At 38.2% G+C, this 72,089-nt stretch overlaps 1 protein-coding gene and 1 long non-coding RNA gene across 3 annotated transcripts; both read left to right on the top strand.

Annotated features, from left to right (window-relative positions):
- The first annotated feature begins 14,468 nt into the window (after positions 1-14,468).
- On the top strand, positions 14,469-71,065 carry Map3k7 (mitogen-activated protein kinase kinase kinase 7). Of its 2 annotated transcripts, XM_027403433.2 has the most exons (17): positions 14,469-14,873; positions 25,851-25,961; positions 28,265-28,330; positions 29,221-29,266; positions 30,937-31,075; positions 32,636-32,760; positions 35,474-35,602; positions 37,497-37,627; positions 38,858-38,939; positions 41,867-41,997; positions 42,542-42,671; positions 45,050-45,130; positions 54,523-54,587; positions 59,533-59,638; positions 64,618-64,679; positions 66,063-66,178; positions 68,256-71,065. In XM_027403433.2, the coding sequence occupies exons 1-17, from the start codon at positions 14,754-14,756 to the stop codon at positions 68,434-68,436; spliced, it is 1,821 nt and encodes a 606-aa protein (XP_027259234.1). In that variant the 5' UTR covers positions 14,469-14,753; the 3' UTR covers positions 68,437-71,065. The 2 variants fall into 2 exon arrangements, with proteins under 2 accessions (XP_027259234.1, XP_027259235.1); XM_027403434.2 differs by lacking the exon at positions 45,050-45,130 and having other exon boundaries at positions 14,470-14,873; positions 68,256-68,436.
- On the top strand, positions 14,880-20,177 carry LOC113834407. Its single transcript, XR_003482919.2, has 2 exons — positions 14,880-16,410; positions 17,445-20,177. It is a non-coding gene; the product is annotated as an uncharacterized LOC113834407 (long non-coding RNA).
- Positions 71,066-72,089: the final 1,024 nt, after the last annotated feature.

The raw sequence follows: 72,089 nt of genomic DNA, 5'->3' as shown, positions 1-72,089 counted from the left end.
CCATAAGGAAATTTATTTTAAAACAATTCTTTAGTATACACAAAATTTTGCCACTTACTAAAAATGAAAGCAGCCATTTACTTTTACACAAAGAATTAAATCTTTTCTGAATATTTGATATCACTGAGCTATCTCTCCAACTCCTACCAAAGGTTTTTTCAAAGGATACATTTTATGAACCCAACATTTCAATATTTATCAAAATTGCTTGGTCAATGTAGAGAGCACTGCTTTTCATAAACATGTTACAAATAGCAGAAGCATCTTAGGGCCATTTCTACAATTGTTGGAAATTTTGTTCTAATCTCAAGTGAAAATTCATTTAGCGATTGTTTATGAAAACCAAGCCAACAACAGATACACCAATATTTGGGGGGAGGCGGGGGTTTAGATAGTGTTTCTCTGTGTAACAGTCCTACTGTCATGGAACTCACTCTGTAGACCAGGCTAGCCTTGAAATCCAAGAGATTCGCCTGCCTCTTCCTCCCTAGTGCTGGGATTAAAGGTGTCTGCCACCACAGCCTGGAAAAATATAACGAGTCTTAAAATTAAACATCCTAACCCAATACAACCCAAAGATACTCTGATCTGGTACTTATACAAAGAGGTTCAGTGGTAATTCTATGTTTCCTAGAATTATGTAATTGTATTTCTACTAAAACACAAAACGTACAGTAAAAACACTGCTACCCCTTCAGGTAGTATTCACTGATGTTCTAGGACATGATGGTATGTTCAGTGCAATGTGTTCATGTTGTATGTTGAGAACCAAGGTAAAGTGGAACCACACATGCAGCAAGGGGCAGTGCTGCCACTATTATCTTGGATTCATTTATGCTTCTTAGTTTGAACTAAATTGTGGTTAATGTGCATTGAGAAATCTTTCACTTTCTAAACTTTTTGCTACCCCCACATCCAACTATGAAACACTGGGGTCATGACTCAGTTTAAAAAACAAGTTTAGATGTGTACTGTTGTAGAATATTATTTTAAGATGTGTTTTGTTTGTTTATGCTGTGGAACATTTGTTTAATGATGCAAAGATGTAGTGTATTCTTTTATGTTGCATTTGCTTAACTCTATGAAGCTGCATTCAGTCTAAAACACCTGATTAGTCAAATAAAGAGCTAAAAAGCCAACAGTAAGACAGGAGAAAAGATAGGCAGTACTGTTGGGCAGAAAGAATAAAAAGGAGGAGAAACTTGGGAAGAAAAGGAGATCAAGGAGCAATAGAAGGAGGACGACTCAAGGGGCCAGCCACCCAGCTACACAGCAAGAAGAAAGGTATACAGAAATACAGAATATAAAAACCCAGAGGCAAGAGGTAGACAGGATAATTTAAGCTAAGCAAAACTGGCTAGAAAGAAGCCAAGCTAAGGCCGAGCATTCATAAGTAAAAATAAGATTACATGTTAATTATTTGGGAGCTGGTTGGCAGGCTCCCCAAAAGAACAAAGAGCCAAAGAGCAAAAAAGTAAAAGCAAACAACTACATCAAAGGGACAATGGAAGACACTACTTTCTGCCTTGGTCACTCTCAGAAGATGACTACCAAAGAAGGGAAAGGCAGCAAGCCTCTCCTGAGCATGAAATTGCTCACCATCCAAAGGGAAACCAAAGTATCCTCTCAAAAGAAAAGTCAGCTACAGACACATCGACTGCAAACAACACTTAAGGCAGAGAACTTTTAGAATTTTTATTTTACTATTTTATGTGTCTGTGTTTTGCCTGCATTTATGTCTGTGCACCACATGTGATTGGTGCCCACAAAGGTTAAAAAGGACATTGCATCCCCTGGAACTGGAGTTACAGATGGTTATGAGCCACCATGTGGATGCTGGGATCCTCTGGAAGAGCAGTCAATGCTCTTAACTGTTGAGCAATCTCCCCAACCCCCGAAGAAATATGTTGTTTAAAGAATACACTATGTGAGTTCAAACTTTTCAAATTGTGGAACATCATATACACATAATATACATATAATATACAAGTTTTTTTCTGTTTTTTTAAGGTTTGGCTGGGTGAGAACCCTAGGAAACAAGTGCACAGGAATCTACTATGAGAAAACAGCTTTTTTTCTTTTCCTTTTTTTTGTTTTTTGTTTTTGTTTTGTTTTTGTTTTTGTTTTTGAGACTGGGTTTCTCTGTGTAGTCTTGGCTGTCATGGAACTTGCCTTTCCCTCCCGAGTGCTGGGATTAAAAGTGTGCACCACAATCTCTCAGCTGAGAAAACTACAGCTTTTCAAGGAAGTATTAACTTGACAATAAAATTAAGCTGGAAATACTGTTACAAAATATAAATAGCACTTACTTCAAACCTATATTCAATACTTGCAAAGTAGTAAGAATACTGGCACATGGGGGCTGGAGATGCAGCTCATCAGTTAAGAGCACCGGTTGCTCTTCCAGAGGACCAAGGTTCTATTTCCAGCACTACGTGGTAGCTTACAAACATCTGTAACTACAGTTCTAGGGTATCTAACACCGTCTCTGGCCTTCTTGTGCACCAGGCACACAGTGATATACAGGCATGCATGCAGGCAACACACTCATACAAATAAAATTTTAATTAAAAAAATTCAAGAATTATTGGGGTTGGAGATGCTCAGAGGTTAAGTGTGAATACTGTTCTTCCAGGGAATCTAAGTTCAGTTCCCAGCAACTCACAACTGCAAGTAAGTCCAGCTCCAGGAGATCTAATGAACTCTTCTGGCCTCCGTGGCCTTCTGTACTCACATGCAGAAACCCACACATAGACACAAGTATATACAAATAATTTAAAAATTAAAATAAATCTTTTAAAAGAATTATTAATCACTGGGGCCAGTAAGATGGCTCAAGTAAAAGCACTTTCCCCCGAGCCTAATGAACTGAGTCCCATTTCCAGAACCCCCACATGGCATGGAACCAGTTCTTACAGATTGTCCCTGACCTCTAAATAAATGCACACCATGGCACACAAAATAGATGAATAAATAAATGCAAAAGGTTTTTTTAAAAAATTATTAATCCTGGAAGGCTGAGGCAGAAGGATCTGATGAGTCTAAGGCCAGCCTGGACTACACACTGAGTTCAAGACCAGCTTAAACAAAATAGTGAGACCTTGTCTTTAAAAAAAAAGTGGTTGTGTTTTAGACTAGTTATTTTATTTTTACTTTAAAAAATTACATTGTTACTTTGTGTGGTGCGTGCGTGCGTGCGTGCGTGCGTGCGTGCGTGCGTGCGTGCGTGCGTGCGTGCGTGTGTGTGTGTGTGTGTGTGTGTCCACATATGTGTATGTCCTGGTGCAAAGGTGGAGGTCAGAGCACAACTTATAAAAGTCAGTCTTTCCAGCATTTGGGTTCCAGAAATCAAACTCAAGTGATGCTACAAGTGTTTTTACCCACTAGGCCATCTCACCTGCTCCCATTCATTTTCTTAATAAAAAAAAATTCAATTTTGAACACATTTTGTACTAAATCAAAAGTTAAGAAACTCCTCTGAGTAAATACAGCTGGCTCAAATAGGAAACATTAAGAAATGCTATTCTTGGTGAGATGTTAGTAAGATAGTAAGATAGAACTTAAAATAAATTCTACAATGAAAACTTCTTGAACAAAGAAGAGAGGGAAAAAGGTCATATGCATGGGCATAGGAGACATGCAGTCAAGCTGCAACCATTACAGAAAAAACGTAACAGCAAGTGTACTACTACCCTGAGCTTGCAAAGAAAATCCTAGGGAAATGAACACAGTGAGCCTCTTTTGTTGTTTTTGAGACAGGGTTTCTCTGTGTAACAGCCCTCGCTGTCCTAGAATTTGCTCTGTAGACCTGGCTGACCTCAAACTCAAAGAGAAACAGAGCCTCTGTCTCCCCAGTCCTGAGATTAAAGGCATGTGCCACCACCGCCCAGCCCAGAGCCTCTTGTTAACAACTGTGCCACTTAGTGTTTTGTAGCTTGACTCAAGCTAGGGTCATCTGGGAAGAGGGCACTTCAACTGAGAAAATGCTTCCTCAGATTGGTCCGTGGATCCATCTGCTGTGCATGTTACTGAATAACAGTTAACAAAAAGGGTTGACACAGTGGGTGGTGCCATCCTGGTTAAAAGACAGCAGGCTATGCAAGTCACGAGGAGAAAGCCAGTGAACAGAACTCCTCCAGGGCTCTGCTTCAATCCCTGCCTTTAGTTCCTGCCTTGACTTGCCAGCATGACAGACTCATAAGGCTGTAAATAGAAATAAATCTTCTCCTCTTCAAGTTGCTTTCTGGTTATGATGTTTTATCACAGCAATAGAAACCTAATCAAGACAGCTAGTAAGATTTGCAAAATTTGTGGCAAGAACAACATAACTTTGCAAGAATATCATGTAAATATATCTGGGTACAGCAAAAATCAGCTCAAATTTAAACTTCCACAAAGACAGAGAGTTTAAGACTAAAAAACAAGTATTCTTTGTCATTGTTGTGTGTCTAAAGGCTTCCATAGTGATACATTACAGTCATTTGGTAAGTTTTGTTTAAATAAGAATGGCACACATGAATAAATTCACCCAGTTATCACTAAGTCAGTTTTGCTGTGTATCCCACACTGGGCTGCAGGTAGTTCTGCAGCTATGGTTGGCCTCCAAATCTCCATCTTGCTTCAGCTCCCTGATTGCATGTATACCACCACACCCAATATTTCAACTGTCTACAACTTATGGTTTAGGTAGTGTTTGGTGATTTCAAAGTAAAATCAACCAAATACAAAATTCACATGAATGAGAACTGTGTGCACATGACTTTTATATTAATTACCAATGATCTGAAATGTAATATATTCACTCATGCAGTAAAGCATGTAAGTTTCCAGGCCTGAAAGAGAAACAACATTCCTATCCACCATCCATATTTGGCATAACTGTGCTGATACAATCAAATCTGAACCTAGATTATGTGTATAAAATTCCTAGGTGTTTTTTTTTCCTAGAAACAATTCCTAAGACAAAGACTGCAGAAAAATAAAGACAGCCAGTATAGGGAAAATTGGTAAGACAACTATCCAAGAGATATGAAGCTACAAAATTATTCTTGCAAAGGGAGTGAAGATCTTAGAAATTCTTTAAACTTCTATTGCACAGGTCACAGGGTTAAGGCCCATCACCTGAGGAACATGAATTTCCATGGCATGCCCATGTTATGTGGAGAAAGTGGATTTTGGTCACATAAAGGCAGCATCCCAACAAATAAGCAGTTGCTGGCTGTCTCAGTTTGGGTTTCTACTGCAGTAATGAAACACCATGACCAAGACAAGTTGGGGAGGAGATGGTTTACTTCAGCTTACACTTCTAGGTGACTGAGGGAGGTCAAGACAGAAACTCAAAACAGAGCAGGATCCTGGAGGCAGGAGCTGATGCAAAGGTCTAGGAGCAGTGGTGGTGTTTGCTGGCTTGTTCCTCATGGTTTGCTCAGCCTGCTTTCTTATAGAACCCTGGACCACCAACCCAGGGGTGGTACCACCACAAAGGGCTGGGCATTCCCCCATCAATCATTAAGAAAATGTTCAACAAACTGACCCACAACCCAATATTATGAAGGCATTTTTTTCAATTGAGGTTTCCTCCTCTCAGATGACTATAGTTTGTGTCGTGTTGACATAAATCTAGCCAACACACTGGTCTACAATGTCAAACCAATATGTATAAATAATAAGGGAATCTTTGAAGATAATGGTTACACTCATGGTGGTCTCCTAGAGCAGACAAGTAATGACAATTATTGTGTCATTATGTCAGGGAAACATGCCTTAAAGCAAAATGGGAACAAAATAACAACTGATAACTTAGTTTTTTGCCCCAGAAAAAAACAGCTTGTACTTAAGGAAACTATTGTATGGTCACTACTATTGTGTTCACACTACTATTGCTGAAAAAATGAATACAAGACTTAGGACTTAACTGTCCAAAAACAAACACCAGAACAGCCACAGCCACCACCCCACCCCCAGCTCTGCATAAGAATTTTATTTCTTAAAGTTCATTGTGGTGAGCTAGCCTTGAATTGAGACTTTTCTCTGGAAGAGACAGTTAACCACAAAGAACCAAGAATAAAAATAATAGCTTAACCTCTACAGTTTTTTTTTAATACGAAGCTAGATAGCCAATTAAAATGCAAAGTAGAAAAGCATCTTAAAGTTACAGAGCAGAGGCATAGTTCTCTTGTTGTCTGCTGAATCCTTCACATTCTTAGAATGAATGGCATCTCAAGGCTAAGGTGTGCATGCTGATTCCACATCCTATTACGGTCCTGCAGTTAAATTGTGCTGCTTTCGGGAATCTTTCTTAGGCCAGTTCAATATGTTTCAGTGGAGGAGAATTCTCAATTCTGATAGTATCTATTTCTCTACAAATTAAGTTGGAGACATAGGATATAATATATTCTTTGTTTTCCAAAAAGGATCAATCCCTGGCTTATTAAAGTTGATAATGAGTCCTTTAGAAAAAGGCAGAAATCAATTCCATGCAGCAGATTTAGTTAAGCAACTTCATTAAGACTACAGACAACTCTATTTTTGTTAGTTTAATAAAGATCATATGTCAATTAAAATATGCTATTGTTTTTCTTTTAATGAAGATGGTTTACATTGATGGATAAACTTTTGGATTCTGAATGTACTAGATGTAGAACTTATTGAGATTGATCAGGAATTGCTTGATTTTATCTCAAAATTAAATTTGCCTTTAGGCTGTGAACAACACCCAATTTTGATTAAGATAATAGCATACTAATCTTAAGCACCTATCATTTATCAAGAAGGCAGAACGTTGTATTTATATATTCAAGAAATGGAAAGATTCAAAATTCTAACATAAAATGAGTGATCGCATTTGTAAGTTCCATCCTCCCCAAGCTACCTATGCCTACAGTTAACATTACATTTGATCTACTCATTATAGTAAGCATCACTTTTCTAAACATTCCTGACTCATCATTAGAGATTGATGAGATTGCACTCTTTAACATATTTCATTATGCTTCAATTTCAGCTTTGATTCCTTCTCCCCCAAACCAAAGCTTTCTCCCACTTGATTCCACACATTTTAAGTACACTTGGTTGAAAAAATAGTAAATAATCAGATAAGAAGAAATGCTATAAGTAACTCAAAGTATAGTTATCCCCTAGAACAAGTCAATGTTAAAGTCTGTTTTTTCCTAGGGAAGAATCATTCTCAAAATAACATTCTCCAAACTAAAAAGTTACAATCAATAAATTATTTGTCTTAAGGGGACCCAATACAGCCCAAAGAAATACTGATAGCTTAGTTGAAGACTAAGAACTGTAAATCGAACTCTCCCACTTTTTACAAAAGTTTGGAGACAGGAAAACCATCTAGAGATTAAAATAAAAGATATTCTATGCATATCATGGTAGTTGATGTCTTTCAATGATCATATCAACTTGATTCAGCACTTCTCTAGGACAGTGAGTTCACCTATGCTGCACCAGCATCTGGGTATGTACGTATGGACAGCTTACTTCAAGCCTTCTTTGGTTCATCAGACCAATTATTTACAACTCTCCCCAGATTACTGGGAATTGCTTCCTCCTGTAGGGAGAGATGCTAGGTACCTGTAGTGCTGACCACAGCTGTTTGGGCATGGTCACAGGTTCGTAGAAGGCTTGTGGGATAAAGGGCTGAGACAGGAGAGACAAGCTCTCTTTCCCGGGTTCTGGACTTCTCAGATGAGCTTAGGGTTTAGATGGGATAGATATAGTTGGAATGAGACATAGGTAGATTATTGTATCTTCTTGTGATTTGCCTCAGTGATTAGCTATAGACAACTTACATTGTTATGGATTCTTGTATGGTTTAACTTCTGTATAATTTGTATATCACAATTCGTCACACCGTGTAAAGTCTTCTTTCCACTTATGATGTTTGGTGCATACATATCCTTATCATCTTCTATGTATATATGCTTTTAGATATTGACACAACTTAGTTTTGTTTCAAGACTAAATCTTTTCTTTAGACTAAAAAGGAAATTGTAAGGAAGAGATCCTAGGTACCTGTAGCACTGACCACGCCCACATGGGCGTGGCCACAGGTATGTAAAAGGCTTATAGGATAAAGGGCTGAGAGAAGAGAGACAGGCTTTCTTTTCAGGGTTTCGGAGTGAGGCTAAGACTGGACTTCTCTGAGTGCCAATCTGGTTAACGGCTTCTCATGTGAGTGGTTCTCCTTAATAAATATACCATCAATAACCATACCCCATGTACGGTTGCATTCCTTTACATCCTCCAGCTTCTCTCTCAAGACTAGCAAATGACAGGGGCTAGAAAGATAGCTCAGTGGGTAAAGGAGCTTGCCACCAGGCCTAATGACCTGAGTTTGATGCTCAGCCCCACATGGTGAATGGAAAGAAACAACTTGCAAGTTATCCTTTGGCCACTATTCCTGAACTATGTGCATGCATGCATACACACACACACACACACACACACACACACACACACACACACACACAGATGTATGTAATCTAAATATTTCAAGAAAAAGACAAGTAAATGGTATTGACTCTTTCCTTCACATGGTCAGTAGTGGTCTGGGCAAAAAGGAATTAAAAGCAATTATTCTTTGAACAAATCAATAAAACTAAATTACTAAAAAATTACAAAACAAAAGACTTCAGTCAAGACAAAGTGTCCATATCAAAGTCCTATAGTACCTATTGAAATAAGTCTTAAACTTAATAAAAAGAAACATATTACAAATTAAAACAAAGTTGCTAATGCCAGCTTTCTTCTTTCGGAGAAAGGGAAACTGGGTCCAAGATTAAAATGTAATCAGCAAAGTTTTGTTCTTCAAAATGACAGTCAAATCACTTAATAAAAAAATGTTATGGCTATAGCTACTGTTAAGTGACCTCGAGGGTTAGCTCTGACTGGACTGTAACATCTAAACAAAAGCTGTCTGAGGCCTTAATGGACGAGAATCTGTAATACTAACTCATTAGTAGGGTGTGACCAGCTTTTCTGTTGAATCGTGTCCATTTCTCTTTCTCTATACAGAAAAGCATGTTAAGATTTTGAATGCCACATAAATTTTTGAAGCAATGTACTAATTTCGCATACCACCTCTTATACATTAAAGCGTTTAGTGACAAACATTGTAGTTTTTATAGCTCCCACTAATTCCTGTAATTACTAAGAAAACATTTTAATAGTGATGAGAATAAGCATAGCATATGTAGTGTGATAGTTACCATAGTTACTCTGACTTCATATATTAAAAGTCTTTTTTGATTTTCATTTATAGGTTCAAGCTAAAACTGCATGTCTTTAATAATCCAAATTGAGATTGTCTTCTGCACTTTAAGCTAGCAATCACATTAAGGGGTACATGCCATAATTCCATTTCCTGGATTTTTTTTCTTCCACTTCTATTTCTTCCTTAAGCATCTGGATACTAGTATTTATTTCCCAAACTCATCAAGTGTGGGAGAAGTAAATATTGAAGATCAAAATAAGACACTAGTTAGTGCTGGTTCTCCCATTAGATATTTCATTTAACTACTTGAATGCCTCTGGGCATAATTAGAAAACTCTGTTACTTTCCCTATATTGTATGTGAAGTGTGTTGCATAATTGAGTTGATTAACAGTCGATAGTTCCCATTTAGAGCACTTGGAGCTCCCAGAGATAACTTTCAAATGGGAATCTCTTACTCAAAGGAGCCTCTCAGCACTGAGAGCAGCTCTGAGGAGTGCTGGGGAAGCAGAGGAAGGTGGGAAATGGGCTGCTTATGAACATGAATGCAAAGTGGGTCTTTCTACCTTACAGGTCTCAAGCACTTCATGACTATACCCTGACTGTGACTTTGACAGGAGTGTGATGTTGTTTGTTGAAATAATGAATAGTAGATGACATCATTCAAGTGGAAAGTTTTAATTTGTGATTCCCTGGGGCTGTGTGAGATGAAACACACTTATCCCTGAAAATGAAACCAAATTGCTCAGAATTTCCTCCAAAAAAAAAAAAAAAAAAAGAATCCTCAAAAGCATCTATTTGACATATTAGCCAGTGAAATAAGACATTTAATGGATGTGTTTTAACGAACTATAACCATTAGGACTGTTTTCCTTTCTAAAGTGTGTTCTTAACTGTGGAGACTTCTAACTTTACAAAAGATGGCATTGAGCTTCAGGATGATGCTTCAACATGCCTAGGAAGCTCAGAAATCAAACTGTTACAAAAGCCAGTTATTTCTGGAAACAACCATTAATATCACAACAGTGACATTAAGTATTAATCTAATTTAATATTAATTAAACATGGTAAAATTAAACTTTAGCAAGCAATCTATTAGAACAAGCTAAATAGTACTAGTGTTTGGTAAGAAGATCTAGTTTAACTTTGGAAACTCTAGGAAGAGAGAGTCCCCTAAATTGACTATAACATAGCAGAGCTACCTGCTAGGAAAGAAAACATTTTTTAAAACTCTCAAACATTTTTTAAGCAAAATTTCATTACAAAGAGATATGCTAACTACATACCAATGATGTTATGAAAAATAATTGGCTAATTCAGCTTTTATATGTAAAATAAATGAACACAGTATTTATTAGAACTATACTCATTCACTTTCTACAAAGTGTCAACTGAGGTACTGCTCTAAATCCCGATCAGCAGGTGTTCTAGTCTTCCTTTTGTTGTTAATGATAAAAATATTTTGATTAAAAGCAATTTAGGGGAGGAAAGAGTTTAAATGGCTTATAATTCCAGGTCACAATGCATCATTGAGGCAAGTCAAGGAGGGAATCCAGATATTAAGAACAAAGGAGACATATTACTTGTGGTTAGCTCCTCTTTCTGACTCATACTTCGATAGCTCTCAATGCCTGCTCAGCAGGTGGCACTACCCACAGTGAGCTGGGCTCCCCTACATCAATCAAGACAATCCCCCACAGACCAACTTGACAAAGGTAATTACTTGATGGACAAGTTTTTCAGGTGGTTATAGGCTGTGTCAAGTTGACAGTTAATGTTAACTGGGACAGTGAAGTTTGAGAAGACTGGGGCAGAAAATAAACCAGCAACAAAATAATTAAGATGTCAGATAACTATGTAGAAATATAACAGATAGAAAGTGAGAGGGTAGGGAAAGGAAATACAACATCATTCATTATCTCTGAAGTAGTAATTGGGCTGAGACCCAAGTGATATGACAGACATTCCTGGGTAACTTAGGAAATAGAAAACCCAAGTTATGAATACCTGACCTATAACCAGCCAGCACACAGGAACAGAAAACACACACACACACACACACACACACACACACACACACACACACACACACACACAAACAACCTAACATTTGAGGGGTCCCCGAGTAAGAGTACAAGCAGAGGCCCACATACTAAATGTCTAAACAACATTCCAAATAAAGATAACAAACTAGTTAAATATGTTCCATCCTCCTACCTTAATAACATTCTTTTCACCAGAATACAGTAGTCTGAGCAAAGCTATCCTCTAAACCCTGACCTTTCCTCTGGGTTCAAACTACACAAGGGACTTTACAGATGCCCAGATGTGGTTACCCCTACCTGTTCATCCGAGCTCATTCACATAGTCTTCTTCAGCCACTTATCAACCTAAACCAGACTCCACTTTCAAGTGTAAGCCAGTAAGCAGTTAAGCTATCCCATGATAACAGATTCTCCTAGTTAGCAGGACCTAATGTCTGAGATGAATAACTGTTTCCACCATGATCACACCACAAGGAAGGAAAATATGAAGCTAATAATTATTTCAGGATTAATTAATTTATGTATCAGTCACTCTTCTAATTTTCATAATCCATTGAGGTTAATATTAGACATATTAAAATTGAGAGTTTAATTTATTCAGGATACATGACAGATCTGGAATAAGAGATATTAAAATTCTAAAACCTGTGATCTTAAGATAAAAGACATACATTCTAACAGCAATTAGTTAACACTTTTCTTCAAAACATAAACCAAAAATGTTCCAGAGAAAACAAAATTACTAGAAAACTAAAATAGCTTTTACCTAACAATAACTTAATATCAGATTTAAGTACATGATGCTCATCTCAGTAATATTCATAACTAGAAAAAACAGCAGATAATTGAATAACAATCCACCAATATCCTGCCTTATTAATTCCCACACTTTTCAGTTCCAAAGGCCTACTGTTGTGGAATATTAGTTTAAAATGTGTTACATTCTTTTATGGTGTGGAATGTTTAATGACGCAAACACATGTTGTTTTCTTTTATGTTGATTTTGATTAACTCTGTAAAGCTGTGTTACTTTGCCTGACTAAAGCACCTTACTGGTCTAATAAAGAGCTGAGCAGCCAATAGCTATGCAGGAGAGGGATAGGCAGGGCTGCCAGGCAGAAAGAATAAATAGGAGAGAAAAGGGAGGAGAAAGAGAGGACACCAGCCACCAGCCAACTAGCCACCCAGCCAGCCACAGAGTAAGAAGGAAAGAAAGATATATAGAATAAAGAAAGGTAAAAGGTCCAGAGGCAAAATATAGTTAAAGAGAAACAGGATGATTTAAGTTAGAAGAGCTGGCTAGGCATTCCTAAGTAAGAAGTCTCATTGTAGTTATTTGGGAGCTCAATGGCAGGCCCCCAAAGAGAAAAACAAAAGCCTACTTTCCTTTTCTTAAGCATGAATCAGATCAGATTCTCACTAGAAACTTCATTACCTATGAAACAACAGATTCAAATATCTCACTCTCAAATCCCAAACCATATCCACCCAGTTTAGCCCAGAAAAGTTTCATCACAGTCATTCATCAGCTACACGGTGAACCACTATGATATTCAAGCTTAGGCATATATAGTACATCTACATGTAGACACAGATGCCCAACAGGTCCAAAATTCAGTAAAATTTAGTATTCAGAAGACCTCAGAAGACATTGTCATAGCATGATACTGAAGGCCAAGACCCTGGGTAAAATACCTAGAAAATGTGTACAGCAGGGAGAAACTATTCTTTGTCATCCATTTAGCAAATTATCAAGTTACCAGACTTATGAAAATAACTCACAGTAGCTTCTAGCTTGTCAAATACAATGATCTACTTGCAACCCCAAGCATTCTAACTTACTTATACTTGGATTAACTCAGACAGCTACTCTTTCATTGGAAAGGTCTCTTGGAGTAAAACTGGGATCTCCACCAGTACTAGTAAACTCAGGACTTGGCATTCTCAGAGTTAGTACTTGGGCACTAAATCTTCTCATGTTCTTGCTAGTTTTTTGAGTCAAATCAACTAAACCTAGCTTAAACTAAAACTTGTGTTGGTCATACAAGGATAATTAGGGTGCTGTGATCTAACTTGAATCGCAAAATTATTGCAGAGTACTGTATGAAGGCAGGGAAGGAAAAATTATGGGACCTAAGGGAAAGGAGCCCCTCACCCAGAAGTCGGAGCTCGTCACCAAGTTAAAGAATTCCAGTACAAATAACACTTGCTATGAAGATTGCCAACATAAAGGCAACATCCCTTTATATAAAGATATTTCATGTTGAACTAGCAATGGATCTTGCTTAAGGTTCAAGCCTCTGTGTCCTTTAAGTAAGGCCTTAGTCCTTTCCTAGATACTTTCTGGGAACCTCACAAAACCAGAGTATTAATTTCGTTTCCGGTGAAGTTATCCTAACTCCTGGAATCATGCTTGCCAGGTACCCTTCAGGAATCTCCCTTAAAGTCCGTAGTAACCCTTCAAAGACAATGCCTTCAAAGGTCACAAAAATCCTGTACATAAACATTGTAAGGACAGTGAAGAATGACTCTCCAGCTTTGCTTCGCACTGGCTCCTCCTAGAATTCTTCTCCTTGGTGCGTCTAAGGATCCGGCCTCGTGCGAGAGAAATCTCTCAAAACAAACTCTTCGAGCTGCTGCGGGCGACAGCCTCGGGAACCTGACAAGGTTAAACAGTTTGAGTTTATCAGTGTTACAGCACACCGTTAGCGTCTATCGGTGAGCACTCCTATTTCATGGTGTTCCTCAGGCTGTTCGCACTCATTGCTTCTTTTTCCGCCCCGAATCCCTCACAGGCTCGGGGGTCAGCTCAAAGGAACACACACAACGCCGCAAACGCCACACCGCGGAAACAGTTCTACAAAACTTGAAAGCTTCTTCAACAGCTCACGCGTGAAAGTGAAAATCAAGATGCGCCAAAAAGAACAGGACACAAAACACCGCCTGTCTGCCTGTCTGCAGACCGCTAGGAACAGAGGCGGGAAGGCACGACACAACTCAAAATAAAAACCGACAGATTTCATCTTTCCCGCGGGTTCCAGCGCGACCAACCCCAACTGCCTTCTCTCTCGTTCCGCTCGCGCATTTTCTTCACGTCACCGCGTCAGGTATCGCGGTACCGCCCGGCAGCCGAGGGCCTCCAACCAAAGTCTCGCGAGATTTGTCCCACAGGCCCAGAGAGCCACTCGCGCCCTCTTCCACTCCACCCCTAACCCGGCTTTTCTCGCTCTTTCCAAGTCTCAAAATTCCCCCTCCGGTTCCTCAAGCGTTGCCTCCCTCCCCTACTTCCGACTCCAAACCGGAACTGGAAGTGCGGTGGGCGGGGCTCGACGACGGAAAGCGCCGAGGAGCCGAAGCCGGGACTCGGCGGTGGCCCGGGTCGGTCCCGCGCCACGGAGCGCCCGGCTGCGGGGCGGCCCGGCTCGGGGCTGAAGGGCGGCGCGCGGGCGGGTGGGCGAGTGCGGCCCCCCGGGCGCCGTCATGTCGACAGCCTCCGCCGCCTCGTCCTCCTCCTCGTCTTCTGCCAGTGAGATGATCGAAGCGCCAACGCAGGTCCTCAACTTCGAAGAGATCGACTACAAGGAGATCGAGGTGGAAGAGGTGAGCGAGGCCGGCCGGGCCCTGCAGCCCCGCGCCGCCTCGGATCGGGGGCGGGGGCGGCTCCTGGACGGGCTTCATCGTTGATAGGAATCTGTGACTCTGTACCTGATTACATGTGTGACTCTATACCTGATCGCTTGTGTGCTCAACTGTGCGATGATCCGCAATAGAGCGAGCAGAGTTTGGCGGCTGCGGAGTTTCGGTTCCCTAGCCGTGGTGTTTAAGGCCAAGGCTGCGAGTGGCTGACACGAAAGGATGCTCGGGGACAGGCTGGTGAAGAAAGCGTCCCACGGAGTTTTCCCTGGTCCGGAATTCTTCTTTCTGATACCATAGAGTAGTTCTGTCTTCTCTTGGGCTAATGGGGATGACTTCCATTCTTAAGTGACATGAGTCTGTTGTGAAGGGATGTTTGAAATGTGCTATCAAAGTGGCGCATTCTGAAGAGGCAAGTAATGATTATGGTGACAGAATATAACACGGCACCAGACATAGCTGTTAGAAAAGCCGAATAAATTAAATCTCCACCTTGAATTTCAGAACAAACGTTTCAGAGTGTCTTCGATACATCCATCACCTGTTTTCACATCCGCAGTGGGCATCAGTTAGTTCTAAGAGTCTTCGTATTTCCAAAATAAAAGACTATGTGTATTTATATTTAAAATGCAGTTTAGAACTCATTAAAACTTTAGTTAGAAATACTTTCATGCAGTTCCTATGAGTTTGTCCTATTTTTAAACACTTTATGTTTTCTCTGTGGTAGTGTGGGGTTTATTGAAATCTACACTCTAAAGTTGTCTTTAAAACTTTTAATTATTGTAGTAAGGAGTTAAGAGTTGCAAGCTAATTAACACTCAGCAAATATATTTTTCCTTAGATAATTACTAAGTCACATCTTTTCATCGCAGAAAGAAACTTTAGAGATCACTGTGTTCATTGAGAACATGACTGTCTTACAAGAAGAGTGGTGGGAAGAGAAAGGTTTAAGACAAGAGGATTCAGTGTGTGGCATAGACCACTGTGTGACTTGTCTCCCTCTGCTTAGTGTGACAAATCCAGTTTAAGCAGTGTATGCAGAAAATCCAGCCTAGTGTCTGACACATTGTTAGCAAGCAAGTTCCAGAGAGGAAGGGTGACCTGCTTTAAGGTCACATGCTAAAAGAAGGCCTGTTTTTGAAGAGGGAAAACATTTTATGTGTGCCTCCCCACCCCCATTGAAGCTAAGATAAATTCCTTTTTTGAGAATCGGGTAGTTGATGCAGCTTTCATGGATAACATTCTTTTTTAAGACTAAAACTTCAGTGAGTCATTATATAAGAATTGCAGTTTTTAAGTAAGCATTTGCATATACTCTGGTGAATTGCTGTGCTTGGAGACTACAAATTGTTATATAATAATAGCTTGTACTTCATGGTCTACCACTTGTTTCCACAAACTTACTTTGTTTGATTCTTTTTAAAGCTTTCACAATCTTGCTTCATTGAGGCCTGCAAGTTGCAAGGGAAACAGTCATCAATTTGATGCTCTCAGCCCAAAGCTGGTACAGTTTTGAAATTTGTTTCATTTTAGTGCTTAGTTTATTTTCATAGCCTTGATTTAATTCAGGCCTTTCTGACTAAACAGTTTTGCACCATGGGCACTCAGTAGCTATTTTTCAACTTACATTCTACTTCTAGTTTAAATCATAGGAAAATAGAAGGATGACCCAACACAAAAACAATCTTATGTTGCTTTCAGTGTTTTATATGGACAAGTATATCACCTTTTAAATTAAGAAAATAGTGGCTTGGTGTGTAACTCAGTAATAGAATTCTTGCCCACCATGCTTGAGCCTCTGGCTTCAATCCTAACACACAAAAAGTGATTTAAGAGAACCATGTTATTTATTTCTCAATAACAATATAATGGAATCAGCATTATATGAAGATAAGTAGAAACTGTGCTGTAAAAAAAAATTCTAGCTAGAGACCAGATGTGGGATAATTTAGTAGATACACATTTTAAGACAGCAGATGCTTTTCATCGTTGTGCTCTTAGAACTGTGTCTCTTCACTTTCGAAATTTAACTCTGCTGTCAAATTATATCAGTTCTGTGTCTCAGAATTCTACATGGGTACTTAATTTTTTAAAAAGTCATTCAGTTTTTAACCTTCGTGTACCTAAGTGAAAAAAATCTGAACTGTAGACTGCATTGAGGGTGGCATGGTTAAAACAATGTGGTTTGGTGAAAATTGCATTAAACTGAGTATGTAGGAAATTAGGTGCTGTGTTGATTATGTCAGAACCTATTTGGACAGGTCATTCCGTTTGGAGACCTGTGATTTCGCTCTTTAGTTGAGAGATTGGATGAGATCATTATCTGTTCCAGTTGTAAAAATTAAATACATGTATTCTGTTGTTCTCCACAGGAAGTTTAGAAGTTTTGAGACAGTAGTCATAATCTCCCAGGAAATGTAGTTGGGTAGGCAGACCCCAATTTACAGATGCTAACCAGTGGTCATGAAGTTTGGTTTGCCAGTATAGAGCTGGGAATTTGGACTTTCTCACTCATGAGTCCTTTGTTCTTTCCTCTAGATGTACAGTGTCACTGCAGTGCTCCATAATGGAACCTTATTCTAGAAATGAAGATGCAAAAATACCGATTCCCTTCATAGGAGTTGATTCTACGCATCTAACATTTCCTTCTCTATACAGTATGCTGAGGCTCAATGGAAGAATCCTAGGATTAGTTACATTTTCAGACTTGTGATATCAAAGTTGTAGATGTGGTATAACTGTAAGCCATAACTTGACAGTTCAGTGACTCACAGCAGCTCCAGTAAGTGGAGGCAAGGTTGAAGCTAGGTGCCAAATAAATTCACTTTTGTTGGTTTGAAGTATCACTGGTGAATAATTGGTGAATAATTGCACTTGATCCTCTGCCTTATGTGCTCTTCCTCCAAAGCATCATATGACTGGTTATGTCTCACCATTCGAGTCCCACCTCAAATGTTCCTTCCCTAAAGAAGCTTTCCCTTTAGGGAAATAACAACTTAACACTTTGTTATTTCTGCTGTCCTTCTTGGCACTTCCCTGTAATTGTATTGTGTATCCCTCCCAGACAGGTGTAAAGTGTTTTATTTATATTTCTAATCCCAGTGCATAGCACCTAAAGGTTCTCTTTAAGTATTTCTTGAGTCAGCAAATGAAATGATCACAGCAAAAGCTATGAGAATTCAACACGCATCTGATTTTCTTATATGTGGTAGCCAAGGGTTAATTTATATAATTTGCCTAAGCCAGCATTTACACAGGAAATGAGATCTGGCTGTAGCCAGTCTTGATTGCCTCCTAACCCATGTAACTTAGCAAATACTTAGATGTAGCAGGGGTAAAAGACTCTGTAAAAGCCAGGTACTATGAGTGAGTCAGTCGTTGGTGGACCTTCCCATAAGTACATAGACTGTATTTATAGGGTTACTCTGTAAAAGAGCCCCAGAATATTGACCACAACTAAGGATATTGGACATAGTTAATCACTCTTTATGTGTGTGCTTATGTTTTATTGAAGAGGCACAGAAAAGGTTTTGTTTTTAAAGCTAAACTATACTACAGTGAGACTTACATACAAAGAACTTTAGCAGTGACCAATAACTATTAGGCAATAGATTCTAGAGGAGAGCCTAAAATTATAGAGCCTGAATAAACTGAGTCTATGGGTTTGTTAACGGCTGGTTATGGATATTCAAAAATAACCAGGAAGTTCTTCTATATGAAACTGGTGGCCACTGATCTCATAGAAATCCAGAGTGGTTACAATAAAGAAGTGGCTACAGAGATTATTTATGAACAGATAGTCTAAGCATATCATTTAAAGGAAAGGCTCATTAAGTGGGTCAGGTGTAGTGTTAGTTGCTTCCACATTATTGTGATAAATTATGACCAAAACCAACTTAAAGAGGAATTGATTTTGGCTTACAGTTCTAGAGAGAATTAGATGTTGATGGTGAAGACTTGTTATAGCAGGCTTTAAAAGACCAAAGGAAAAAAACCCAAAGCTTCACTTTTATGTTATCAAGTCCGTCTTGTCAGCAGTTCTACTCTGTGACAGTTTATTAATAGATATTGAGGCTCTGAATAGTTGGAGACGCTACGTCCTAACTAATGAATTTAGGATCTATGCTTGTTCTGTCTTGTTCCAGATTTCTTGCCAGAATGATAGCAGCATAGCTAGGGGTCCATTCACACAGTGCATAGAACAGAGCCAGACCAAACTGAGAGCCATAGTCACTGAACTAAATAAATGGAGACAATTAAAATACATCACCAAATATTAAACTAAGAGCACAAGAGTATACAGCCTGTTCCACTAGTTTAGTTTAGGTGTTTAGTTGTTGGTTTTTAGTCTTATTTGTGTGAAGGAAAGGAGTAATGTTTATTACTTAAGGAATTAGGCTGTCTGTGTGTGTGTTCACATCTACGTAGGTAGGTACACCTGTATACATATTTGTGGAATTCAGAAGACAGACAACCTGTGTTCTTCCTCAAGTGCCATCAACCCTCTTTTAAGACAAAATCTCTTCCTGGCCTGAAACTCACCAAGTGACTAGCCTGGCTGGCCAGTGAACCCCAGGGATCTGCCCATCTTTGCCTCCCCAGTGCTGGAGTTATAAATGTGTTCCACTACATCAAATGTTTTAAATTTAGCTTCTAGGTTTGAACTTGGGTTCTCATGCTTGTGGAGCAAACACTACCAACTAAGCTATTACCCCAGCCAAAGAAATTAATATTTTAATTGTTTTTTGTGTCCTTAAGTAGTAATTGCATGATGATATTCTATATACCATCTCTCATTTATTCATTAATTTCTTAATATTAATTAATTGAATTCAATTTGAATCTGTTTTATTAAGCTAAATTCATAGTTTGAAAATAAAAGAGCTAAACCACAGGAAAAAAAAAATGCATGCAGCAAGAGAATCCAAAACATTTAAATTTAGAAAGAAATGCTTTTAAAATCAGTGTCTTTACATTTCTCTATTCTGATTTTACAAAGAAGAGATTATAAAACATATCTGAAATTTATTTGCAGGTCCACCATTTTTAATTATCATTTGTGATGGTATAGATATTTGCAATTTTGACATTTTCTCTACATTAAAAAAATTGCTTGTTGTGGAAAATAGTGTGTTCATGATATTATAGAAATTAAAATTGATATCAAAATTGTGTTATTCAATTATGAATACAGTCAGCAAAGCTTGTTTTATTTTTTTGAACTTGAACCAGAAATGAGGTAGCAAATAAAGTATGACTTTTATTATTTTGTCATTGTCTCCCTCAGTTTATCACTATATTTCAAGGGTTGCCTTTTGTGTCACTCTTTGGGTTACTAACTGCAGTTTGCAACATTGCTTGCCCTTCTAACAGTGGACATAATTTTCTTTTATGATTTTGGTTTGGTTTTTCATGGTCCAGGCAAACTAGTTTCTGTCATGAAGATCTGACATTTTATATTCTCAATTAGTACAGAAAACAAAATTTGCTACCAAGCTATTGACATTAAAAAAAAGAATTTATTTTTTAATTCTTCCAGTTGTGAAAATTTCCTCCATCAGCGAGGTGTTGTTTTATATTAATCAGCCTGATTATTTATTTAATGTGTTACAAGTGTTTTGCCTGCATATATGTCTGTGCCACATAGGTGTCTGGTGTCCACTAAGGTGAGACGGGGCCTCCATTCCCCTGAGACTGGAGTTATGGACCTTTGTGAGCCTCCATGTGGATTCTGGAAATGAAGCTTTTGAAAAAGCAGCCAGTACTGTTAGCCCCTGAGCCATTTCTCCATCCCTGGAAGTACACTATCTTAACTACTTATTAGTCCTATAATGGCAATAGTCTACATGTTGTTTTGATCTTTCCGAGTAGTAAACAATACTCATTCTGTTCCATGTATGTTGTGGGATGTGTGGCCCTTTATAGAACAGATAAAGAGACAGTGTGTTAATACAATGAAAGATGGAGTAACAGCTGACATTAGCTTGTGGTTCTTTCCTTGCATCTGATTAAGGTTCAAGTTGTAATAACTCTTTCCAAATAAAACTTTCCTAGAATGTGAGGCTTGGAATTAACTAGAATAAAGTACATATTTCTGATACTCAGGGCTATCTCTTAACTATAACCCCCTGTTCAAAAAGCAAATTATATACTTCCAACATACAGTGGCACAGAATGGTATAATTTCAAAATGGAGGAAAGGGGGCATAGTGAGGAAATTCTGGAACAAAACAAAACTGAAACCCAGCAAGGAAAACTCCAAAACCTATAGCACCATGTTTGATGTCAAAAAGCTTAGGTGGCTCTTCCAATCTCCCACTCTTTCTTGGGCTGTCTCCACTCCTGTTTACATTTCTCTCCTTGGCAGTCCTCACACAGCTCTTGCATTTCCATCACGATATAGGCTACACTTTCACAGCTTCATGCAGTGGCCCTCCATGCAGGGACTCCCCTGTCACACACCTGATGTTAGTGGCTTTCCAGAGGATGATTTGTGTTGTTCCTGACTTAAATCCAGAACACTGGCTGAAGCTGTCAGGTTGGGCTCCAGGCTTGGGATGGAACCTGGCCCCCTCCAAGAATTAAATTTGTATATGCTTTCATGTTTCTCTTTGCTGAATATTATTTTCTTAGCTTTAGAAGAAAGCTTATTGGTCATTTTCTTTGTCCTAGTTGCAGAATTCGCTGAATGGCGTCTTACCTTGAGGGTACTTTATTGCATTCCTAATCAGGCCTCCCAGTACAAACCAAGCCTCCAGCATTATATTTCCTCACGCTCTTTTTTTCCCTTCCAACTGCATTTTGTATTTCTCTTTGCCCTGCTTGTTCTTTTTCATTGGGGATCTGATTAAGAGTGGTCACTGGTAACTACACAACTGAGTCAATACTAGATAGTCTTGAAATCTCTTCCAGTGACATTAGTCCAAAACTCTTCAGTTTAACCTCAGGCAGTTTCTTAGGATAAAGGCAATCCAGCCATATACTTGGCCAGAATATCACAAGAATGGCAATTTATGAAAGAATGAGTTTATTGGGTGATTTCTTACAGTTTTAGAGGGTGATTCTATCCTGTCAGTGGCGCTAGAGCAGTAGCCGAACAAATTTGAGGCAGAGAGAGAGTGAGAGACTGGGCCTGGCATGGGCTTTTGAACTGGTGGCACACCTCCTCCAACAAGGCCACACCTCCTAATCCTTCCACCTACTAGGGACCAAGCATTCAAATATATGAGCCAATAGGCTAGGCTATTCTCATTCAAACCACCCCAAGTACCTACTGCTTGTAAAGGCAGTTTACAGTATATCCTGAGCTTGGGCAAACACCTGATTGGGAAGATGATTTGGGTGTATAAAGTCATGAGACTAGAGCACAAACTGGGAGCGTGGGGGGAGTTATAGGCAACAAAGACAAAAGCTAAATATAGTAAGATCTAAGAGTTGGACAAAGGAAAAAGAATTGGTGAAGAAGACTGAAATGGAATTGTTCTCAATTAGTCTTTTTAAGATTTTTGGCTTCTAATTTTACTATAGACAAATGAACATCTTTTTATATGTGTCAGATTGTTTGAATTCATTCTGCAAGTCAAATTGCTGTGTCAAAATGATCACACTTGTTTATGTGTACCTTGATACACATTACTGTCACCTGGACCCAATCATCTGCTTCTCCATGCCTGGCAGAATAGTGCCCCTGTCTGCTGGGACCTCAGTTGGACTTTCAGCAAATGCCCAGTCATTCTCCATGTGGCCTTTTTGTATCAAGTGGGCCTTTATCTCATGATGTTGGCTTCTAAGAGGAAGGAAATGGAAGCTGCTAACACTTGTGCTCTGGTTCTGAAGGTTCCAGAGCATCCACTACATACTAATAAAAGCAAAAGCAGTTCTTGACAGACTTGATGTAGGAAGAAGTTGTGAACTCCTCAGACAAGGAGAAAAAAGACTGAGAACAGCCATGTTGGGAGATTCCTTTCCTTTATGAACAAACTTCTGCTAATCCAATCACTCTTGTTATGAAAGGGTGGAGAGCTTGTAAACGTCCCCTCTCCGCAGTTAACCTGGTGAATGTGCTACTTCAAAAAGCAGATGCTTGTTTAGGTATATCGTATTTCTCACTTCTGACAGGATTCTTCAGTGTGATGCTGTCAGTTTAAAGAGCAACATTCAGTTCTCCCATTTATGCTGCGAAAAACAAAAAAACAGCAGCTGGATATACAAGTTACTCAAGAACTGTTTCAGGAATAAAGAAACACAGTTTGTAATTCAATTGTAACACTGAAAAAAGGCCTTTCTTCCTGCTTACTGACTCGGGTCTTCCCCTTGACTGCCATAGATCTCAGAAATTCATCTGTGCTTTGCAGTAAGGTCTGTGGTTGATCAGCTCGCGTTCCATTTCAGGTCTCAACCCTCCCCTCAGTAGCCTCTTCCTGTGGTCAAACTTTGATTTCACTTGTTTTGTTCCTTTTGCAAGACTTTTTGAGTCACTTCCATGTTCAACTGGGGCCAAAGAAGCTGGGGTAGGGCCTCCTCTTTCATCCTTGCCCCTTTTCTTCTGCCGTGCAGCTGCCCATGTTTATAGAGCACATCCTGTGGGGGTGTCTGTCCTGCTGATCTAAGGAAAGAAGAGTGTGGATGGGGAAAGATTTGAACTGCTGTCTACCATTGAATCTCCTAGCCTGTTCTGGAAAGGGAGGCTAGCGAAGTCTGCAGAATCTGTTCTTGTGCTTACCTTTGGCATTCTTAACCAGTTTAAAAGAAAAAGGGGAGGGGAGGTTCTAAGTGCTATTACTGTGTAGCTTTGCATTTCTTTCCCACCTCACTTTCATCTCACAAAAAGTCAGTTCTTACATAGTTTCTTCTTTTTATTCCTGATAACTAATATCTTTACTCCTGATAATGCCATATAAAAACATGAAAAGACTGTATGATATAAAGAAATAAAATTATCTAAGCGCTGGCTGCATGCTTATATCTATCAGATGTTTCAGTAAATGAAACTTTGACATCTTGCCTTTCTCCATTATTGAGGACCCGTTAATTAACTGTGTATGTGAAGTAATTTATGACTCAATGAAAATGGAAATTTCTTGAGACCATGGGTTCTCAGATGTGAATGTAACTGTTTTTATATCAGATTGTTTTTATTTCTCAAAGCAAAAGAGAGTTTATCATGTATCCATTTGCTCATGTTTTGTTCCCATCACTTTAAGTTGAAAGCTCAGTCAGTCATCATTTCATCACTAGGTGGCACTTGTGAATCACAAATAGTCATGCATACTTGACACAGTTATGACAACTGCATAATCCACAAATACAGATAACATTTGGGATCTGACGTTCTTTAGAATGCTAAATACTAGTTACTTTGATTATCTGCGGGTATATGGTTGGAATGTATTAAATTGCTTTATAATCATTCATTCATAATTGGTAATGTCATTGGTAGACTGGCCTGTGTGTGTATCATCATAGTTTCTTATGATCATGAAGTTGAAACCTGTTTGCTGCTAATTTCCTGTGTGAAAAATGATTGCTTCAGTTGCTTACACTGATTCATAGCCACGCCTGAACACTTAATGTTTGTGAGTGCCTGATTCTGTGACCCCTACAGATAAACTTAACTTAGGAACTCTGTAGATACTCTCTAAGGAAAATAGAAGCATCTCTGCTTTACTGCCAAGAAAAAAGGCCAGATGTTAGTTTATATGGCAGTCAGAGTGAGCATAGTACCTAGCATAAAGAGTGAGTACATAGGCAGATGCATTCAAACTCAAGCCGGTTCCCCAGTCTTGTTAAAGTAACTGGGCTGTGAGTATAAATCACCAGTGCTGGTTTCTTGTTCTTGTTGAGACTTGAAGAACAAGACAGTGGGCTCTCAGTGCCCAGTACAAGGAAATGAAGTGTCCAAAAGAGCCTGGATACTTGGGACTTTATCTAGAGACAGCCTGGTTACCTTTAATGTGATAATTACTTAGCAACATACTTAGAAGGTGGAAGATTGGAGATGATGGTATATAACTAAGCCATTCATAGTAACAGTCTGTTTTGATGTGACAGCTATCAAGCTAATTTTTAGTTTTGTTTTCTATTGTGTTTTTTAAAAATATAACAGCTTGACAAAGCATGTAGCCATATGATAGCCATTAGTTTTAGCAATAATATGGCATATGGTTGATCTGTATTTTATAACTTTTTTTAAAAAGTTGCAAGCTTTTTGCCTATCATAAAACTCACCCATGTGAAGTGTGGTTTAATGACTTGAAAATTTACCCAGTCGTCAGCTATCACAGTCAACTTTCAAACATGTCATCACCTTGGCAGGATGCCCAATAACCATTTACATTAATTACAGTTTTCATGCTTATCCCAGGGCAACCACTGATCTGCTCACTGTCTCTAGATTTTCTCATAGGCATTTTATAAATGAACCTTGAAATATGTGGAGGGTCAGGGGGTTTGTTTGTTTGTTTTACATAGTATACTGTTTTTGAGGTTCATCCATGTTGTTGCATGTAGCCAGATTTGTTTATTTTACTTGCTTAACAATATTTCATTGTACAGACAATAACACTTTGTGGGTACTTCGTAGTGAGTCTTTTATCATACATACATATCATTAGTCTTCATCCATCCCCTACCTCTATTTGGTTATTTGAAAGCTGGTTTTAATTTCTAAAAATACGGTTTTTTATCTTTCTTTCCTGAACCACTTCTATACTCGTTCGTCTTGCCTTTAATTTTCTACTATGATTAAGAAATTGCTTTATTTCTTCTTGTAATTCTTGTTTTTGCTTGAGAATTAAGAGGTTTGTTTCAAAGATTAAACCTGCATTTTATCCTCAGTTTCATGAAAAATGCATGCTTAGGAAATTCAGATAATGGTGGTTTACTGCCTGTTCATACTGACATGGCCTGCTTCTAATTTTTGGGTTTTTTTGTTTGTTAACTAAGGTTGTCGGAAGAGGAGCCTTTGGAGTAGTTTGCAAAGCTAAGTGGAGAGCAAAAGATGTTGCAATTAAACAGATAGAGAGTGAATCTGAGAGGAAAGCTTTCATTGTGGAGGTAAGCTGCAATGTCACATCTGTCCGGTACTCCTTCACCAGACACTGATCTTCAGGGGATAAAAGACGGTGTTTCTCAGTTTACATATTCCTGTGTACATGAACCTCAGCAATTTGACTGAGCTGAAGCTTGTGCCATGGGAATATGTTTTTCATCCATGGACTCCAAATCTGTTTCAAGGTATTGTATTTTAATTTTGAAATGCTATTCTTCCCCATTACCTAAAATTAAGAATCTCTTCGAATGTTGTAGAGATAGCATACCTTTCTAGTGAGAAACTACTCAAGCCACTTAGAGATTAATAAAGGCAAAGCTCTTTACTGAAAAAGCAGGGCCAGCTGTGGTAACACCCGAAGAGGAGCCGGCCTCAAATATTTTTACTAACTTATATACACAGTAGGCTTTCTGCATTTCACATATGCTGTCATCCTTAAATCTCTTTTAGGTCCCAGATCCAGGTTACACCTTAAACAACTTAAACAAAGACAGGAGTTTAAATAAAGATAGGAGACTGCAAGTCTGGCCGCTTATACAGATGGGAGCTTTACACAGCACCAGAATTCTTTCAAGTACACCAGTGTTTTTCATTTCAAATAGTTGTTATCCAGGGTCATCTTGCCTGTGTGGCAGAATTTTGTTTTTCTCAAGAAAAGAACTGAGGGCTTTATGGCAGCCGAGGACTTAACATTGGTTGTGAACCTGTGCTGCCCCCTGAGCTGCCAGTTAGAGGTGTGTTCTTTGGGGATGGGCCTATTGGCTGGTGGATCTTGGTGAACACATGTTTACATCCAGCATTGTAAATTGTGTTTATCTCTAACAGCTGGTTAGCATACTATTTCTTTGGGGTATTTTGGAGTCAGCAATCCCTTAGCTAAATTCTACTTTGTGTGATTCCTATCTCCTAAGCAAGTCTAGTGGTAAATCCTTTGTAACATCAATTTTATTATTTGAGTTTCTTCTTCATAATGGGGATTTTGTGAAGTAAATCATGGTGCTTCTCTTGTTTTCATTGCTTGTTTATGATTTGGCTCTGTGTGGTGGGTCAGTTATTACTAGTCTCTAGCTTGTCTACTTCCAGATTGTATACTGTTGTATCATTTTAGATTCTCATCATCCTTCTGAGTTTGTGCCTTGTAAACAACAATAAAAATTTTTTACCTACTGTATAAGACTCAGAGAAAACAGGAATAAACACTTGTAACAATGTGCTATATGAAGTTCAATGTTGACTATACCAAGATGGAATATAACTATATACAATAAATACATAATAGTTTCTATTGGGACAAAAAATTCGTGAATATTGACTCTAAAGAAAACTGTGTAGTGGCATATGATAGAAAGGTTAAGAAACATTAGTGAGCTTGCGTGAGCCAGTAGCATGTGCCTGGAGAAACGAAGGAGAAACAGCAGGGGAAAGGCAGAAAAGAGGACAAGGGAGAAAAAAGCAGGATTCTGTCTTGTGAGAAAGATACAATGTAGAAATTTGAAATGTGGAACAGAGGAAATGACTATAGCCTCAGTGTGATTATTGGCTTAGGGAAGATTAAAACCAGAAGTTGGAGTCTCGGTCTCTCTCCTACCCCTGAAGGGCCCCCCTCACTTCATTTGTTCTAGGAATTGACTGTGGATTGAAACTAGAGCCTAAGGCATGCTAGTCAAGTGTTGTACTACATACAGCTCTCTGTAGTAACTCTAAGAGAGAAAATGGAATTGGAGGCAGCTATTCAGGAAGAATGTGTATTTCATGTCAGATAAACTGAAGTTCAAATCCTGACTGTAGAATCTTTAACAGCTGTTTTATTCTCTCTGGAATTTAACTTCAAGTTGTTGTCATATTTAAAATGGAAGTGATAGTACCCACCTTTCAGAGACAAGAAATCCAGGAGCATGTACCTATTAGGTAAATTGATCACCTGTAGCTCTAGTGAAAGTAACACAGCTTCTGGTATGGATAACTCAGTTAGTACCATGTCTGGGATAATGCCCTGACTTTTAGCAGCTAGTTTCTTCTATGTTTATCCTAACTTGTTCTTAGCTCCCATGATAGCAATTTGTGCATGGTTTAATGATTACTCTATCATAATAATATATTTGATTATGTCTGTGTTTCCACTTGAACTGTTGGACGGGGATTCCAGGCAGGCACTGGGGATTTCCATAGTGCTTGCTACTTGGTAAACAGAAGTTACTGAATGATTTAAACAGATGTTCTATATGACAGTAAGATTTGAACAGCATGGTAAAATAAGTACCTCAAGATCTAGCACTTTTATTTTTTAAGACTCCATAATCTGTTACAGCTCCGGCAGTTATCTCGTGTGAACCATCCTAACATTGTGAAGTTGTATGGAGCCTGCTTAAATCCAGTAAGTATCCCTCCTGTTGTTATCTGTAAGCCTGTAGGAAACAATGTGGCAAATGTATACAGTTTATATACTATACGAAGCTGTTTTAATCTGCTCTATCTTAGCTCTATCACACTTCTTGCATTTCATTTGTTTCTAATCTTAACACAACAGTATGTTGATGGGTTGTCTCAGGTGCCTGTTAGCCTTGGCTGTACCATTTTATACAGCTCCTTCATTTTGAGTAAATAACAACAGTTCTCAAAACTAATTTAATTTCCAGAACTAAAGTAATTTGTTTTTCTAAATTCTTTCCTTCCCCATGGACCTCAGTAATTGCTGGCCAAGAAAGATCACCTGACATTCCTTATGTTACCACTCATCTTATTTCCTTAGCTAACCTGACAATGACCAATAAGGGGCCATAAAAGGAAACTTTTCAATCCTTCCCTTTCCTCTTTTCTGCCCTGAAACTACCTCAGCTTGTAAGCAAGCAGTGAGCTCTTCCTATACTAGACCCCATGTGAATAAAAGCCTGTGCTGTCATGGAGTAGTATATATCTCTGAATGTCTGTCCTCCACACCAACCTACATTGCCAGTAACTCACCGTGTTATAAGACTTGATGTCCTAGAACATGGCTTTATTAGTACTGGAAAAAGTTCTCAAAAGGTCTTGTGATTCTATTTTTGTCACCAAAGTCTTGTGATCTATTTTAAAATATATCTCTACTCTTAGCAGGCACCTAGAAGACAAGTTCTTAGATCATATATATCCATTCCTTCTATAAGTGTCATTCACATAGTAATGGCCAAAGGAATCATTTTCAAGGCATTTAGACAGTTGAACTAAGTTATCTTCAGGGAGGGCCCAACAATGTCACTCCAGTTGATAATGTCATGTTTCCTTTAGGTATGTCTTGTGATGGAATATGCTGAAGGAGGCTCTTTATACAATGGTGAGTATCAGCTAAACCTGCTTTTAGCTAGTAGGTTGAAGCAATTGCAAAGTTTTTAATAAAAACAAAATTGTAGCTGGAGGTTTCTCTCCCGCCCACCAGTTCCTGAATAACCACTCTGAGACTTGATATTAATTATAAATATTTGGCCAATGGCTCAGGTTTATTATTAGCTAGCTCTTACATTTAAATTAACCCATTTCTATTCATCTGTTTATGGCCATGTGGCCCATGGCTTACTGGTAGTGCTCTGGCATGTTGCTCCTTGGGAAGCTGCTGGCATCTCTCTTCCAACTCTGCCTTCTTTTTCCCTGTATTTAGTTTTGCTTTCCCGCTCAGCTATATTCTGCATTGCTATTGGCCAAAGCAGCTTTATTCATCAACCAGTAAAAGCAACACACATTTTCAGCATAAAGAAAGATATCCCATATCACCGAATTACCTATTGTTTTTCACAATTTGCCATCAGAGTTCAGAGTTCATTTTGTTGTTTGGTCTTTTTCAATGTTAAGGACTTAGGGCAAGAAAGATGCTATGACATTTACATAACATTTTTCAAGTTAGCAGTATTTTTATTATATTCAAGGCCTAAAGTAACCATTGCTTTCTAAATTGATTTTAAAATATGTTCAGACATTTTTCTTCCTATCCCTTTAGTTTTGAGTCTTCATTTTAGAACTCTTTCGCTACACTTCATTTCACCATGCTTTGTTGTGCATTCTTTCAAAACATGAAATGGTGAAAACTCACATCACTGAACATTTTAAGTTGTTACTTTCTTAGTCACCTTCCTATTATTGTAACCATGACCAAGGTAAATTATTAAACTGTTTAACTGGGCTCTGCTTTCAAACAGTGTCGCATTGTGGTAGCAAGCACGTTAGCTGGGGCAATTGAGAACTACACCTTCATCTAAAAGCAGGAGACAGAGAACACACTGGGCATGGCTGAATCTTGAAGTCTCAAAGCCTGCCTCCATTGACATGCCTCCTCCTCCTAATCCTTCCCAAACAATTCCATCATATGGAGGCCAAATTTTTACACATCTGAATATGTACTGGCCCTTCTCATTCAAACCACCACAGTTCCCATGAAAGAAAATTTTTGTGCTTGTATTGCCCTTGTGGAACAAAGCTCTCACCCTAAAAATACTAACCTCATATATGTGTGAGTTGTCCCTGTAAGCTTTATAAAATTGAGAGCATTTACTTTTAGGTTACCATGATTTTACACAGACATTTTAGTTAGTCTCACTGATTTGTGTTCTTCATTGTTAATTTGTGTATCGTACTCTAATTTTATTTGAGCTAATTTTTAGCTACAATACACAGTACAGTTGTAAGAATCTGATATGGCCATCTTGTTTCACTACTGTTTCTCTATTCCACCATCATGAATAGGATTGCTTATAATTTATGTGATTGTCTGAAAGATACTCAAATTTTAAATGTATGGTAGTGTTTATTAATTTTATTTGAATTACTATATGGGAAGTATCTACTAAAGTTTCTTAAATATGTTATTGTTTTAATCTAGAAAAGGTTTAAAAGCAGGACTAGTTTATTTGCAAAAGAATACTCACTTGTGTGTCCTAATGGTGCCTGCATTTATATTGTTTCATGTTATATGCAATAAAGTTCTTTTTAGTTTGTTGTGCCTTTCTTTTGCAGTGTTGCATGGTGCTGAACCATTGCCTTACTACACTGCTGCCCATGCCATGAGTTGGTGTTTACAGTGTTCCCAAGGAGTGGCTTATCTGCACAGCATGCAACCCAAAGCTCTAATTCACAGGGACCTCAAGCCTCCAAAGTAAGTTTTAGTGGTGTGACCTGGCTTCTCTCCTCTTGCCATCCCTGTTCATCCCTAGTTCAAGGTAACTGTCACTCTTGACTTTCTCTTTTCTCTTCCATTTTTATTTACTTTTATTGTAAATTGTTTTTTACTTAACGTTTATCATTTAGCTATTTATCTAAACATATTTTAAAAAGTTGTCTATGAGGGATGTTTTTATTAACTCCAACTTTACATTATAATAATTAGAATCTGTTAAGTCCCTATAAGTCCCATTTTGTACTTGTAGTGTATAAAATTGCTCCTGCAATAGTTTTCTGAGAGCAGAGACAAATCTGACTTACTGTTCCTGCTGCATTCGCAACAAGAACAGGGTCTGCACATGGTAGACACTGTAGTACTGTGTCAGTGGTGTTCTTATTCTTAGAGAGAGCAAAGCATTTCTGAATCTGGGTAGAGATGTAAACAGCTCAGATTTCTCCATAGTGAGTGAGAATCCTGGCACTTAAAGAACCTCTAAAAAGTTTAGACAAGAATCTAAAGAACAATGAGACAGAAATTTTGTAATTGAATTACATTCATATGAAAGTTGAAATATGACAAGAATGTTTGGTAGTCTGGCATTGTAAATAGTGGCTTATCTGCTTATTGTTATCACATTGAATTAAAAGAGAATTTCCTAAATCTCTAATTAGAGTTTAAGTGGAACATTATGTACAAGAAGTTAATGAGATATATAGTTACAAGGAGTTTTCATTAATTTTCTATTGAATAGTTACTATGGTACGATTATACACATGTTATGACCTATCTCTATTTCTGTCTGTTATCAAACTAAAGTTTGTAAGTAAAAGGATACTGATTGGTAGTTGTATTTGAGTCATAGCACCTAGACAACTGAAGTTCTGAAACATCCCTAGCATTTATTAGGCTGTCATAACTATATGAGATTTCATATTCCTCTTCCCCCTCTTCCCCTTCTAAATTCATAAGTGGTATTGATATTAAACATTGAATGAACACATAAAGTAAGAACCATTGGTCTACAGGTACAGCTCATCGATAGATCATTCATCTAGCATATACAAAACCCATGGTTCAATTTCCTACACTGCAAAAGCAGAAAAACCAATACTGTGGTTTTCCTTTTGTATTGATCTATTTTACTTTATCTTCAGTTAGATTATTTGCTTTATTGTGTGTTGCTATTCTTTAAGAAATAAGTGTTTGTGATTAAACTCCCACTTCAGGACACCATAGTGTTGCATTGTAGAAAGGTTTTAAATCTGTGTCTAACTCAGCCAAAGGACATTTGGTCAGGAAATGTCATGGACCTAAAAATGGAGACATTAAAATTTGAATATGATGGTCTCCCCAAGTCCTCTGGGTTATGGCCATTTAATTTTTGCTGATATTCTTCCAAATTGTTAGGCCATTACAGTGCAGTGACCAAGTAACATTTTATAGAAGTATAATGATGGCATTCATTTATCTTAGCTTTTTCCAGTCCCACAATTATCTCTTCTTTTATTATAAAATCAAATTCTGACATTGTGACTTTTGAATTTTTTACAATAGCTTGCTGCTGGTTGCAGGAGGGACAGTTCTAAAAATCTGCGATTTTGGTACAGCTTGTGACATCCAGACACACATGACCAATAATAAAGGGAGTGCTGCTTGGATGGCACCTGAAGTTTTTGAAGGTACGGTCACAAAAGCATGATATGATTGGTAATCTGCTTTAATTATGTAAATCCAGGATGCATTTATAACACTATATAGAGTGTACTTCATAATTGTACATGAAAGGTTATTAAGTGAATATAGCCTAAGACCCCAAATTTTGTGGCAGAATTGAAATTGGCATTGTCTGTGGAGATTCACACATACACAGCCAGTCCTCATTGTTCACAGGTTACATAATTGGAAGCTGTCTACTTGCTAAACTTTAGCTGAGATGCTTCCACAACTGTTTCAGAAACCAGGTACTCATGTACAACAGTACACATTTTGAGTCATACCCTACACTCTCCAAGGTTATTTCCCTGATAAGGTAATAAGGGACTCTTTTGCAATTTATTCAGACCCTGCTTTCCATTTTTTGGTTGGTGGTCATGGTGATTATACTGTTAACACTATACCCAGGAGTAGTGCTGCCTAAGTACAAGAAGGCTTTGAATATGTGAGATACATGCAGATATATGTTAGAGGGTGTTCTCTCAGATGTGATCTAGAGTGCCATGAGTTTGACACTAATGAACTACTGAAGAGTTAGGTGGAGAGTCTTTTAAGACAAGGTCATATATTGATTAATTGACAAAATTGTCGTGAACAAAGACACATAAAACCTAGTCCTATATTTGCCCTAAGAGCAGTGGTTCAGTGATTATAGAAACTTGTTAATAGACTGTATATGCCCAAATTATGGAGAATCAACTGGGCCTTTGTACTGACTTTCTATCAGTTAAAAATTAAGAGCAATAAGGTTTAAGTGGGCATGCCTTAAACAGACTGCAAGTCACTGGGTGCAGATATGGTACTGAGATCCACTGGTAAAGGGTAAGCTAACATTTGCTTCTTTCACATCTCCATAGCTCACTCACAAGCCATAAGATTAGTCCATATATTTAAGTTTCTGTTTGAAAACATCAAGTTCTCTTTTAAATGAGAGACATGCATTTAAGAATCAGACTCTGCTTAGGGTCTTTGCTTTTTTTTTTTTTTTTTTTTTTTTTGAGACAGGGTTTCTCTGTGTAGCCCCGGCTGTCTGGTTACTCATTTTCACTCTGTAGACCAGGCCAGCCTCAAACTCACAGAGGTCTGCCTGCCACTGCGTCTTAAGTGCTAGGCCATCACTGTCAGGTGTGGCTTTGCTTTTTTCTTTTTTCTTTTTCTAAATGTTTTTGATGGTGAATTTTAAATTTGTTGTTGTTGTTGTTGTTGCTGTGTATTAAGCCACTCCCAGAGAAAGGAAAATGCTATGCAGCTTGTCACTTGACTAGCACTGTTGTTCCCTGAAGGCCAATTACAAACCGTTGGACTCAAGGCAGGCAGATCTCTTTCAGTTTGAGGCCATCCTGATCTACATAGTGAGTTACAAGACAACCAAGGCTATGTAGAGAGACCCTGTCTCAAAAAACAAACAAACAAACAAACAAACAAACAAACGGTATTGGACTAAAGATGTTTAATTACATAAAATTAAATAATGCCTTTCCTTTCATCTGGATAATGCAGGTGCCATTCCTAATAATTCAGTCACTTATTTAATGTATGTCACTTTCTGTGCATACAGTGGTACAATATTGTAGTAGATAAAACATGGGGGTTTGTTGTGCAGAGTAATCACCATCTCAACAGAGCCCAGACTGTTAGGTTATGTAAATTTCTGAAAGCTGTCATCAGGCAGCAGCTGTAGCCTAAAATAGATTGTTATATGGTGGCAGTTCTATATTATTGTGTGCTTCTTTCCATGCAGATCTGTCATTACAGTAATTGTGGTGTGAATTTTTTGTTGATGGTGGTAGTTTGGGGTATATATATTATGTTGGTGTATCCTCTATCATTGTAGTACAATTTTGTTTATAATCTGCTTAGTTTTCATTGGTCACTCATAATTTGAATCACTTAAATTGTCTTTGTGGTTTTTAAATTAAGGATTTTAACTATATTAAGGAAGAAGCCACTAAATTAGAGCAGTGCTTTACTCTGATAGCAAAGGATGCTGTCTGTCACAGGGCAGGAAAACTATTAAGGATAACAAGTTACAAGAGCTGGGTATATATAGTTCAGTCATCGAATATATGCTTTCTATGAAAAAGGCCCTGACTTCCATCTCAAAACAAGCACTCTTAAAAGAAGTTGAGGGGCTGGAGCAGTGACTTAGAGGCAGAGAGCCCTTGCTTCTCTTGCAAGAGGACCCAGGTTCAATCCCCAGCACCCACAGAAGGTTCACAAAGGTCTGTGACTTCAGAAGTTGGGTTCCCGATGACTTCTTCTGACCTCTCTGGGCATTGCAACACATGGTACACAGACATACATAGAGGCAAAAGATCATTCATGCACATAAAATAAAAACAAATAAACCTTTTTCAAAAAGAAATTGAAAACTTACAGAAATATAAAGGTGTTTTAAATTATGCCTGTAAAAGAGATCAGTCTGCACACAGAAGAAAAAAGGCCAATGTATTTTGTTGAAAAGGTAGAAAATTACTGGCTTTCTCATGTAGATTTTGAGTATATTATTTATATTTATTTCATTAAACTCTATTTTGAAAACATTTAAGAAAGTAATTGTTTAATTCTTCCTGTGACAGTCTCTTATCCAAAATATCCATTCCTTTAAAAATTTTGAAACTAGTTATTTCTGTGATTCCTGTGGAACAGGTCTCAAGATGACAATGCCTTTTTTTGTAGGTAGTAATTACAGTGAAAAGTGTGATGTCTTCAGCTGGGGTATTATCCTTTGGGAAGTGATAACACGCCGGAAACCCTTTGATGAGATCGGTGGCCCAGCTTTCCGAATCATGTGGGCTGTTCATAATGGTTTGTCAAAAGAAATTTTTCTTTAATATATTGTGTATATTTCATATTTGGAAAACTGCCCCCATCCTCTTCCCCAGAGACTATGTATATCTGACACTGAAATGTAGACTTATTTGTTACCAGACCACCTTACTTTAGCACTCTATATACCTTTGTCTCTGGTTCTGGTGGGGAGAATTTAGACTCCTCTGCATAGGCCTGAGGCTGCCAACTGCACTGATTAGAGAAAGACCATCAGTACTTAGCCAGCACCTTTATCTCTCTCAGGGCTAGAGAAGCACTGCGGCAAAGTAGATAAATGAAATCTCTCATATCGTTAAGATAGCTGGGATGCTAGGCCCCTTTCTCCTGGGAAAACAACTCTCAAGCAAAACTGCTGGTAAGAGTTGTTTCTTAAGCTCAAAAGGACACAATATTCAGTGCTGCACACATGTTTTAGTTGTATATTCTCAACCATGCGTACAGTGCTAACATCACAAGTAATAAGTGTTGGAGCTGGAATCCACATGCAGGTCCTTTGGATTCAAGTGCTCCTACTTTTCATCAGGGTGACTTAATGTTATGTCTCTCTGACTTCCATAAATGTGTTCAGATAGCTTCCTCACTAGTAGGTCCTTCACAGTTTCTTTGATAAAGAAACTCTATAAGGAACTACAGCATCACTGTTACTTCACGTGCTTCTAATCGTTCCAGTGAATAAGTGCTTGTATACTAGTCTACAGGTGATCAAAGAAAAAACACCTAACTCTTTAGAGCTTTTGTAGGCTGGCCAAACAAAACCATCAGAGTAATCTTGGCTGTTTTACCAGTTTCCTCTGCCAGCTTTGTTACATCCTATAGTGTCGTAGAAAATACAGGAGCTTTCCAAGACAGTTTGCTTCCTCTGGCTATCAGTTCTCAGCAAGTGATTGTCAGTGAGGTAACAGAGTAAAAGAACTAGCGTATTGATTGATTAACCTATAAAGATCTTACTGTATCTGGAGCCACTCTTGAGTGTGGGAAGCTTACCAGTGCCACTGCAGGGTTAATAAATTATAAAAAGTTGGCACTTTCTGTCCTGTAAAATAGTTAACTGCAACCAGTGAGTGTAACAGTACAGCAGAGGAAAGTTGGTAAGTATAACATTGTAGGTGAAGGAAGTCAGTGAGTGCAACAACATGGTTGAAAATGTCAGTGAGTGTGACACCCTGAGGGAAGTCAGTGAGTCTAATACTGGTTGGCTGAAGTAAGTTAAGTGTGATACCAGAGTTAAGGAAAAACAGTGAGTGTGACACCATAGTTTAGGAAAACAGTGAGTGTGACACCAGAGTTGAGGGAAAACTGAGTGTGATACCACAGCTGAAGAAAACAGTGAGTGTGACACCATAGTTGAGGGAAGTTGTGAGAGTGATACCATGGTTGAGGGAAGTCAATGAGCATTACACTGTGTTTGATCACTTTCTGTAAATGGAAGATTTTTTTTCAAATGCATTTAATATTTTATAATCTGAAAATTCATCTTTCCTCAAGTCAGCTACTTATTTTTCCTAATGCATGCATTTGGCCTTTGCTCTTTGAAAGAATGCATATGACAGTTTGGTTTGGGTTTTGAGACAGAGTCCCACTCACTATGCAGCCCTGTGTGTTCTGCTGGCCTCTGCCTCACAAGCACTGGTTAAAGGCATACATCTAGCCCAAGCAAGCAGTCTTAGTCTCACTGTTCTTATCACCTGTGTTACAAATTTAATGTAGTTTTTGGTATAGTTTGCCCTTTGTGAAAATATATATAGATACAATACATGGTAAACTAAAAGAGAAAAAATGCTAGTTCAGATATTGTTGGAAATAAACTATAAAAATCTTGCAGTGTTCTTTGGGTAGATAATTCTTTTATTCCTCTAATTTTCAATTATAGGTACTCGACCACCACTGATCAAAAACTTACCTAAGCCCATCGAGAGTCTGATGACCCGCTGTTGGTCTAAAGATCCTTCTCAGCGCCCTTCAATGGAAGAAATTGTGAAAATAATGACTCACTTGATGCGGGTATAACCCTTCTTTTGAGGGGCCTTGGGTTTGGGGGACTTTACTATATACTGAGTTTTATTGGACTTTTAAAATGAAAGAATGGGAACTATTTCCTGCATTATACTTTCCTGTGTTTTTAAAGTCAGAATAGGCATTTATTTATTTATTACTTGTATTATCAGAAGAGAAAACATTACCTTAGAAAAATGTTTGTCTCTGTAATGACAAGATGGCTAGACAGGTTTCTAGGATTGCTGTCTTTACTAACATTTATAGATAAATATTTGGTTCCAGAGTGTGTGAGAGATGCTGATATAGGGTATGTGAGGCTTGTCAGTGCCTACATAGATATGATTAATAACATGCTTAACTAAGTTTGTCAGATTTTCATCAAAATACAGTCATTTCTACAGTATGCTGGGGATGTATTTTAAGAGATGTATTTGAGTAATTTTAATGATTCCCATTTTGGCTTTTGATTGAATGTTTTCAGATGGCAATAAAATCTAAGCTTTTTCTAGGCTTGATGGAATCTTTTAATTTAGAAGAACCCTTTTAAAAAGCTAATCAAATTCCCTACTCTACAAATCTTACACTTTAGGGTTACTTCAAATATTTTAAGGTAATTTTTTCCTTTATTGAAAATAGGTTTTATTTTGTAACAAGAGCCATAAATGGTAGCTTTAACTTTGTACACATAAACTTTAAGTTATGTAAGTCAAATTAATAACTATTCACCTATGTTTTGTCTAATTTGAAAAAAATCTCACCCTAAATTTTATTTGTATTGTTCAGTAAATAATTTCAGTATTATGTCCCCAGTTCATAGAGCCGGGGGCTTCCATAAGGTGTGTTCTTAATCTTTAAAAATACTGGTTTAAAGGTGATTCAGAAGCATTCACTGCCAGTTATCAATATATGTCACTGTTCCAAGCCCAGTGTTCTTCCGAGCAGTGAGTCCTCTGTTCTGTATGCTCCTCTAGAGAGTTTCCCTTGCTGTCATCTCAGTGCTTGTGTAGGTACATGGCATTGTCTGCAGCTAGCTTTCCAAAAAGAGCACTATCACCTTTTTCTCTGATCAGAAACAGAAGTCATTCCACATTCAGTACAAGCCTGCAGGAAAGCAGGGCTGTGTCCACCCCTGTGTACCTTAAACTAAAGCAGTGATACAGATGTGCTCTTGTGTTCATGTAACAGGGTTTACCCTGTACTAAAGGCATTTTAAATTGTGACTTGCTTTTACTACAGTACTTTCCAGGAGCAGATGAGCCATTGCAGTATCCTTGTCAGTACTCTGATGAAGGGCAGAGCAACTCAGCCACCAGCACAGGTAAACAGATGGCATCAGAGCATCATCAAGATTTCCCCTCTCATGAAGTTTGTCATGAAAAAAGGAGGGCTGTCTACATTTACACTTTAATTCCTCATTTCTCTGGATTCACTGCAGTTTGAGTTGCCAGGTGCCTCCCTCTTTATGAAGCTCCTGCCATAAAGACCTGCTTCCATGTCTAGAGTTACTGCTTAGTTAGGACTAAAGGATTGAATATGACATTGCTGTGAATGCTAGTCTAATTTCATCTTTTTGAGATAGTCTCACTTTGAATCCAGGCCAGCCAATCACCATATGATTTAGGCTAACTTCAAATTCATGACCCTGTCTCAAAAACCTCCTTAGATCTCAGACTAGATACATGCCTCCACACCAACAGGTTCTCCATGGATGCTGCTGGGTCAGGCAGGTTATTGTGAACATTGGGTTTCCTCACCAACTCTGTTCTGCTCTTTGGTCTTTTTCAAAAGAGACTTATTTCTGAAACTGCTTTAATTAGAAGTTCAGTTTTCTGAAATATAAAGTAGAAGTACTAAGTGATAGTTTGAGGTTATCAAAAACAGAACTAGTATTCTAACTTAGAGAAATTGCTATTTGCAAAATATATGGCATTTTGTTATTTATTTAATTTCTTTTTTGTTATTTATTTAATTTCATCTAGAGAAACACATACATGTCAGTACATATGTAACCTGAACTTTAAATTTTCACTTTTTTCCCACGAATATGTTCATTAGTCTCTTTCCCCCATTTTGAGATGGTTTATTTGTTTTAAGGTTTTTGTTTGATTAGTGATGCTCAAATTCAGTTTTACTGAAAACCTTTTGAGTTTTCAGTGATTCTGCAGTGATCTTTTCCAGAACTCCCTGTGTTTTTCCTTTCTTTCATCTTCTGATTTTCAGTCCTTTCACTGACCCTCAGTTCCTGGAGATCCTTTTATCCTTCATCCCTCCACTAAACTTGGTCAATGATGATCCATCAGAAATCATACTCAATGGTGGAATTCCTCTCTCCACTTGCTTAGCTAAGTTATAGGCCTAATTGGCTCTCAGCTTCCTCCTTTCTCAGATGAGTGCTGAGTGTCACTGTGCAGTTATCATCTCTTAGACAACTTGCTTTAGACAGCAACCTCTCCCCTAAAAGCTCAGGTATCTTGCTAGTCCATGCTGCAGGCTGACCTTGTTTTCTGTTTAAGAATGTTTGCATCATCAGAAGATAGCTCCTACAAGGTCCCCATGTCTTTGTAGCTACTTGGAACAGTGCCCACCTTCTCTGTTTTCTGTTTTTTTCTGACTGCCCATGCTTCTAGTTAAAGGCAAGACTCTCTGCTTATACATTATACCATATCTACCCTTTGTGTCAGGTAGATAACTCTTCTCTCCCCTCATGACTTTTCGTCTTTCTACTGGGAACATTTCAAGAGCAAATACAGTCTGTATTCAGATGCACTGACTAACTCCCTTCTTCCCATTCTCTAGCATCTACTTCATTTAGACTTCTCTTATACTACTACTGCAGAATTATTCTTGTGGAGGTCACCAGTTATCTCTGTATAACTATGCAAATGAGTGGAATTTTATATTCACAGTTGATACTAATAAATGTTTGGTACATTCATCTTTCTCTTTATACTCTTCACTTGCTGTGCAGGACCCAAGACTAATCTGAATTTCATACTACATTTCTGGTCACTTAGGGGTTTTTGTTGAGGTTATTGTTTGGCTATTATTTTGCGAAACAAGCAGAACCTGAGACTTTGTGAATGTTAAACAAACACCATGTCTCTGAGATTGTCCTCAGCTTGTTCTTGGTTTTCTTTGCTGGTTGTTCCTCATTTCCTCAGTTATAAGGAGGAGTGCCAAAGACTTAGCCATTGGCTTGTTCACTTAGCCATTTTCTCCATCTCCTTGGTTACCTCTTCCAATATTAGGACTTTGTTTTCCTCTCCCTCTCTCTAGGCAGATTTTGCCTCAGGTTTATTTGTAAAAACATCATAGGGCACTGACCATCTGTAAATAGTGTGTAGGTGTGTCACATCAGTCCATCTGTCTTCATATTGACTGGTAGAAGCCTTTTCTATGGGGCCTTCACAAGGGCCCCACACCTTTCAGAGCCTGAGCTGGAACTGCAGCCTCAGCCTTGGTTTAAACCTGGGCTTTTGTTGGCAGAGCCTATAACCCTTAGCCATGTAGCTTCAGATCTGCTTCCCAGGCTTTGGGTGAGTGATGAAAGAAATAAGGCTGCATTTGTGGTTGGGCACCTTGGCTCCTTGGGCTTAACTGCCTTGGGTTGCACAAGGGCCTTAAGGGCCTCTGCGTGCTCACTCATCTTTGCATTGTTTGTCTGCATCTTCTTCAGGTCTTTCTTGTTGTGCTTCTTGACAAATCACATGTTCCTCAGAAACTTGGAGTCAACCCCTTAAGACACTAGTATCTTTGTGACTGGGTTTCTTGATGCTGTCCTGTGCCATTTCCAGGATTTCTTATTTGTGGTGTAGTTCTTGGACTTGCCCATGTCTTCACAGTAACCTGTGGCTCCTGAAGTGCCTGGGACCAGAAGAGAAAAAAAAGTGTTCTCATCTTATGCCTGGATTCTACCTTTGTTTATCCAGAACAGGATTTCTAGTAGGGACTCAAAGCAGTGCTTTCCAAACTTAGTTCTGGGTATGTCCTTCAAACTCACTCTTCTTCTTGTCTGCTAATAAGCCCCAGCTCTACTTCAGGGTTAAATCTTTACATTAGTCTCATTTGTTTAGAAGACTGACTGACTCTTTATTGTGCTCTCTGTAACCATCATTTAAAATGGACTTGTTTAGAGTGTCTTCATTGGTGTGGAAGTTTTTGCTTTGTTTTTATGTCTTGCCATTTATTGAATGAGGCATTCATATCATTCTCAACCTGAAGTCATAAATGTTTCTGCTTTCCTAGGCTCATTCATGGACATCGCTTCTACAAATACCAGTAATAAAAGTGATACCAATATGGAACAAGTTCCTGCCACAAATGATACTATTAAACGCTTAGAGTCAAAACTGTTAAAAAATCAGGCAAAGCAACAGGTTTGTTCTTTTTAAAAGTAAAATTGCATGGTTTCCTTACTAGTTGTCACAACATTATACAAATGGGTCAATTATTTGTCATGTATGTAACAATCCAAAGTTTTCTCCCTGCACCAGCCCAATGAGCTCATGGTGATAGACATGAAATTTTGTTGCCATTTGTTACCCAAACAAGTAGTTTCCTTTCTGCTTATTGTTGCTATTGCCAACACCTACCCCTTCCTTCATCTGGTCCATCCCTAGCTAAGGGTCCTATGCACAGTGTGAAATACATTTTGTTCTATGGGCTGGTTAAGAAGTTCTCATAAGACTCTCATTTCATCCTGTTCAGGTTGGTTGTATTGTGGCTATTGTTGGTTAGATTACTTTGAGCAGCATGTGTCTGAGCTTGCTGTCCTCTGTTAGCTCCCTCCCATTGTAAAATTCCCTCTTTCAAAACAGTACCCTAGTCATAAAAATCCATCTGTCATCTTCCCCTTTGGCTGCTTTGGATCTCTACATGTGAAGAACTTCAGTAATTTATATTGACCTATAATTTTCACAGACTGAATCTGGGCGGCTGAGTTTGGGTGCCTCTCGTGGGAGCAGTGTGGAGAGCTTGCCCCCGACTTCTGAGGGCAAGAGGATGAGTGCTGACATGTCTGAGATAGAAGCTAGGATCATTGCGACCGCAGGTAAAAGGGGCTGCCAGTCCAAAGAGAAAATGCCTATGGATTTACATGATACTTGCAGTTGTTTTCAGTGGGGTATCTGGGTTTGTGTCTTATATATAATTTTTTAAGCAGATAGCAGGTTTACAGAATGTTTTCTAAACTTCCAGCAGTAAATTTGTACATTTGGCTCAAATTTTAAATAAGAAAAATATGGTTTAGAATTATTTGGATTATAAAATACATCTTCCTAGTTAAAATTTTATCAAATATATTTCTCCTCAAACTTAAACTAGCTCAGAAATTGAAATTCTGCTAATACCTGAATATTGCAGTAACTGAGTAATTTGCCATTGTTTTTATGATGAGCCCAGAAGCAAAAAAAATCATTGCAGAAAATTGTGCTCCAGGGCTGTGTTGTCATCCCTCTCTCCTACCAGTGGCAAGAATAGCCAAACTAGTTATAGTTTGCATATTTGATGGTAAAATGAGATAGTAGTAGTCTTATCGGACATTGGTTTTGCTAGTGTTTAAATTTCATTTTGCCAGCTCTTAAAATGTTACAATAGACAAAGTAGCTAGAATGAAAAAGAATTGTGTTTGGTCACCTGGTCAACTGGCATGGCACCTTTTCTAACCAGGTTTTATTTCAGTGGTGTGTATTTAGTTGGGTCTTATTTTGTTATTTTTGATTCTTCCAAGGTTAGAGAAGAATGGATTATAAAAATGAACATTGTACTAGAGAATGTGGAAGTGTAAACAAACAATAACAGCAAAACCCTACAAATTCTTCTCAGGATATTTTGGTCTCTCTGTATATCATTTAATTATAGATATAGACTTTGCTTAACTTAGTTATTTTCTAAGTAAAATATTCTGATTGTGTGTGTTCTCTTTGTAGAAAGTGGCATCCAGATGAACTGTACTATATTTGTCTAAACTAATCACAATCACTGAGTTTACCAACCTGCACTAAAAGCCTTTAGATAGGAAAGAATATCTCAAAATAACAGTGTCTAAACACTTAAGTTATGATCACACATAGACAAGTAGATATGTCCCCATAGTGATTAGGCAGCTGGTTTTCTGTATCTCTATGTCACAGTCTCTATTGTTTAACCCTCTGTCCTCAAGGTTACCTTGTGGTCCAAAATGGGTGTTACAGTTCTTGCTATCACTTCCACAGTTCAGGTGGCAGGAAAGAAGAGGTAACAGAAGAATGAAAGCTTTTGAAGACCTTTTCTACAGCTTCTACATGCATGCCATTAGCCAGATTAACATGGTCAGGTGACCTAGACTTACCTCTAGTAGAAGGGATCTATAATAGTAAAGTTAGACTCTATTGCTAAGGAAAAGGAAAAACTAGAGATTAGCTATCTCTTTCCGAGGTAAATGATCAGAAAGTGTCAAGCTGTGTAGAGGTCAATGGCCATCTACTAGCCTCAATGAAGCACAGTTGTCTCTGTGGACAGACACATATCCCCAACACTTCTGGAGAACCATTTCCCTTCACGGGTGTCATTTAAAATAGGATTCTGCCGTAAAAGGGAAAGTAATATTGTAATAGTTTATGCTTTCGCTAAGTCTATTTTTCTAATCAGTTGAAGGTTTGTATTTACATATTAAAGAAAAGACATTTTTTCCAGTTCAAGGATAATCATATACAAATAAATTAACTACTTTGTCCTCTCTATGTAAATGTAGGACAATACATCCTTTGAATTTTAAATAATTTGAATGTTTTTAATGAATTGTCTAACTGTGAAAGATTCATTCTCCCGCTTTTGACAGCCTTCATATTTAACAGCTATATACCCTAAACTTCGAAAGCTATAGTAAATGTTCAGTTTGTTAGAAATAATGTAGACGTTCTTAGGGAGATGATACACATTTTATGCTTTGACTTGACAACTATTGTTTAATCATGGAATTTTAATTTATAGCACATTCCAAGAAGCACCTAACTTCAAGAGCTATCTATTCCTGTTTGTGTCATTAGCACAAATCTGGCAGCCTACCTTATTAACTCCACTCGTCTTCCTCCCGTCCATCCGCTTCCTACCTTCACCTCGTGTCATTGATTTTACTTAGGTAGAATATTTCTAAGAACACGTTGGAAAGTTAGCTTCTCCACTCTCCTGCAGCTTTGTCTGACTTTCTTTGTTGTTGGGTGTCTCCCCCCCCCCCCCGCTAATTAAAAACAGTGTGTACGACTTTTGAGACTGTTTTTTGCTCTTTCACAGCACCTTCCTAAGCATGGATGAAAGTTAGATAGTTCTGCATGCCATTCTGCATGAGATGTAATTAACATGACTATTTCAGAACTGTTCTGTTTTGCAGTCATTTCCTGTGTTACTGTTTGTGGTTGTTTGCATGTATACTGTACATGTGTGTTTTTTCAGCCTATTCCAAGCCTAAACGTGGCCACCGTAAAACCGCTTCATTTGGCAACATTCTGGATGTCCCTGAGATCGTCATATCAGGTATCATAGACCACCTGTGTTGGTGTAACAGCTGTGGAACTGGATTAATGATCCTGGTACTTTTAAATGCTTCTTGCTCCAATTTTCATATGATCTGAAAATAGATATCTCACATACACTACCCAGGGAGACAGGTAGAAAACTGTATACTGCCACACTGAAGCCAGCTTGCACATGTAACTTACATCTCCAGTAAAAAGAGGCAAGTAAAATGAAAATAACACTTCACATAAGGGAGAGCACCACCCCATGTTTACCTCTTTTCTCTGGAAGCTGTACCTACGTAATCTGCACCCAGCAGAAAGAGGATATAGCTGCTTGAAACTTTTGCTGTCCTTGCCTCCTTCCCTCCCTGTCCATTCTGTGTCTTTGGAGAGCCGATGGGCATGTAGCTAAAAGAAAGCTGCTGCACAGCACTATCCTGATCTGGAGAGCAGAGGGTTGAAAACAGGCAAGGCTTGCCATTTATAGGGTGCCTTGCCAGAAACAATACTAGAACAGCTGGTTAGTTCTGCTGGTGTGTTAAGAGGAAGGTCTACAGACTATGTGTTATACCTACTCACACATGATACTTCAGGGCATCAGTTGGTAAATGCTTTTAAATCTTATAGTGGTCCTTTCATAGGTAAATGAAAGCCATCATTTTTAATAAAAGCTTAAATGGCATAATAACCTTAATGATCATTAGGGCCAGTGAGGTGACTTAGCAGGTAAAGGTGCTTCCCATTCAGCCTCCTAACCTAAGATCAATTCCTAGGATCCATGTGGTGGAAAAAGAGAACAGAGTCCCAAAAGTTGTTCTCTGTTCTCCACATGCACCTCGCACAAACATGTATACACACAGGGACACAAGATAAATAAAGGTAGATTTTTTTTTTCATCTCTTGACCTTTATAGAGATATTTTTCACATGTGTGATTTAGGTGGATTCTTTAGCATTCTGTAAATTTGCCCGTGATAGTGCTTAGTTAGCATTGTGTTTAAACTGTAGTTCAATACCTAATTTTTTCTCTCTAAACTCAAAACTAAATGATAAGGACTATGAATTTGTTAATTACTATTGATTCCTGTCAGTAGTAATTGTCTCCATAGTATTTCCTGCACTGAACACACTATTTAATAAGTAGGTTTATTAAATGAGTAAGTCATTTCTAACTACTAGAAACTAGGGTACAAAATACATAAACTACAGTTTTATGGGCCATTTTGTTTCTATAAAACTAATTTGTACTAATTTTCTTTAATATTGAAGGTGATATCCTATTTTTTAACATTGTCACCACTGTTTAAATATTGTTAACATGTTTCTCATGTAGTAATTTTTGTTGATTGATGGCTTATTTAGAAATTAACAAAGTACTTTTGATTGTTTTATTTCTATACTGGTAGATACAATACGCTGGCCCCAAAATGGCAGCATTTAAATTTACATGGAGCTGTAGTAACATTGACTACATTACAGAATCAGAAAATTTAGACAAGTAGCAATTTAATCTTAACTTAGGTCCATAAGTCTAAAGGGCAAACAAAATAATGGAGAAGAAAGAAGAAACATATTAATAGTCTAGAGGGGCAAGAGCCAGTGTTGTGCGATGACCAGAGGTCACTTGTACTTAACCTATAATAGCCAGACAGCCTGCTGGAAAGAGCTAGTCTGAAAAGTTAGCAGTGCTGAAGCCAGGAATTCCTGAAATGATGCTTTTTTGTTTTTAAGATTTATTTCATGTATGTAAGTGCTCTATTTGAATGTGTGGATGTGTGACAGACAGAAAAGGGCATCAGATACCATTGCAGATGGTTGTGAGCCATTTGTAGTAGCTGGGAATTGAACTCAGGACCTCTGGAAGAGCTGCCAGTGCTCTTAACCAAAGCCATCTCTCCAGCCCTGGTAAGATGCTTTATTAAAGCTAGAGAGTAGTCATCTTAATAGACTTTCATTGTACCCTTGTACCTAAATTGAAAGTGTGGCCATTTTCCTAGATGAAGGGTTAAGATGTGATTCTTCCCAGAGCCACACAAGACCAGCTCCACCCAGATCATCAGACTCAGTTCACATTGTGTTTTTCTCTTGTTGAAGTCACAGAAGGTAGAACATTCCACACTTCCTTGGTGCTTTCCTAGCAGGGAGCTTCACTTAGGGAGACTAGGACACTGGGTCCTTTTGAAATAAGCATACCTTAACTCTGCTGTTACTTTCTAGGGCAGCAGAGAAAGTATTATTTAGCAATAAATTGTTTTAAAATATTCTTGCTAGGTCTTCCTTTCCAGATATCCAAACACTAGTCAATTTTGCCTTCTTTAGTAAAAGGAATGCAAGATGTAGAACTGAAACTGATAGGCATAAAAACCAAACCTAATGTATCTCCAAGTTATATTTTTAAATTAAACTTAGTAATATAGCCCACCCTTTGAGAATATCTCATTTTCTGTTAGCTTTTAATTAAAAGATGGCATTTATTTTCCCAAATTTTCTAACACTAACAGAATTTCTTTTCCACCAAGTGCATTTCTGACAAATGCTTTGGTCTAGGTGCTTCTTATTTTATGTCTAAACTCCCATTTACCAGCACTGGAATTCACTTCAAATACTTTTGCATAATTGTTTCATCTATTACAAGTAAATAGTCCCAGTAATCCTTTGCTTTGGATGAGTGCAGTGCACTGAGTCCAATGTACTGGTTGACATGAACTCCCTCTCTCAGTAACAGCTCACTTAATCTTTGCTTTTCAAAAACATATTATTTGCATCATTCATGTAAGAAAGAAAGCTACTTGGGCTACCATCAGTTTCAAGTCCTTAGGTCATATGGGAACTGACTTTTAATATAATACTAAGGGATTCGTGTATGAGAGTATACAAGTTTCATACCTCTTCTCATACCTGGGGCTGATATGCTGGCAAACTTTGGTATAGTGACCTGCCTTCTATTTTCCACTGTCCCCTACCCTGCAAAGGACACCTTTAAGAGCTGCTCATCAGTGAAGTGCAGGTGACATTTTACTGCTTACACATTTGTTGGCAGGTGCTGCCAACTCTCCCTAGGCAAAGTCAGTACAGATGAAAGGTTCTCACCTATGCTTAGGACATTCATACTATAACTGGCTAATTCATTTGCTTGTTACATTATGCACTGATAAATTGAAATGGGCAATTAGAAGAAACAATGGGCTTTTCTTAAGGGCCTTCCCTTGACACTTGAGTTTTGAAAGCATGATCCTTTCTCCTTTTCAGCAGGTGACTTTTTGGCAGGGAGGTAATTTTTTGTTTGTTTGTTTGGTGGTTTGGGTTGGTTTGGTTTGGTTTGGTTTTTCAAGATAGTTTCTCTGGCTCTAGCTGTCTTGGAACTTACTCCATGGTCCAGGCTGGCCTCAACTCAGAGACTTATTCACCTGTCTTTGGAGTGCTGAGGAAAGTGCCTGTGGCCATTGCCCAGCTTCCAGTGACTTGTAATAGATTCTTTCTTTGAAGAACCAGAGATGGGTGAGGTATTATTGGCTTTCTTCGAGTTTTCTGATTGTTTTTCCTCCCGCTGATTTAATAAAGAGGTTAGGAAAGATCTTGAACTTTGCTTTGTCTCCGAGTTTTTAACTTTTTTCTTCAAAGTCTGAAAATTTATTTGTTACTCTTAAAAACTTACTTCTGACTGGATCAGACTTAGAAACTCTCTGCAAGGACAGCCTGTGTCTCTTGCCAATCTGTTCCTGGTGTTTTCTTTAGCTTCCTTCATTCTCAGGGCCAGAAGTTTAGCATATTCTGCAGTCTCCTCCTGGTTTTTCTTAGCACACTGTTTCTTCAGAGCAGTGCAACAGTGTTTGTATTGCAGGACAAATAAGAGTAACAAGATGTTGAATCTAGGGTGCTTTGGTTCTAGGCTTCTGGCCTTCTTTGTTTAGAGCTGTATGACAACATTTTGACAGACATCATCTTCTTTAGAGAGATTGAAAAGCTTTCAGGTTCTGCTAGTTCTTTTGTTCCCCATGCACCCAGACACATTAGTTCTACAGACCAGGAATATCCTTCTCTCCTTTTTTAAAGTAACCACATTGAGAACACTAAGATTGGCATCCACAGAGCATCCATGAACAGAGTTGTGCTTCCCCTCTCCAGTCCTCCTTGGTCTATGACAAACAAGAATGCCCTTACTCAGCAGCCGGTACGCTCTGACATGGGCCAAGACACTTTGCTTCGTCAGAGGAGAACTTTGTCATTGCCACCACTGATTCAGACCACATAACCCTTCCACTCTTCACCAGAGCATCAGCAGCTACTTCTGTGACCGTGTGCTTCTAGAGAGTATGAAGCTTGCGTTCATCATCCGCTTCAGTGAGTTTCTGATGGCCAGTGCCTAGGAAGGAGATTTCTGCTTCATCTTGACAACTGCTGCTGCCCAAGTTTTGATCTGGTTCTTTCCTCATCTCAGATGCCCAGATGAGATTGTTTGCAAAACTCTCCTGGCAGTGGGGGGAGAGGAGGCCATCTATTTCAGCTGTTCTGGTTCTTACAGTCTTTCTTTGCTATCTTCTGAATGCTCCCTGACCCTTAGGTGTAGAAGTTGTGGTGTAGTTGTAGCATTTGGGACTGGGCTCTGCAACTCTGTATTTTGATCAGTTGTGGCTTTTTGTAATGATCTCCATCTATTGCATAGAGATATTTCCTTGATAAGAGGTAAGAACTACACTTATCTGTGGGAATAGGGACAAATAATTAGAATATAGTTAGAAATATAGTGGTTTAGCAAAGTGGTGATTGTAGGTTTTCTTCAAGATCCATGACTTTACTAGCTGTGGGTAGTGGACAAGGTTTCCATTACCAAGCATGGTGTTCCTCTTGTTGAGTAGGTCTTATATCCAAGTAGAGAACTGTTTGGGGCATGTTTGTCAAATATTCCATGGCCAGAGTTATATGTCCTCATGTCAGTGTCTTCTGTTTTGTTCCATTGGTCTGTGTGTCTGCTTTTGTGTCAGTACCATACAGTTTTTATTACAGTGGCTCTGTGATGTATCTTGAGGTCTGGGAATGGTAATCCTTCCAGCACCGTTCTTTTTGCTCAGGATTATTTGTGCTGTCCTTGGTCTTTTCTGGTTCTTTGTTTATAATTCTATAATCAGTAGTCAGGGAAGAGCACGTGTGCCCTAAAGTCATTTTGTACGTGACGAGAGCATTCAGGGACACCAGGCATGATTGATAATACATTTCAAAGTCCCCTGGGAAAAATCATAGTTAGACATACACACCTATAAAGAAACGGTATAATTCAAACAAACTTCTGCATGTCTCTCACACTAGTATAAAATTGTTATTTATATTTTATACCAGCTTGATTGCTACTATAAAATGAAACAAATACTCAAAATGTGACTTATAAAGTTGCCTTATAAATACTGATATTGCAGTCATAATATATATATATATATTGAGAAAACAAGGTAAACTAGAAAATCTTATAGAATATTTGTCTCACTTGTAAAGCTTGATTGCATTTTAAGGCACTTGAATAGCCTCTGTTCCATTCTAGATATGCATTACCAACAATCTGAGGGCATGAACAGTTCAGTTTTACTATACTTTTGTGGTTTCTAAGTCTGATAATACAGCCTGCTGTGGAGAGGGATAGAATGTCTTCATCAAAAGTGATATTTCATCTTCGGTATTTTTTACATAATAATATGTTGAGCCATTCTTAACTAATATATTAAAATATTTTGCATAGTTCCCTGAAGACCCTGAGTTATCAGATGTTATGTTTATAGTATTGTTTTTGAAGTTGGAAACAATAAGTCTGTTGGGTTTTGATCTATTTAGTCACATTTAGGTCTAAAAGAATACTCATTTTCACTTTTATAAGACATTGGCTGTGCTGTATATTTACTTTTATAGCAAGAGTGTGACAAAGAGAAAGGTGGACGAGGTGTATACTTAACTGAGTTTCTTGACTCCTCCATTTTGGGTATTGACAAGTATGCTGGCCAGTTGTGGGGGTGAGGGGGTACTTCGTAGAGCATCACACCCTGGAGCCAGAGTCATCCTTGAGAGACTTCCAGACATTGTTTTGTTTTCTTCACTAGCATGAGAATAAAGCTTTTCTCATGTTGTTTCCTTCAAGAACTAGTAGATACTAATGTTTATAAGTATTCAACTAGAATTGTATAAATTATTGCACAGCTCCCATGTGAAAAGACAATATAATAGGACAATTTAAGCTTTCCTGCAGTGGAAAAGTCCCTACCTGTCACAGGTAGTCTCATTAACAGTTGTAAGCCTTTGATTAGGAACTGTGTTAAGGTACTCCTGTTCACTTCCTATGGAATTTGGTATTTTTGACTAGTTAAATGGGAAAGTTAATCTACCTTTACAGTAAATATTCAGGGAGTCTCTCAACCAAATTTACCAGGGTCACATTTTATAACCTAAAAACTAAACTAATATGTATCCATATTAGCATGTCTTTAGTCCCACACTCAGGAGACAGAGGCCTGTGGATCAAAGCCAGTGCTTTGGGAAACTCTGTCTAAAAGAAATAAAATTTAATTTAAAGAAATAATATTTAATTTTTTAAAAAAAGACAAAAGAAAAGGGGTGAACCTCAAATTGTAGTCTAATAAAGTTAATTCCAAAGCAAACATCATCAGTCATTAATAATTGTTTTTAAAAACCTATCTGGTATCCTTCTAAGGAAAGAGGCATAACTTGTTGAAATTAGTAAGAGAGTTGTGGCAACCTAACAGGCACACATTTTTAAACTATACCCTAAGTTTAGTGCTAAACAGTAATTGAATACTTACATATATATCATTATACAATAATTCCTGTTCTAGGCATGAGAACACTTTTTATTTAGAACTTACAGATCTCAGATTTTCCAACAATTAGGGCAAGAGAAGGCTCCAGGATGTAGGGGAACCTTTAGCCAGCTCCTAAGCAGCCGTGGCTACAGGTTCCCCTACACCAGGATAGTAATTTGCTTTGAAAGTCTAAGGCATTGGTAGTGAAAGCCAAGGATGGACTGTATGCGACCTCAGGCAGTCATCTCTGGACTTGTTCTGAAATGACTCACACACTTGCTTAGGAACTCCACTGTAGTTGAGAGCAGCCTTTTGGGGGAGTTAGATTGTGTCTGTGACAAGCTTGAAGAACTAAGCTGTGACAGCAGCTTTCTCATTTTTTTGCCTCCCTTTGTGCCTTGGGCCCTGGAGGAAGGTGTGCAGTGTGAGCTGTCAGTGAGATCTTAGTTAAACCATTCTTAAAATTCTCATTTTTTTCTCTTATAAATCATAGATGTTCAGGGTCTTTTTTTTTTTTTTTTTTTTTTGCGCACATATCAAATAACTTTAAAAGTGAAAAGTGAGGACCAGTGAGATGGCTCACCAGATAAGGAAACTTGCTGCCAAACCTGACAGGCAGGAAGAAGAGAACTGCCTCTCACAAGTTGTCTTCAGACCCATCTTGTAGTAAGAATACACACACACAAAGTAAGGCATATTTTAAGTGTAATGTGTGCATTTCTAGATTAGTATTCAGTGCAAAAATTGAGAATTCAGATTTTCTAAGAACACACCCAATGATTTTCATTTGCAATACTAGAAGCTTGAGTTACTTCACATTCATATTTCTAAATTATGGCTTTTAAACTTAATATTGGAGCAACAAGTATTTGTTGATTGCAATCCTCTTTTGCTTTGTCTGAGCTGTTTGCCAGGTGGTTTCTGACATGGTTGTGCTCATTAAAATAAACTGCCTAATACTGCTTGCTTCCACTCATGCTGTTGCATGAAAAGCTTCATTTTATGGCATTCGTTAACCATCAACTCTTCTTTACCCTATTTTCTTAACATTTGTCTTCCACTTTCTGTCCCTCAGCTAGACTTGAACTCATATTTGGTGAAACTATTATAGTGATGTCATGGTTTATAGACACATACACTGGGTGGTTCCTCAGATTCATAAATGTTGCTGATCCCAAAAGAGAGTTCCAGGCACTTTTATAGTGTATGTCATCTGTGCTAATTTTAGAATAAGGGCGTTGAATGAAATGTGCCTAAAATTGCTCATTAGTCATACTAGTAGTATCCTTTTTGTTTGGGGGACACAGATAGTTAAAAGAATTCTTGAAAGGGTCTGATTCAATAAATGCAGTTTGTTTTACTTTGTAATGGAAAGTTGGGACATTTCAAAATAAATTGAATTTTGAAGTAAATTTGAATTCAGAGTATGGAAGGAATTTTAAAACAGTATAAAATGGGAAAAGTTATGAGCTATACTTTTAAGAGTGACTATACATTTGAGTTTTATATTCACTACTTGTATTACTTCACTAAACATTCTTAATTCTATTCAAAGTCCATTTGGTTTAAATGTGAAACAATAATGAGAGTGCATGGATTAAGATGCTAAATGATACTGATTTGTTTTAGATACTTTTTCTATCCAAGATGGTGAAGTGTGAAAATGTAAATGATTTCTCTGCTCATCATAACAGAACTGTTAGAGCATGTGTCCTGAGTGCTTCCTGCTAGTTGCAGAATTATATGCTACAGCTTTCAGGGTCAAAGGAGTTGTGAATATTGTACCAGCTGTTTCTTGGAGTATTTTGGTGTTTCCTTTTTAACAGCTGACCTCTCATGTTAAAAGATACTGTATAAACAACCTACTCCCAAGTAAAGGTGCTGAGTGAAGCTGTTGTTTAAGTCAATCTGTTTACTGAAGACTTGTTTATGGAATTCTTTTTTTATTGAGTTAAAAAGTGTTGCTAATATAGATGTTTCTAAAGCAGGGTGTTCATAATAGCCCATCTCAATAAGCTGTATATATTTATTTGAGCATAGAATGAACCTTGTTCATCTCCAAGAGGAAACTTAGCTGCTACCCACTAGTGATGAATTACTGCATTCTGACAAAGACTAATGGAAGTAAATGTGACTGTAGCAATAATTTAAGCCTAAGCATCCTCTTAGGCACTGCTGCCAGCCAAAGCCAGACATGTCTTACAACCTGCTAGCTGTCTTGCTGTGAAAACTGTAACGTAAGGGCCTTGAAATAGATGCCGTCATCAGCCCCAACCCCCAAGCATTCATCTATTTAAACACATGACAGAAGATGGTGGAAGACAGTTCAGCTGCTGTTTGCTGTTTTTGCGGTAGGAGTGTCATTGTATTAGGACATACCCCTTTGTGGGCCAGCAATCTTTGAGTTGATATACTACAGCTCTCTCTCTGTCTCTTTCTCAATTTTGGGATTGGTTTGTTTTTACGATAAACTTACTCATTCTTTTTCCTGCAAATGTGTTACATAGATCCCAGGAGCAGGAGATTTCACTTCCTCTGCCGCAGTTCCACCCTTCTCACTTGTGTGAATAGATTGCAGTTTCACTTGTTTGTTGTTGTTTTGTTTTAAGGCAACGGGCAACCAAGGCGTAGATCCATCCAAGACTTGACTGTTACTGGGACAGAACCTGGTCAGGTAAGACTTAACATTCAAGTTATCTGTCTGTGGAGAACTATGATAGGCAGAGCTCAAGAATGAACCATAATATCCTCTGCAAAAGTAGCTGACCTGAAATTGTGATCAAGAAGTTTATTGCTACTGAGTGTCAGTCCATAAGGAAGATGGAAAAGCACTGAATTCCTAGTTCACTTTGAACTGTATGAGAAAGCCTGTTGTCCAGCAGTGCATCATGGGTTCTCATGTTTGAAGAAAATACTTTGTTCTGGAACTTAATAATGCACCTTTATCATTGTTCTCTAAAGTGAATAATTAGTATTAATGCTTCTTACTAATGATAGGAATAAATACCTCCCTAATATGCTAGTCCTGGGGCCACTTGGAGAGTGTTAATATCTTTTAATTTGATATATCCACTGCCTTCATATTTTCATTAATATCCTTTGAAAGTATATACTAAGCAGATGGCTAAACTCAAGGAAGCTTGTATTCTAGTCATTACAGATTTTATTGCTTGTGTTTTCAATGCTCTTCTGAACTCGCCCATCTCTTTATCATAGCTTCTTTGTAAATAGTCCAGATAATGCTGTGATTTAAGCCATATTGACTCTACTATAGAATTCTAATTAATTGGGTATAAAAAAGTAGTTTAGTAATTAAGGTTTTTTTCTGTTACTCAAATTAATACATTTGACATACATTCTTACTATATTTTCTAAAATGAATGAGGACTAAGTATGAGGTATTTTGTTTTGTTTTCATGTGAGAATACTATTCATATGAAGTAATAAAATTATTGTACATGGTTCATGTATACATGTAAAATATCAGTATAATTTACTTTAAGGAAATATACATTAATACTTTTCATCATAGAAAGTTTTATTATTTCATTTTTGTAAGAATGAATGGTTGTGGTTTTTTTGTAGATTTTATAAAAGAATGTTTTCTAGCTCTCTATTTAACTTAAAAATATCTTGACAGGCTGGAAATGGTGTTACACACGTTTAATCCCAGTACCTGAGAGGCAGAGGCAGGTGCATGTCTGTGAGTTTGAGGCCAGCCTGGTCTACATAGTGAGTTCCAGTACAGTCAAAGAGCAACCCTGTCTCAAAAAGAAAAGGAAAAAAAAAAAAAAGATTCTTAATAAAGATTAGTATCTTTGACTTTATTTAAATCTGGTAATATTTTATAACAATTCTTACTGCATATACATATAATCTTCAAATATAGAAATAAGGACACATAAGTTATTATATATTTTAGCATCATTAATGTAAACCTTTCTCACTCATTCAGTAGTGATTTTTTTTTCCAGTGTATTGATTTTTATGATGCCCCAGAACTTTTGTTTCCCTCACTGACATTTAAAGGGTTTGGTCAGCCTATTTAACATCCCGCATTTGCTTTGAGTCCGTTGTCTTGATGAGCACAGCTTTTAAACTGTTTATTATTGTCATCAGTACTCCAGTTATTTGAACCCTAACCCAGTGCTCTCTGACACCAAGCCCTTACTCTAAGACACAGAGTAGCTGCTGATATGAGAGCTTCTCTCAACACTCCCAATACCAAGCTTTGCTAATCTCTCCACTAGTCATACTTAGCTTCGTTAGACCTGTGGCCAAAAACCTTTAATGTATGAAGCTTTCAAGTAGTAAAACCTAGGGACTAAGGCAGACTGTGGCTGAGAGACAGTCACTGGCATGAATTGTCATATACCATTTGAGAAGATACGGAGGAAGAGGAAGTTTGATTTGTTAGTAACACTGCTCTAAAATAGTTGGTATTTTAAATTCATCCACTTTATCAACTACCAAAGTATTATAACCTTACTGTACCTTATGTCTACTTGGGATAAGAGTAACAGGAAAGTGACTACATGACCATTGGGTTGAATTCAATATGTGTGAGGGAGCATGCCCACAGCATGGGTTTCCATAACTTGATAATGTGTTTCTTTCCAAAATTGATGAAGTGATTGGCAGGTATGCAGGGGGTGAGGAATAGGAGCTTCTGCTTTAGTTTTATTTTGAAGTTTGTTTTTAGACATTGAAATTGGTAAAGATCTTCCTTCATGTTTTCAGCACCCTGTTAAGAAGAGGTCTTGAATGCAAGTCTGATTCAATGGCACACTGTAAACTTTATCATTCTGTCTTGCATTACAGGAGTAGGGAGGTAGCTTAGTTGGCAGAGTGCTTGCCTAGTATGTATAATATCCTGAACTTTATCCTTAGCATGTGGAGAACTAGATATGGTGATAGATACCTGTAAGCTAGCACTTGGGGGTGGAAATATCAGGAGGATCAGACATTCAAAGTCATCATTCTGCTACATAATGAATTTGAGACCAACTCTGTCTCAAACAAAACAAAACAAAATAACCAAAAAAAAAAAAAAATGATATGTAATTTGTGCTGAAATGATCCTGGTGAATTCTGTGTTGTAGTTTGTCATTATCTGTAACTTAATTATTTAAGTAGCTTTTCAGTAATGATGAGCTTTAAAACACCATGTCATTGAGCAAGACTAACCCATAATAAATACTATAACAGTAAGTCTAGACAGGTAACTGGACACATTTACTTTTTAAACATTTAGGTGAACCTTCCTATTCACTAAAATGATGTACTATAAAGTCGATCCACATAGCCCTTTTGGGATTCCATCCAGTATACATCTCCCATTCCACAGTGATACAGTTACCATTATCTAGAGAATTAGACACGATATGAACCCAGCATGCTTCTTAATTGTCCTGAGCATCAGCAACCTTTGTGCAACTAGGTACTGCAACACCCACTATATAGGGTTCCTATGGAATATGAGAGGACAGACACATAGTAGACACTGATCCGTGTTGCAGACCTTCCTCCATACAGGGCTCTTGGTAATACTTCGTTGTCCTCATTACATATGAAATGAAAATAGCACTGGGGAATCAGTTAAATCTCGAATTCTGTTATTTCTATGTCAGGGGAAAAGGGGGGTAGGGGTCAGTGGATAAAAGCTCCTGATGTCCTTGTAAGTTCAAGGCTAGTGTGTACTATGTAGAAGTGCTGTCTCACAAAACAAAAAGCTGTAATGGTGCAAGATGCAGACTGAAATTGTATGCATTTGGATTCAAGAGTATTTCAGTACTGTTCTGAGTACCTGGGACTGCCTTAGAGAAGGGAGTACCTATCTAGAAGAGCAGTAAGTGCTCCTAACCACATCTTTCTAGTAAATTGGATTTGTCTCTTAAGAATCATATTTAATTCATCCTGACAATTTGATTGGAGTCTTATTTTTTTCACTTATGCGTTTGTCTGTTTTTGTGTGCATGCATATGTATGCTATGAGTCCCCAAAATGGCCACAGTAGGATATCAGATCCCCTGGGGCTGGAGTTGTGTCCTCTGTCTGGAAGACAGGAACCACTTAACCTCCAAGCTGTCTCTCCTGTGCATAGGAGTTTTCTTTGTTTCATTTTGAGCTTTAATATTGTAGTTTATTTTGTTTTTTTATCTTATTTGAAACTCCTCTTTTATCTTCTTGCCCTTTTTGAAGTTGAATAGGTCCATTTCTTGTTTTTCATTATTACATTTGTCTTTCTGGGTTAAGAGTTAATTCTTACTACTTTTAGTGAGTACCTTTGAGATTTTAACATGTGTATCCAGCCTGCTTAACACCTCTGCTGTTTCTGAACAGCACAGGCATTTTAACAACAAGTTATTATTTATTGGGGTATTATTACTTATAGATTATTTTGCTATGTTGTTTGGTAGTTATTTAAATTGATTACTGTTTCCTTCACTTAAGTTTTCAGTTAATATTTTCTATCTCAAAATTTTCTTCAAGTTAATTGCATCCTGGCCCTTTTGTTAAGGAAAAATTTCTTGTTAAGTAGAGTTCCTGTTTAGAAATTGCTATCATAAGAGTCTGGATGATAAATTCAGCTTCTGTCATCTACAGATGCTGTTCTGATCACATTTCATTGCTGTTAGCAATTTTCTGTCAGCATTCTATGACTAGGAATCCACTTCTCTGGCTTCTTTTGTGTATCTTGTGAATGTGCTTTGAATATTTTTTTCTCAAATGCATGAAACCAGTTGTGTTCCCAATTGAGGGGTTTTGTTTTCAGATTTTAAAATACTTGAATGTATCTGATGGGACATCTTGGTAAAGAGGCCCAGGTCTGAATTTGTCATCCATTTGTTTTCCCTGTGCAGTATGTATAGCCAGCAGGTAATTTTTTATGATGGTTTCAGTGTACCTGTGTTCTGACTGTGCCTGTCACATGAGGTGTTAGATTGGTAGTGTTTCTACTTGTGGCATGCTGTGAGCACCCAGTTTCAGGTTTCAAGTCATTTCTCATTTCAGATCTGTTGAGCTAGGAAAGCCTCTCCTAGCTGTCCTTTCTTCTGGAGGCTGCTTCTTTTTTCTGTTTCTGTTTTTCTATTCTTTGGAATTTGACTGTGTGTGACCATGGCTTGTCTCAGTTCTTATACTTTCCCTGTACTTGTGCTCGATTCTGTCTTCCATTGATTCTGGAAATGGTCAGGATGCACAGTGGCCACCCTTCTTCCCTTCATTTAGAGTTCCTGAAGAAGGGATTTTCATGATCTTCCTGCCTCTGCCTCCCAAGTGCTAGTTATGGGTGTTTCCCACCTGCCTTTATCAGAGGATTTTGTAGTTTTGCTAGTTTTCTGTTTCCTAGAGAACAAAGCATTCCCTGGGCCTCAGCTTTATGCAGAGCTTTCTCCAGGTGCTTTCATGATACAAGGATGTATTTCTAGTTCCTTCCTAGGCCTTATTACCCATTCCTATCAACACAACAGACAATCCAGGGCTAATATTTTGTTTTCAAGAGTCTCAGGGCCTCTACTAATAAAAATAAAAATCTTTACTAAAAAATGAAAATGTGTCTTGTCATTCTTAAAAAAAAAAAAAATGACCCTTTTTCCTCCTTACATTCCTTCCTACAGGTGAGCAGTAGGTCGTCCAGTCCTAGTGTCAGAATGATCACTACCTCAGGAGCGACCTCGGAGAAGCCAGCTCGCAGTCATCCATGGACTCCTGATGATTCCACAGGTGACCAGATTAGTTTCTCATTGTAATGTCAAACTGAGTGAACTTAGAGGCATTATTCTGTACAAAAACAAGCATGGTATAATTTTTACATTTTCATGTTTATAAAATCAACTATTTTGGTAATAACTTTTAATATGCCCTTTAGGGTGTTGTGGCAGAAGCCAACAGCCTTACCCTGTGTATATTTTTCTCCCAAATACTAAACATGTATGTTGGAAATAGATTTTTCCAGACAGGAAACATGTGTTCTTGTACTTCACTCTCTGATTTTTGTGTTTTGATCCTTCCTGTTGGATCTTTTCAGTAATTACAATTCCTACAGTGGTAAAAAATAACCAGCATCATCTTCATCTCCATTTCTACTCTTTATTGTATATTATTTGGTATTTCATACATGAATTCAGTGTATTTAGAGCATATCCATCCCCTACTCCAACTCCTCCCAAACTCCATCTCAATTTTTGTGTTTAATTTCCATTGTGTATTCCTTGTGCATGATTCTGTGTTATGTAAGGACATTTTCACAGAAGTATACAATGCATACTGAACATTCCTCTGTACCCCCATACCCTCTCTTTTTTCACCTATCCTTCTTGCTAGTCCTCTTTGTTTCTCTTCTACTTCCATGTCATGTACCAGTCACAAATGAGAGAAAGCATAAGACACTTTTCTAAGACTAGTTTAATTTGTTTCCAGTTGCCTCCATTTTCCTACAAAAGACATATTGAACACTATTGTGTATACATACCACATTCTCTTTCTCCTCTGTTGTTGGATATCCCCCTGAGTTCTGTAACTCAGCCCTTGTGGATAGTGCTGCAGTAAACATTGATGTGTAAGTATTGCTGGAATGTGTTGAACTTGAGTCCTTTGGGTAAATGCCCAGGAATGTATATCTGGGTTGTGTGGTAGATGTGTGTTTAATGCTTTGAGGAACTTCTGTATTGATTTTATGATAGCTGGACAAGTTTACATTTCTTTTTTTTTTTTTTAATTTTATTAGTTCAAATTAGGAACAAGCTTGCTTCAGACGTCAATCCCTTCTCCCTCTCTCACCCCTCCCCTCCAACATCCCACCTGCCCCTAGACATCCCCCCTCTACTCCTCAGGCAGGGTAAGGCCCTCAAAAGGGGCCAAGCCTAGGCCCTTCCCCATGTGTCCAGATCAAGAGAGCATCCCTTCATATGGGATGGGCTCTCAAAATCCCTTCTTTTCCTTTTTTTTTTTTTTTTAAAGACCTTACATATTTAATACAGTGTGTTACCCCTGTACAAATGGAAAAAAATTAAGTTCAACATTTCTAGAGCAATATGGCTGTTAGTTTTTGTACAATGCCAACTGAACGAGGTAAACTGGGATACTTTTTTCCAAAGTTGACAGCACAGCTAAAGTTTCCAAAAAAAGTTTACATTTCTACCAGCAATGTATATAAGGTGCCATTCTAGCAGGTGAGATGAGATTCTACTTAAGTTTTTATTTGCTTTTTTTCCCCCAGTGACTAGTGAGAGCGAACATTTTTCAGTTTTTTTCCACTGGAATATCTTTTATGCATGTACACAGTGCATCTTGAACACACCCACCCCCAGTACCATTATCCTACTTTGAACCCACTTCCCAACATATGCCCCTTCCACCTCCATGTCTTCTTTTTTATGACCCACTGAATCCAATTAATACTCTGTGAATACCCATGGGTTTGGTTCATCCACCAAGCATGGACAACTTAGCAACGGCCACACAGCCAAGAAAAATGCTTGTGTGCGCCCCCCCCCCAATCATCAATTGCTTAGCTAAGGATGGGACCTCATGAGCCTCTGCCCCATCCTGGTATGTTGGCTGGCTTGATCCTGTGTAGGTAGCCACAGCTGCCTTGAGTTCATGAGAGTAATGCCCATGTCCTGTCCATTAGCATTTCAAAGCACTCCTTCAAGTCCTCAGGTTCTTAGATTCTTTCCTCCCTTCTGTTAGGTGCCCCCCACCCCGGCCTTGAGCTGTTGATACAGTTTTCACACTTAGGACTGAGCACTTACAGCAGTCACTGATTTTTTTTTTTTTTTTTTTTTTTTTGGTTTTGGTTTTTAAGACAGGGTTTCACTGATTCTTAATACTTGAACCAGTAATGAGTCTGCATTAGCCACTGCCTTCTCTGGCCAAGACTTCTCTGGCAACAACAATCTGTAGATGGAAACAAATATAGAGAGGGCAGGTTGACAACTCAGTCATTTAGCTAGATAGACTATATTCACTGAATTGGTTGGTTGTTGGTTGTTTGGTTTGTGGTTGGTTGTTTGGTTGGTGGGAAGGGCAGGATCTCACAATGTGTCACTAGCTGTCCTCAAAACTCGAGCTGTAGACCAGGCTGTTATAGAGATCTGCCTCCTCTGCCTCACAAGTGCTGGGATTAAAGGCCACTATACCCAGCTTAACGGTGTTTTGTTGTTGTTGTTTTTTTGTTTTTGTTTTTGTTTTTTTTTGGTTTTGGTTTTGTTTTGTTTTGTTTTCCTGTGAAGAAGCTTTGTAATTTCATGAGATCCCTTTTGTCAATTGTTGCTGTTGTTTCCTAAATATCAACTTCTGGATTTTGTTGTGTTTCTTTTTGCTTTTTTTATGATTTACTTAACTTTATTTTATGTACATTTTTTGTGAAGGTGTCAGATTCCCTGGAACTGGAGTTATAGACCGTTGTGAGTTGTCCTGTGGGTGCTGGGAATTGAACCCAGGTCCTCTAGAAGAATAGCCAGTGCTCTTAACCGCTGAGCCATCTCTCCAGCCCCATTTTGGTTTTTTGGGTGTTTTTTTTTTTTTTAAATTCCTTATTGATTCTTTGGGATTTGCCATCATGCAACCCAATTTTTCTCACCTCCTCCTGATCCCCCCATATCCCCCCCTTGCCCCTGCAGCACCCCCCATAAAAGAAAATTTAAAAAACACAAAGCAAGCAACCAAACAAAAACAAGAACAAAACAAATAAGAAATAAAAAAAAACCTCTTCATTCCAACACCTCTTCATTCATATTCATCCTGGTGGCATTGTGTGTCATATAGTCAGCTTTACTAGCAAATGTTCATTGCAATGAGTCGCTGGTCTGGTTCTTGGTACACCATCATCACTGGATCCTCACCAGAACTCCTCTGGGCTATCTTGTGGCCTCCCGGAGTCATGAAGATCCTATAGGTGGGTATTGCTCCACAGGATCAGTCCCTTTCCAAGCTCCAGCAGGTCCTAGATGGACTAGATATTAGGGTAGGCTAACCCAAGGCCAGCTATGGGCCTGGATGGTAGCTGAGCTGGTCATTCTAGGCCACCAGGGCCACCTGCCTCAGATAAGGGGACCAATTCAGTTTCCACTGAGTTTTGTCTTTGCTTTGAAATACCTTCCAGAAGTATCACTACATAGAATAGGTTATAAAGAACATCCGAGTAAAGCCTTTTCCTTTTTCCAGACCTATGAAATAACCATGTGTAAACATAAGATAAAACAGCATAAATACTAAGACTTTTAACATTTAAATCATTCCTGTATACTTCCAGAGAAAAACTAAAGAACGTAACAATTTAATAGTCTTAACAGATGAGTAGTCTTCTGTTTCAGTTTATACTGTTAAGGGTGTAAAGTGAGACACACATACCCCCAGGGCCTAGAAACAACAATATCTAGACATAATGTAGGAGAATTTACAGAGAGACAAATTCACTTTCTTCTGTACGTAGAGCCTTGCAAAGATATACAACCCATTCATTGTGACCATGGTTAGAATTATGATACACAATAACAGTGAACTTGCCATATGGCATGGTCAGCTACTAACTTTATAGTATAAGTGAAATGCTTTAGTAGTTAAAGATACAAATCAGTTACACAACACCTGGTATTGTCTATAACTTTCTCATACTCTTCGGGCACATACCAGAAAGAAAAAGAAAGCATCCACAAGAAGTATGTCTTAGTTACTTTCCTACTGCTGTGCTGTGATGGATTAGAGTCCATGACCATCATGGCAAGAACTTTAATTTTCCCTTCATGGAAAGTCTTTAATTGTTTGAACCAGAACAGTGCTTCTAAATATCAACAAATTGTGCTTGATTCTGAAGGGCCTATCACATGCTCGTACAGTGGGGTATACAGGGATCCATGATTGAGGGAAGTGTTTAATTGAGGAGGCTGTCGTATTCATCCCATCTGAGTTTTGTGGAAAGTAGTGTCTGAGTGGGTCATCTGATTTCGTCAGCTTCTCATTGGATCCCATGCCTGACCTTGCTTCAAACCATACTGAAGTGGGAGGGCAGTTTTGCCTCCTTTGAAACAAACAAAACCTGTACTTTGATAAGACTGGCTAATGGCTTGAATTTACCAATATAACTATTTGGACCATGGTGTTGAGCCAGAGTTCTAAATGCCTTTTTTGTCTCTATTATTTGTATATGTCATATGTTCTCATGGGTATTGTGTCTCATAGTAGGGTCATTGGGGACGGGCTGGGGATGTTCACAACAGCATCTGTGTCAACTGAAGATCATCTGGAGACTCAGAACACTTGCTCTTCCCTTTTCTTGTGTACACTGGTGCTGACAGAGTTGATCCAGCCTCCTGGTGAACAGAACCAAAGGAAAGAAATGTAGGCTTCAATTGCATAGGATCAGTTAGGACTGAGTTTAAACTTTAAAATACAAAAGCTATGTGTCATGTCTTTTTGTTTTTAATTAAACAAGGACCTGTGATCTTTAATGTATAGTATCCTGTTCAGTTTACAGCCAACTTATACTGTAGAATGTGCTTTTATTTTAGTATATGGACCACATGTATCCCCTTTTCCTTTAGCATTCAAAACCACAGCCTGTTTGTTACCAATAACAGTAACTTATTTAATACTATTTGGAAAGGATGGTATCTTAGACCCTTTCCCTACTTGTTTATCATTATAACAAATGAATAATTACAATCGTGAATTAATAAATAAAATGCATGCTTGGCTTCCAGATACAAATGGCTCAGATAACTCCATCCCGATGGCATATCTTACACTGGATCACCAGCTACAGGTAAAGGGGCATGTTTGCTTTTCCTCCTAGGGGAGTTCATGATATTCACAGTGTGTGCCTTTCCATTTCTTTATGCTTTTAGTTAACCCTCTTCAGCCAACTTCAGAATCAAAGTGAAATAAATGGCTTTGCCAGGCATGGTACTCACACCTCTAATGCCAGCACGTGTGAAGCAGAAGCAAGAGGGTCAGGGATTCAGGGTCTACTTCAGCTACAAAATAAGTTTGAGGTCAGCCTGAACCACAGGAGAGCCTGTCTCAAAACTCCTTTGTTTTTCTTTTTTCTTTCTTTTTTTTTTTTTAAGTTACTTTGGTTTAGGATTGACATATTTTATGTTCTTATCCTAACAGTCATCTTAAGATAGTTCCATATCTCTGTTGTAAAACTGCCAAGTATTGCATTTTCACACCTTAATTTTTTTAGTGTATTAAGATAAAAAACTCATAAGCTCATTTCCATTTAAAACGTTTTGTGATGCATCTTTGGGGTCATAATGACTAAAAGTGTAAGTAGTGTGTTAGTGCCTCTCTGTGAGTGTGAAAAGTATAAGTAGTGTGTCAATGCTTCTTTATGAGTGTGAAAAGTGTAAGTAGTGTGTCAATGCCTCTCTGTGAGTGTGAAAAGTGTAAGTAGTGTGTCAGTGCTTCCTTATGAGTGTGAAAAGTTAAGTGGTGTGTCTGCTTCTCTATAGTGGAAAGTAAGTAGTGTGCCAGTGCTTTTCTGAGTGTGAAAAGTGTAAGTAATGTGTGTCAGTGCTTCTCTATGAGTGTGAAAAGTATAAGCAGTGTGTCAATGCTTCTTTATGAGTGTGAAAATTAGAAGCATCTTAGGAGCCAGCAGGTGCCTTTAGTCACAGCTACATGGACACTAGATAGGACTGAAAATTGCAGGTCTCCCTGGGCAGCCCATCCCTGTCCCTTTAAAAGAAGGGCCCTTAGTATGTTCCAGCTCTGTAGCAGAAAATGCCATCCCAAACAAAGCTTCACCTGGTCTCATCACAGTCTTTCCTCGTTAGCTGACAAGGGAGCACCAGGTTTACCAGGATACAGCATTAACACTTAACAACTTTTGATAAATTTGTTCTTGGACAGTTCATGATGTATGAAGTGCATTCTGGTAACCCTATTCTACTCACCTCTAGTTACACTCCTACCTCCTCATCTCCACACCCTCCCCCTACAAGTCCTCTTCTCACATCCATGTTTTGTTTCATTTAGTTTACTGATCTAATTTGGCTCACCTGTGCAGCTGAAGGTTTGGCACACACACTTTTGCTTGCATTGGTTTAGTGCTGTAAGAATACGTCAGTCCCAGTCTTTGCCTTCGCCATCATCTTAGATAGACACTGAGACTGACGTTTTAACATGTCTGCTCTCTTTCCAGCCTCTAGCACCATGCCCAAATTCCAAAGAGTCCATGGCAGTGTTTGAACAACATTGTAAAATGGCACAGGAATACATGAAAGTGCAAACTGAAATCGCGTTGTTACTACAGAGAAAGTAAGTCCTTTTATTTTTAAACAAATAAAAGTTTAAAACCAGTATTTTGAATTTAAAATACATTGAGATAGCAACATTATTTTAAAAGACTTTTAAAAATAATTTCTTTTTAAAAGCAATTTCTGTCTTAAGAATCCTTAAATTAGTAATTGAAAATATTTCCAAGAGCTAGAGAGATGGCTCAGGAAATTAAGAGCACATATGTTACTCTTGCAGAGGAGCCAAGTTCTCTTTCACAGCCATCTGTAACCACTGCTCCAGGCCATCAATGCTTCTTCCAGACTCCGAGGGCACGCACTCATTGTACACATGCCCACACAGACACACGTATACACATACTTACAAATAAATCTTTAGGCTAGTGTGGTGGTGCATGCCTTTAATTTCAGCATCCAGGAAGTGGAGGCAGGCAAATCTCTGTGAGTTCGAGGTCATCCTGAGATACACAGTGAGACCCTTCCCAAAAACAAGTAAGTTAATGAATAAATACAATTCTTTAGAAAAGTATTTCCATCTAGATTTGTGCTCAACTGTAAGAACCCTTTAACTAGTTTCATGCAGAACTCACCTTTTTGATGACATCATATAGTGCTAAGGAAAATAAACTGGCTGCATACCCAAGTTTATGTTGTCAAAGTGGAAGGCTGTTTAGACTTATCACTACAAAAGTTTATTGGTGCATGTGTGCACACAATAATATAAATGTAATAATAAAAGAGTAAATTTTTAAAAAGGAAAATAGCATAATTTAAATGAAACTAAGTTGGTATCCTAAAGATATCATCAATAAGAAATTGAATATTATGGTCTGCAAGCTGTAGGTGTAGCTGTAGAACTTCTGACCTTTTGTGTTTGGGGAGTAGACCTGCATTTATTCCTGTATTTAACCTGCCTTCTCGTACTATAATAGTGTTAAAGATGAATTCTCTGTTAACAAAATACAAATGTTGGGAAATTAGAGAGATAGCTCTGTAGTTAAGAGCATTGACTGCTCTTCCAGAGACCTGGGTTCAATTCCCAGCATTCACATGGCAGCTCACAACTGTCTTAATTCCAGTTCTAGGGCACCTGACACCCATGGCAAAACACCAGTGCACATAAAATAAAAGTAAATAAATTGTAAAAAATACAAATGTTGGATATAGGTGAATATAAAAAATATGACACTTGATCAGAGTACTTGCTTTAAATTTTTAATTTGTTATGTAGGCAGTGGGGGTGTGTGCAAATGTCATGACATGCATGGTGTTCCCATCACAGGACAGCTGGTGGGAGTCTCTTCTCTCCTTCCACTATGTGAGTTCTTGAGATTGAACTCAGCATCAAGTTTGGTGACAAGTGCTGTTTTACCCACTGGTCATCTCACCTGCCTGAATACTCAGTGTAAATGAGAAATGTCAGGAAGCTACTTTGAATAATAAGACCTCATTATTCATTTACACCCAGTAGTCTCTTGCTTCAAGGAGGGGCTAATTCTTAATATCCGCCAAAGAAAGGGACTTGAAGCTTACCTGCCTGTAAGAATGGGGATCTCCTGAAAATGTTTACAGATACTCTTCTTGCTATTGTATAATAGAAAAGAACTGTAAGTGGCATAGTAGCTCTCAATTAGCTTGCAGGGTAGCTCTTAATTAGCTTGCGGATGTTCTGTTAGTTACTGCCACTGGAGTTGTAGTCAAATAGGAAGGACTGTGACTTCAGAATATGGATTGAAGTATATTGGCGTATAAAAGTGAAGCATGAACTATGACACAGTTCTGTCTTCCTGGAACTGGATACAGCCTTTTTTCTTCCTTCCTACCAAAAAAAGAGGTTATCAGATGAAATTTTCTGAAGCATTGCAGTGATTTCTCTGTTCCACTGACCACCTTAAGTACTTCCTGAAAGGACTATGGTTCTTTTGTCCTCACAGTAGAGGAATGGGTCGTGATTTCTGTCTGGCCTAGCATTGTATTGGAGTAGTACACTTAACCTGCAGAATGATAGGGGGAAAGGTTCTCATCAACGAAGTTTCCTTCATCAGCTAAAGGTTTGGATTTTCCCATCATGTGTAATGTTATTGTATAATTTGTTTTAGGCAAGAATTAGTTGCAGAATTGGACCAGGATGAAAAGGACCAGCAAAATACATCTCGTCTGGTACAGGAACATAAAAAGCTTTTAGATGAAAACAAAAGCCTTTCTACTTATTACCAGCAATGCAAAAAACAACTAGAGGTCATCAGAAGCCAACAACAGAAACGACAAGGCACTTCATGATTCTCTGGGACCGTTACATTTTAAAATATGCAAAGACTTTTTTTTTAAGAAAAAGACAAACAATTATGACAAGTCATGAGTGTTAGCTTTTTGGCGTGTTCTGAATGCCAAATGCCTCTATTTGCTGCATTTGTTATGTCATTTATTTTCTTTTTATGGTGGATATTCAGTCCACTGTCCTGTTGTGTAGGATGATAGCACCTGTGTCCTGGAAAGGCAAGTGTTCTCAGCTTCAGGCACATGCAGTGAACGTGGCTGGATATGCATGCCCCTGGTGTGAGCTAGCTGACAGGTGGGGTATCACACTAGCTCCTGTGCACAAGAATCATCCTTTTCTCCATAGTAAAAGGTGGAACCTTGAGGATTTTCTTCTTAGAGCTCATCTCAAATGCTGTTTTTTCCAAAAGATAGTATGCATCAACATAACGACAGGGTATTATAAATAACTGGTGGTACATTACAGAAATACAGGATGTTTAAGCTGAGTTCAGAGACAGGGATTTGTGCCAACAATCCTGGATCAATCCTAAACGTAGTTCCATCTGTTAATATTAAAGGTAAGCTGTGCTTAATGAAAGCAAGTTCAGTGATTTTTCATTAGGCTGAGCATCGTTTATGAGCAATGAATGTGTGCTCTTTTACAGCCTGAGGATTTTCGAATCTGTGTAGACAGAAGCTTTTCTGTCTTTTAATATTAGTATCCGAGAAAATTGAGAGAACATGGTCTAGCTTAAATGATCCTTCTTACAACAATTACCGAATTTTGTTATGATAAATTTAAAGAAAATTGTAAAATAATAGAAACATAAATGATTGGCCCAGCCAAAAAGGCATGTCTGTTTATCATAGCAAATAAGCAGACAAGTCAGGAGGCCTGAGTAAGGAAGATGAAGTGAAAATAAACCCACTTTCTGGAGATATTTGGAGGATTGATTTCTCTAAGTCCGATCTGGAATGACTGCTGCCTTCCCATGCTTTTAAGAGAATTTCAACACTTACAAAGAAAATATTTATATTGTTAACAATAAGTTTACTACCAACCTTCAGAATAACTAAAAGGTAAATAATAAAATACCATTAAAGAAAAATCCCTAAGCTCTATTTTTTCAGTCCATGTTACCACATTTTGATACCAATCCAAGCAGAATGTCCTTTAAATAAGGCTGCCATCAGTGTTGTTTTTGTAGTGTTCATGTTTATAAAGAGAACACTTGGGAACTGAAAGCATGATGGCTGCCTGTGGTCCTTAGATGTCTATAGTGCCCCTGCTCTGTTTTAGATGAGCACGAGAAGCTGTCAAAACTGTTAAATGCTGACGTGGGTAACTCCTCTTCCATTACTTTCTCCTATCTGAGTTTATAACAAATCCCTCTGTATACACATAAAGGTAAGGAACAGTATATAGTAACATGTGCCTTTCTCAATACCTGTTACTAGGAGGCTCCTGGGAGCTAAGAGTCTTTCACTTAAATAAAGATTGTCATTCCCAAATTCTATCAGGTGAAATTAATGTTAAGCTCATCATTAATAGTTGAAATAAATATGACAGAGAAGATAAGATACCTGTAAACTGAGACAAAGACCAAGGTCTCCCTGACATTGCTGCCTGTGTGTATATCTGGCACCACACTGAGAATGTGTGGTCTCTGTTAGGCAACATGTCAAAAGTATCTCAAAATATGAATGGTGAGTTTGGACTGTTCATTAGATTCTGTATTACATGGTTGTAACCTCATTTCTAGCCAGATATTTGTTTTGCAGTATCATCCTCGAGCTAAAAGGAAATTTTATCTGCATCATCGTATGCAGTCACTTGATAAAACTATTTAAACAGGTAAATGGAATAAAATGCTAAATTTACTCATACCAATGGCAAAGGACTGTTTCACAGTTGCTTGTTATGGTCAGTTCCCTGGGGCTTCCAATACTGTAGTGGTCCTGGACAGCCTTAAGTAAGTGCATTGCCACACTCGGATGTTTTTTTAAAGTTCCAACTATGCCTAAAGATTAAAAGGACACCATACATACTTGAAATCCATACCAGTTTACTCAATGTCTCTATCCATAAAACCGCCAAATAACCGAGGTACCAAGGAACCAGATGTGTCTCCAGTTCTTGTTCTAAAAGTTTATTGTTAAAATGATGTTCAAGAATCAGACAGTCCTTGCACAGAAACTGCCAGCATTTTGTTCTTGTTTCCAGGAAAGGAAGCTAAGTTTGTGTAATGTGGAAGAAAATCCTCCTCAGCCGTATAACTGTGTTCAGGGTTGGATAAAAATCAGTTAAGAATGTTACCCTACATACTGAAAAGATCTGCTTAAAGTTGTTTACAAATGGTCGAGTATTTTTTAAAGTAACAAAATTTTTTCCTTCAGATTTCTGTCATGTCCATTTCCTGCTACAGCCAGAGATTACAAGTGAACTTGTTTCCTCGGTGGGTGGGTGGGTGTGTGTGCGCGCGCACACACACATGAACTCCTCACTTCATATGCTAGGAAATCCTACCTTTACTCCTGTCATTCAGAAATTGCTTGTAAAATGATGTGATACAGAAACTCTTGTGCATATGGTGTAACTGAAGGCAGCTTTTTCCATTTATTTTTGTTTCTAATAAACTTCAGACTGTTATTTCAGGCTGGTATGTAGATATGGTAGCTAGCTTCTCCCGGTTTTCCTGGAGGTGTTTACCTATCACAGACTAATAACTGAAATAGTTTGTTAGGATTCTCAGCATTGCTGTACCATCATGATGTTTTGGAGAAGCGAGTCATTGGGCTGGAGACATGACTTATCAGTTAAGAGCACTCACTTTTCTTGCAGAGAACTGAGGTTCAGTTCCCACCACCCACATGGAGGCTTACATCACTCTGTAACTCCAGTTCCAGGGCATCTGACTCTATGTTCCCCGAGGGTTCTTGCACATACACGGTGCATATATACTGTGGCACACACAAAATATTACTTAAGTGGGAGAAAACCTATTTTTTTCTTGTGCCTTCATTTTTATGAAGTACAGCATAAAAGTGACTATTCTCATTACAAACTTAGTGTTTTTTTCTAAGCTATAGTAAGCATTTTGCTTTTTTATCAAGTAACAATCCAGCTTAAAGATAAGTGTACATATTTTTATATCTATTAGTTTCCTTGTTTCTTCAGTATTTATTAATAAGCTAGCTTACCGTTACTAATGCCAAGCTTTATGTTCATGTCAGCTCCACAGTAGAAGCATCCCGGTAAGATGCTGAGGGTTGGGGCTCCTCAAGGTGACCATTTGTCCCTAGGTCTGCTTTTCTACTTCTCTGTTTAGGTGGAGTCACATGTGGAGACTGGCCACTAATCTGGCCACTAATCTGCAGAGGAAACATTCTCACACCTCCTCAACCCAAATACCTGTTCTGAATGGCTGCTATACTGGAAAGTTCCCCCATTATTTGGGGGTGCCTCAGTGTTGGCATTCACTACCTTGGAATGTCTCATTCACCTGTGAGACAAAAGTTCTCAAAATAGAAGCACAAATAAAAGGTACTGGGCCAATTGAAAGAAGACCTGCCCAGTGTACAGGTGAGCGTGGTCTGTGCTTTGTCATTTCTGTGATGGTGGTGTTTTTGGTTCTGCCTATTAGGAAGTCATATTCAATTAAGGCATAATTTTT

Source organism: Cricetulus griseus, chromosome 2, assembly GCF_003668045.3.
Source record: "Cricetulus griseus strain 17A/GY chromosome 2, alternate assembly CriGri-PICRH-1.0, whole genome shotgun sequence".
Lineage (NCBI taxonomy): Eukaryota > Metazoa > Chordata > Mammalia > Rodentia > Cricetidae > Cricetulus > Cricetulus griseus.
The sequence above is the reverse complement of the archived record's forward strand: the minus strand, read 5'-3'. Positions and strand labels throughout refer to the sequence as shown.

What these genes read in the sequence shown, in the direction of transcription:
- Map3k7 (XM_027403433.2), top strand. Translation starts at nt 14,754, where the DNA reads ATGTCGACAGCCTCCGCCGCCTCGTCCTCCTCCTCGTCTTCTGCCAGT. An exon ending in CATGTGGGCTGTTCATAATG is followed by an intron (nt 35,603 to 37,496) that starts GTTTGTCAAAAG and finishes TTTCAATTATAG; the next exon opens with GTACTCGACCACCACTGATC. An exon ending in CACTGGATCACCAGCTACAG is followed by an intron (nt 64,680 to 66,062) that starts GTAAAGGGGCAT and finishes CTCTCTTTCCAG; the next exon opens with CCTCTAGCACCATGCCCAAA.